The 72089-nt window shown below is 37.6% G+C and overlaps 2 protein-coding genes across 2 annotated transcripts; one reads left to right on the top strand and one right to left on the bottom strand.

Annotated features, from left to right (window-relative positions):
- The first annotated feature begins 14859 nt into the window (after nt 1-14859).
- On the top strand, nt 14860-53996 carry LOC126721183 (auxin response factor 6-like). The gene is made up of 14 exons (XM_050424211.1): nt 14860-15243; nt 15670-15782; nt 16671-16769; nt 16850-16906; nt 16988-17146; nt 17252-17336; nt 35634-35724; nt 37667-37831; nt 37908-38030; nt 39321-39396; nt 39537-39684; nt 39785-40929; nt 41486-41676; nt 53374-53996. The coding sequence occupies exons 1-14, from the start codon at nt 15195-15197 to the stop codon at nt 53576-53578; spliced, it is 2706 nt and encodes a 901-aa protein (XP_050280168.1). The 5' UTR covers nt 14860-15194; the 3' UTR covers nt 53579-53996.
- Nucleotides 53997-64601: 10605 nt separating this feature from the next.
- On the bottom strand, nt 64602-65456 carry LOC126721788 (uncharacterized). Its single transcript, XM_050424845.1, has one exon. The coding sequence runs from the start codon at nt 65454-65456 to the stop codon at nt 64602-64604; it is 855 nt and encodes a 284-aa protein (XP_050280802.1).
- Between the last annotated feature and the right edge of the window lie 6633 nt (nt 65457-72089).

The raw sequence follows: 72089 nt of genomic DNA, 5'->3' as shown, positions 1-72089 counted from the left end.
TTATTGTTTTGTTAGATTGTTGTGTTGTTGGGAACTGTGTTTAGCAGCTAAGAAAATGTTTTAAGAATACAAAAGCAAATAAAAGAAATTGAGAATTTTTATTAAAAAAATAATCTTATTTTTTCCTTTCAATTCATGCTTTTTAAAAAAAAATTAAAATGCTTGTGGTTTTTTAAATATTTAATTATTTAATTTTATATTATTATGTTAGCCATGTGTGTGTCAACAATGTAAATTGTTTTCCATGTAGGCATTTTCCGTTAGTTACTTAATAATAAGGACTAAATTAACTGCAACTTGAAAACAATAGGAATCAAATTGACTACTACTAAAAAAATGTAGGAACTAAATTTAATGCGACCCTAAAATATGTTGGATATATTTCACAATTTACTTTGTGATTAAGCAAAAGGAACAACATACAAATCTAAATATAAGTAATAATACAAGTAAGATATGATAGGCAAAAGCAAAATATAATATATAAAAAGAAATCTGCAAATAATTAAAAACTCACAAACCAAATACGCGAAGGATGAATGATTCAGATCAAGTCTTGTGTTTGACATAATCTCCTTAAAGCAGATTTCGCCCCTCTCACAATCATTGTGGTGCTTTGAGACTCACAGACGTTTGCTTTCCAGGATAAAATAATCTACAGCACAAAAACGAAGCACATTAGATCGTGGTCTGCGAACTACTCAATGTCTCTTTCTCTCTCTCTTTGACACAAAATGAAATGCACAAAATATTCTCTCCAGGAGAGTTTTCTAAAAAGTGGTTGGTATGAATGAGGGATTATAAAAAATTATACATTACTGAACAGACACTCTATTTTAGTAATTAACTACCGTGCACAAACTAACTGACTCAAAAATTAAAATAATAAAATATTATTATTTGGACAAATAGGCCTATTCCACATATGCCAAAAGCCCAACCCAATGTCCAACTCATGAGCATATAAACTCATATATTATCTCTTTCCTTTCCTATGTGGGACTCAGGATTTTTACCATTTTTAATAACATCTTCAAGTGAACATAGAAAACATCAATTTCTTATTCACTCCATGTTATTTTTCCAACAAAATATAAGGACCAAAACGGTGTTTTTGTCAAGAATGGGATTGGAAACTGGCGGCTTAGAGCATTCTCATTAGTTTCACCAATTCAACATTTCAGCAAAAATTTGACTAGAGCCAACCAAAACAGTGCACATTAGTCTTGGTAGATTAACATAAGTTTTTAGCGATGTTGAGTATCCTTGTTACATGTAGTGAGTCACTCTTCTCACTACATTTAAAAGAAAGACTATTTTATTCAATTTTTCAGTCTGCCTCTCTTCTCCCTTCCTTTCTCTCTTCATTTGACTCTTTCTCATCTCCATCTCTTCTCTCTCTTGGTTTGACCTTTTCTCCTTTGGGTAGAGGTGGTTTGTGCAATGTAGTGGCGGTCAGATCCCTTTTTTTGGCGGTTTTGTGATTTGGATTGGTGTGGTGTGGATTTGTCATTTTCAGTGGTGTTTACGATTTGGTCTAGTGTGGTGTGGCATTGTGATGTGTTCTAGTGGCGGTGTTTTGGTACGATTTGGTAATTCTGGTGGTGGTGTGATCTAGTGATTCTAGGTGGTCAGATTTGGAATCTTGTAATTTTCTTTTGATTTGAGTGGTTTTTGTAATTTGGGTTTTTGCTGGATGTGTGTTATGGGTTGTACTTGCGGTTGTGCTCGGTGGTTTTAAAATTTTTAATTTGGGATTTAAAATGTGAATGAGAATTGAGAATAAATTATAATTAATTGCTACAATGATATAATATTGAGATTAATGTATATGCATGAAAAGAATTAAACAGTTAAACTAGAAAAAGTAGAGATTTTTGGATTAATTTAGCCAAAAATTTGAAAAGATTGATGTGAATGCTTTGTGTCCATTTGGGAATAGCTTATCTAGCTTTTTGCTAAAAAAAATTTGCCGAAAATGTGCTAAGTATACTTGTACCTTTAAAAAATTTGAAAATGTGAAAAAAATAGGAAAAAAGTAAGATTTTAAAAAGCTGTACATAAAACTAAAATCTAAAAGTTAAAAGTTGAAACTAATGCTAAACATGCTCATAATAGTATATATTTTGTTAGTGTTTTTAATTTTAATCGGTAGTCGGGTGGCAATAAATAAAAAATAATAAAAAATAGTGTTGCAGTAAAAAAGAATAGTACTGTATTGGGCATCCTTTTGATTTGATTTGATATCTCTCACTCTCTCTAATGCTTATTCTGAGTCATGACACCGTCTCTATTAATGGTCCATTTGAGAATAGCTTATTAGCTAAAATTGAAAAAAAATTTGTTGAAAATACTGTAGATAAAAATAAAAGTTAGTTGATATAATACAGTAGGAGTCATAAATAGTACTAAAAAGTGCACTGGGACCCATAAATAATAGCAAAAATAAGTTAAATAATAGAAAAAATAACCTAAATAATAAAATAAGCTAAGTTTAAACTCTAATTCCAAACCCAATCTACCTCTCTCTCCATCAATAATTACCTTTTTTATAATTTTTTTATTAATTAATTAATTTCTTTGTCTGTACTCTCTAGTGAGTCTCTACCAAAACAATTAACTAGAAACAAACAAACAACCAACTAAAAAAATAAGAAGCGGCAGCTCTACCAAGCCTCCACATCATCCTCCTCCTCATCCTAGCTTTTTCTTTTTTCAAGTCTTTCAGCTCTCTTACTTACTATTATTTATTAATATTATAATAGTAAAATCAATCATCTCTATTCAGTATTCACTACCTGAGAGAGTAAGGGTACGTTTGATTGGAGGAGTGGAAAAGTGTGAGGATAGAAAAGTGGGAGGATGAAAAATATTTAGTTTTCCCTCGTGTGTGTTTGGTTGGAGGGATGGAAAACTCTTTTGTTTGGTTGAAAAGAAAAGTGGGAGGATAGAAAAAGTAGTTTATATAAATTGACTATTATACCTTTGTTACATGATAGGTAAGAAATAGATTTATTTATACTCATTAAATAATATAAAATTTACCAACTATTATATTTTTCAATAAGAAGTGTTACATCCAGAACATTTTTCGCAATACTTTCACAACAAAATTTATGTGAAAAGTTGTACTAGTTCTAATTTGAACTCACCACTGAAATTATTTTTTTACTCACCAATATTAACTAATAACAATCTGTTATTTAAAATTTATTGTGAAAATATTGTAGTAACATTTCTCAATTAGGATTTTTTATTTTTTATATTATTTCTCTTTTCAATCTTTTCATTTCATCCATACGTTTTTTTTTTCTTTTTTTTTTCTATGCTGTCTCCTCCACCACACACGTAATCTCTATCCCCACCCCTTCTTTTTCTTTTTCTCCACACACGTTCCAGCAAATCAATCATCTAGCACTCTCATTCTCTCTTCATCTTCTCCAGCTTACTCTCTCTGGTTTTTTTTTTTTTTCTTCTTCTTCCTCCATACACGTTTTTGCTTATCTCTTTATCTCCCCCTTCTTTTCTTTCTTTTTCTCCCTCATTCAAGAAGTGCTTTCTCTCTTTTTTTTCTCCAGCTCTCGGTCTCTGGTTTTTTTTTTTTTTAACTTGATTCCAGAACAGCCGTTGTGTTTGTGAGGAGGATAGGTGGGAGAGGGCATTTGTGTAATTTCACGGTAAGAGCAATTTTCTCTCCACAATTTTTCTCCCGATTTTCCATCCTCTCTTTTTTCCTTTGCTTCCCAAACAGTGGAAAACACTGTTTTCCACACCATTTTCCACCCATTGTTTTCCATCCTCCCTATAATCCCTCCAACCAAACATAGTGTAAAAGAGTAAAAAGTAAATAGTAGTAGAGAGTAGAGAGAAAAGTGGATTTCCCAAAATGTCACTACTCTCAACTCCTCTTACTCTTCTTCTTCACTCTCTCATGATCTCAATCAAAATTTAATAAAGATCTGCTTCTTCTGTTCATTAGGGTTTCTTCTTCTGGCAACTATAATTTTGGTGGTTGAGGTTAGGGTTTCTGTTGTTTCTTAAATATTAAAAAAAGATGTACTCCTGCTCAGTGCTGATGACTGGGTTTGGATGAACCAATATTATTAGAGGTTTTAGTTTTGTTATTATAATAAGCATTGGTTTCTTTGGATTTTCAACATTGAGACTCTTTTCTTCACCAACCACTGGCCTAAAACTACACCAACCACTAGCCTAAACTACACAAACCCAATCAATCCATTGATTGCCAAACTCAACAAACCACTGCCCTAAAACCCCAACCCAACCGACCCACAACCCATAACATCGCCTGAACGTCGATCCAAAATGCCACCACTACGTCGATCCACAACATCACTACTTGATATTGAGAAGAAAGAGGTTTTATGTGGGTCTGATATGAGATGTAAAGAGAGAAGTTTGAGGGTGTGAGGGGGCAGAGAATTTGACAATGAGAGAGATGTAGAGATGACATGGGGATGAGAGAGAGAACTGAATAAAAAGTACTCAAAATATGTTTAGCACACCAGCTGTACCATTCTACTATTGGAACACTACTGTAGAAAATGCTAAATAAATTTGGCATTTAACACATCTCATGAGAGTTGGTTTTGGTGTTTGATGTGCCAAATGTTAAAAATTTAGCATTTGGCACACTCGATGCTAATGCTTTTAGGCCAATTTACTCCAATTGAATGTGAGTTTGGAAAATCCCATGAAAAATGTAGAATATATATATATATATATATATATTTCTCAAAATTGACTGACTTTGACAATGTTTGACAAAGCCTAAAATTAGGTCATCAGAGCCTTCTTACCCAAAATTGTGTACATGAATTCAACTTACATTTGAATAAAACGTCAATATGCCTATATTTGGATGAAAAATTTGTAGATGAAATTTAAATTTCTATTAAATAAAATTCATTAGGATGTGTCATGTGAAAAAATTCTAAATTTTGATTGGAAATTTTAATTAAAAATTAAAGGGTCATGATTCGTTAAAAGCTTTGTACCTCAACTGACACTTTTTGTGTGTTTCCAATAGAGGCATCCAAATTTCAAATTTTCCAGTACTATCGAATTATTAAAAAATGTTACAATTTAGGGGGGGAAAAAAGCTTGCATTATTGTTGGTAAATTTCACTAGTGTCATTACCAAATCCCCCCTCAACATTTTAATTATTATTATTATTATCTAGAAAGAGGATAAAGTTTAGGAAATTTACTCTAACTCATTGTAGACACTCGATTTTGCACCCATGATTTAATCAAGGAAGACGACTAGAGTGACCATTCATATACCCAAAATTCATGATTGCATTACATGCATTAATTTGTCCATTGCATATGATAAAAATAATCTTGAGATTCTATTGGTCGCAACGGTATGCCCGGTTTTCAAATCAGACCGTCGGATTGAAAGATATCATGAAATCAAGTTTTCACAGTCTGCATGCATTGTATGGGGTGAAGTCGATCACGTGTCATTAATTGAAATTAATTTTGATTGGTTAATGATTAAAATTAATTAAATGAATTTATGTGATTGGTGGAGTATTTTTCTTAAAGTGAGATTTGTTGCATGGGATTAAAACAAATAAGCTGATAATATTTAAAGGCTATAGATAATTAGGCTTTTAGGATAATTATATTCAAAATAATTATTTTAAAAATCCTAATTATCACTTTGGAATGAGGTTTATCATGAAAATAACTCTGAAATTCGTCCAAATACAATTTTAGAGTTGGAAAACACTTCAAAAACGTGCTAATCAAGTAACAAATATCAGATTTACGTTCCAAGGGACTTTTGGCATAGTAGAACTCAAAATTCAGACTGAGCTATTTATAGAAATGTTGTAGAGAATCAAATTTCCCTTCAGTTGTCAAAATTTCAGCTTAATCTGAATTTTGAGTAAAAAGATATGATCAAAATACTGAAACTTGTTTTGATCTGAAAAATCAACTTACTTTTATCCAAATCTCCTTTTTTTTTAGGATTTTCCCTCATACGTTTTTTGCTTATTTTTTCAGCATTCCAAACTCTATAAATAGAGGCTGGATCTCAGAATTCAGCACACTTTTTCACGCTCTCAGATTTCCCATTTTTTCTAAATCTCTTTTCTAATATTTTCTCTCTTACATTAAAGACATTCTGGTGGCTATAGCCTTAAGAATTTCTTTTTTGTAATCAAGGTATTTTAAGTTTCAAAGATAATTGAACAAATTTTTTTGAACCCTAAAATATTCCCTCAAGAAGAAGAGAACATCCATGCATGAGGTGGTTCTTTCTTTACCTTTTTTTTTTTTTTTTCTTTTATTTTGATGATGCATGTGTAAATCTTCTTTTAGTTTAATTTCTAAATGCTCTTATCATGTATTGTCAATTTATTTTTGTTGAAACATGTTCTTGATGTTTTTATTGTCATGATCTTTTTCTTTTTCTTTTTTCAATAATCTACTTGTCATTATATCTTTTTCAAAATCAAAAACTGATTTGCCTCTTCATTAGATGTGAATCTAAATTTTATTTTAATAAAAACTTATTTGTATCTTCATTAGATGTGAATCTAAATTTTTTTCTAATAAAAACTTATTTGCATCTTCCTTAGATGCAGATCTGAATTTTTTCAAAATAAAAACTGATTTACACCTTCCTTAGATGTAGATTTGAGTTTTTCAAAAGCAAAAACTGATTTGCATCTTCCTTAGATGCAGATCTGAATTCTTTCGAAACAAAAACTTATTTGCATCTTCCTTAGATGCAGATCTGAATTTTTTACATAAAAACTGATTTGTATCTTCCTTAGATACAAATCTGAATTTTTCTAAACATAGCAAATTTTGAAATTAAAAAAAGGAAGTCATAAGTAGTGATGTTTTGTTTGTTTGATTCATAAGTAATGTTGTTTTGATTGTTTTGTTTAATACAAGTAGCGTAGATTTATTTCATGAGTGTAGTCCTCTTATAAAAAGATTTTTTTTTTTTTTTAATTTAGATCTAATTTTTTAAGGTTTTCTACAAATCTAAATTTTTTATTACGAAACAAATTTGATTTTTTTTACATACAAACCAAAAACCAATTTTTTTTTAGTTCTCAAAAACAAATCTGATATTTTTAAACCAATAGGCTTTATTTTATTTAATAAACTTAGGTTTGGCTTTTCTTCACTAAAAACTATTTTTTTTACATATACAAAAATAGATCTGATTTTTTTTATAAACCAAATCAATTTTTTTATCACAAGGCAGATCTGAATTTTCTCAAAAGAAGAGGATGCATTCATAAATAGACTTATGTGACTTAGTTAAGTGTTTCATGTATGCAACATATCATTCATATCATGCATAAAGGGGTACATTGGTCATAAGAGTCTAGAAGACCAGACTTTGTCTGGGCGGAATGGGTGCCTAACACCTTCCCATTCTGTAACCTAGCATTCGAATTTAGTGTCTTTGGATAGATAGACCTAGGCTTTATCTTTGTTTTTTTTTTTTTTTTTTTTTTTTTTTTTTGGGTAGATTGTAACTAGGACAAAAAGCCATGTATCTTTGATAGTTTGTAACTAGGACCCAAAGCCATGTAACACTCAATTTATCAAATATGTATTCTTTTATTCAATCAATGATAGAGGAACAATTCAGTCATGTAAAGTTGTATTTAATTTTTTCTTATTTTTTTGTATAAAAAAAATAAATGGTGACTCCACACCACTTACCCAAAAAGAGAGGTTCCCTTCAAAGCACCCAAATCTCTTTTTTGAGGGCATCTCAATTTTAGCGGTCTCTCACACTCATTATAGGGTAACTTATAAAATTACTGATACACATTATTTGAATAAGTAGCATGACTCATTAAAAAGTTTAGTTTTTTCTTTTTTCTTTTTTAATAAGTAAAGATATTATAAATCAAGGGAAAAAGGGAGGAGGGTCTAAAACCATCTCTAGAACCTGGAGAGAAGACTGAATCAGAAAGAGAAAAGATGTTTAGAGACCCATTATATTTACAGTGCACAACCCAGCAAGCAATGTTGTAAGCTAAATAGTTAAGGTTCATGTTTACAAAACAAAAAATATAGGGAATTAAGGGAAGCTAAAACAAATGGCAAAAAAGGAATAATAAAGTGAGAAGTATTGAGTGAAGGATGATGAAAAGTGTAGCAAAGAGATTCATTTGTGAGGAAATTATATTTTGCTTAAAAAAAGGGAAAAAACATTATTTTGGGATCACAGTCAATTTGGTCCCTACATTTTAGTAATAATCAATTTGGTCCCTGTTATTTACAAGTGATGATCAATTTGATTCCTACTATTAAATCACTAACAAAAAATGTCTACGTGGTAAACAGTTTGCATTTGTTGGCACACATGTGACTAACATAATAATATAAAATTAAACATTTAAATAGTTAAAAAGTCACCTAAGCATTTTAATTTAAAACAAAATCCATGTCTAACCAAAAAAAAAAAAATGAAAAGATTGAAGGAAAAAAAGTTTTTTTCTTTAAAAATCTTCAATTTGTTTTATTTTATTTTCTATCATTGCACTTTCTTAGATATCAAACATAATATCCAGCAAACACAACAATCTGAAACCAAAATACTATAAGCTTTTACGGCTCTCTCTCTCTCTCTCTCGCACACACACTCGCGCGCGCGCACACACACATTGAAATCCAAATCTCTATTTCCAATAACCATGGTTGAGCATGGTGGAGTAAGAGGAGACATTGGTGGATTGGGGTGAGGCTTCGATAGCACACACACACACACACATTGAAATCCAAATCTCTATTTTCAATAACCATGGCCGAGTGTGGTGGAGTAAGAGGAGACATTGGTGGCTTAGGGCAAGGCTTCGACAACAAATGCCCAAGGGGAACCGCAAACGTGGAGGAAGTAGCCATGGGCAATGTGAGAAGGAGAAGTGGGTCTCGTTCATTTAGATAACTTACTGGAACAGATCTACCTCCACTCACTCTGCGATGGGTGATTGGGATTTGATATCGACGGTAGTGATACAGATATATGCCTCGTGGTTTTGAATGTGTTGTTGGAATAGAAATGACAAAACCGATTTCTGGTGGTTAGGTGGTTCAACCTTTAGTGGCTTGGATGTTGATGGCGGCTGTAAATCATCAAATTTGTGGTGGTTTTGATAGTTGTGTGATTAGTGTTTGGTTGCTAGGAAAATAGATAAAAAGAGAAGAATAGAAAATAAAATTGAGTCTTAATAATTGTGTGATTATTGTTTTGTTAGATTGGTGTGTTGCTGGGAATTGTGTTTGGTAGCTAAGAAAATGTTTTAAGAATGCAAAAGCAAATAAAAGAAATAAAATTGAGAATTTTTATAAAAAATCATCTTTTTTTTTTTCCTTTCAATTCATGATTTTTTTTTACATGAATTAAAAAAAAAATTAAAATGCTTATGTGGGTTTTTAAATATTTAATTATTTGATTTTATGTTATTATGTTAGCCATGTGTGCGTCAACAATGTAAACTATTTGTCATGTAGGCATTTTCCGCTAGTTACTTAATAATAAAGATTAAATTGACTACAACTTGAAAGCAACAGGGATCAAATTGACAACTATTAAAAAAAATGTAAGAACCAAATTGAATGTGACCCTAAAATATAGGAACCAAAACGGTGTTTTAGTGAAGAATGGGATTGGAAACTGGCGGCTTAGAGCATTCTCATCAGTCTCACCAATTCAATGTTTGTCAGGGGTAGTTTTTTGCACGTAGCCACGTGTCTTTCACTAAAGGTGTGACTTTGCTAAGCTCGGATTTGTTTTGGGGAGTTCAACCCGGAACTCGACATTGGGCCGCATAGACCAATGGCTTCCGATGTAAATAGATAAAGCCCAAAATTTTAGAATCATGATAATAATTGAAATAAATAAATAATATATTTAGCATGATAGTTTTGATTAAATGGTGAGTTGATATGTTATTATTATGTATATTAAGTGATGTTCAATATTAGAAAATAATTAATTAGGTATCAAATGTCTAATAATGGGATGAGTCCAATAGTCTATATTCAGCTACGGTTCATGGTTCATATTCAACATAATAAGGTATGTCCAGAAATAGTCCATGCCCAAATAATATATGTCCAATGGTAGTTCATTTCCAAAAAATATGTGTCCAGTGGAGGTTTATGTCCAAATAATATATGTGCAACGGTAGTAGATCGATTTATTAATATGTATTTTCATTAATGAAGTATTAGTGAGATAATGTTTATTAAATATTGATATGATATTAAAGTAACTTGCATCCAGTGATGCAATAGTAATGAGTTAATGTATAATTAATAATGTAATCTTGAATATAGAAAGATTTTGACTTATCTTGTATGTTTCTGACTTCAACTGTACAACATCACTTTATTCTTTATATGATTTGTGGATCCAGCCGTATAACGTTAGTGAGCTTCATAGGTTGTGGCTCTAGCCGTATAGCGTTAAGGAGCTAATAACATTCCAGCAGCAGAATAATATAAGTACAACAGTACAATGATAATAAATTAAAATATACTCAATAGTATAATTTTGGAGATAAAAATAATGACTTATCTTCACAATTTGTAGTTTCAGCCATATAATAGCAGTGGACATAATATTTCAGCAACATGATGAAGTGAGTCATTTCATAGTGACTTTATGATTGAAAGGGAAAAATGGGTGCAACTGGAGAGAGAGAGAACATGTCTAGCCGTGTGCATCGGTTGGTTAAGTTTGTCCCCTTAATCATGCACTTAAATGATTTTTCCCATGTAATGCCTTTTTAGTTTTTAATCAAATATGAGTGATATTGTCTTTCATAAGAAGAGCTTTTAATTTCATAAATTTATGCCTTTCATAAGAATAGCTTTAAGTATTAGAAATGTATGTCTTCAATGAGAATGACTTTAATATGAAGTCTTTGTGCCTTTTAAGATAAAGGTCTTAGTATTGATGTTCATATGCCTTCCATGAGAAAGGGCTTTTGTAATGTGTTCTTAGAAGAGTGTTTTGTATCTTTTAAGATGTATGGAGATGGTAAGAAATATATATGTTTTGTGAGATATGGTGTTTGTAAGATAGGTCAGAAATATATGTAAGAAGTGTGTCTGGATAGTTTGTGAGGAATATGTTTGTAAAATATATGGGAGTATGAGATAGATAATATAAAGGTTAAATATAGTAAATACATAAGCTTATAGTTGCTGCTGGAGTGGTTTTTTGTGTTATGTCATGGGTTATGTTACTTTTTAAGGAGAGAGGTACTGTAAGAGAAATAGAGAAAGAGATGGAGATGTGTTTTTGTTCAGCAAAATGATGAAATTTCAGAATATTGAAGTGTGGGGGAGATAGGTAGTAGTGTGTGTAATAGGTATTATCTAAGAAGAGGGATTTTGTAAGAGAGATGAAAAATATGGAGATGTTTAGAGATATGGCAGCAAAGTGAATAAAGTTTCAGAATAAGGGGGTGAAAGAGGGATGGATAGTAGTTTTTATTAGTGTGTAGCTTGGTCCTCTTTATATAAAGCCAAGTAAGTAACTAGATCAAAATTAGTTGAAGGGAAATTTAGCAAATAAGGAAAAGTCTTTGACAAAGTAAGTGGTTTCATTATGGGTTTTTGTTTTTTAGCTAAAAGAAAAAAGTTTGAGACTTTAATGTTGCTGTTACAGCTGTCAGTCACAGATGTTATAGCTGGATGATGTTATCTGAATGACATCTTTTGCTAGAGGAAAATATTTGTCATTAAATTTATGGTTTGGCTAAAAATGGTAAGATAATTTTTATGGGATCCTTTTATTTCTAGTACTACAGCTGGAGACTAAGGATCTTAGCTTAAAATGGTAGGATTTCTTTTATGGGATCCTTACTTCTTTGGGTATGACAGCAAGCTGTTGGGATTGGGTATTAATGGGCAAGTGATGTCATTTTAGGACATGTGTCAACCTGCTGGAGCTATTGTAGTTGCTGCGGGAGCTGTTGCAATTTCTGCAGGAGCTGTTGCAACTTCTGTTGGAGTTGTTATTGGTATTTTTGGCTAAGTTTCATGTTTTGAAAAATTATATGTTTAGTCCATCTATAATTTTGTTAAGTAATTTTAGATAAAAAAAAATTTGGTAAGTAATAGACTAGTTGGTTGATATTTGATAAAGTTTTAGAGACGTAATTATTGTCTCTTTGTATTTTAACCAAATCTTGGAGAGAGCATTTAATGCTAGATATGAGATATTAATATATATTTAGCCATGTGTTTGGAATTGATTTAAATGAAAATAATAATATAATTTATATGAAATACTATAATTACATTTTTAAACTTATATTATATGATGAACATTAATTTTTATGTAAAGATCATGAAGAATTTTATCATTTTAAATTTTATGTGATATGAGAGGCTTACCCAAATGTTACCTATTGCACATTGACCTATTAGAGTTCAGGGAATCGGGGAAGACATGCCAAGCAACATGCTTTCCTTTATCAACTTTGAACCACTGGAGCTTTACTGAACATACTTCTTGGCCCTTTAAACCACAACTCCCAAAATTCCGCCGATGAGACTCATGAGCTTGGATTATGGGCCGAAAATGAGATGTTGTGCCATGAGCTCGAACTATGGGCTTTGATGAGATTATATCGCCATGAGCAAATTTGGACCATGGGCTTCAGCGTCATTTTGTGAATTTGGACTCCTTTGAGCTTTAAAGGAGACTTTCGCAAAATCCATGATAGTGTTGATATGGTGTGGGTCACCAATGAAATGAAGCTATGTGGTGTGAAAAATTTGTCCTCAACAACATTTCAACAAAAATTTGACTAAACCCAACCAAAAAAATGTGCATCTGTCTTGGTAGATTAATATAAGTTTTTAGCAATGTAGAGTATCCTTGCTACATGTAGTGAGTCACTCTTCTCGCTACATTTAAAAGAAAGACTATTTTATTCAATTTTTCAGTCTGCCTTTCTTCTCCCTTCCTCTCTCTTTTCATCTAACTCTCTCTCATCTCCATCTCACCTCTCTCTTCATTTGACCTTCTCTCCTCTTGGCAGAGGTAGATTGTGTGATGTAGTGGCGGTCAGATCCGTTGTTTTTGGCGGTGTTGTGTGGATTTGTCATTTTCAATGGCGTTGCGATTTGGTCTGGTGTGGTGTGGCGTTGTGATGTGTTCTGGTGGCGGTGTTGTGGTGCGATTTGGTGGTTTTGGTGGGGGTGTAATCTAGTGGTTCTAGGTGGTTAGATTTGGAATCTTGTATTTTTATTTTGATTTGAGTGGTTTTTGTAATTTGGGTTTTTGCTGGTTGTGTGTTATGGGTTGTATTTGTGGTTGTGCTCAGTGGTTGTATAGTTTTTAATTTGGGATTTAAAATGTGAATGAGAATTGAGAATAAATTATATTTAATTGCTACAATGATATAGTATTGAGATTGATGTATATGCATGAAAAAAAATTAAATAGTTAAACTAGAAAAAGTAGAGATTTTTGGATTAATTTAGCCAAAAATTTGAGAAGATTGATGTGAATGCCTTGTGCTCGTTTGGGAATAGCTTATCTAGCTTTTTACTGAATTTTTTTTGTTGAATGTATGCTAAAGTATACTTGTATCTTGAAAAAATTAAAAAAAGGCGGGAAAAAGAAAAGTTTTAAAAAGCTGTACATTAAAACTAAAAACTAAAAATTAAAAGTTTAAATTGATACTAAACATGCTCTTAATAATAATATCTATTTTGTTAGTGTTTTTAATTTTAATAGGTAGCGGGTCGGGCAACAAATAATAAATGATAAAAAATAATGTTGGGTAAAAAAGAATAGTATAGTACTGGGCGTCCTTTTAATTTGATTTGATAGCTCTCACTTGGCGAGGTAATTTGCAGAGTAGCATTATTTTTAGCAACTATATTTTTAGTTGGCATGTTTTGGAAAGATATTAACAAACTAGCGTCTCGAGCATTAGAGGGTTGAGATTAGTGACGAAAATCGAGTCCTTAAGACTTGAATTCAATTCCGATGTGGAACAAAAAAGCCACATGGAAATCGAGTTTGTAAGACTCGAGTTCCATAGAGAGGAGAGAAAGAACGATGAAGGAGAAGAAACCCAGCAGAACAAAGAAGAGATACCCAGTCGAAGAAACCCAATAGAACAAAGAAGAAGAAACCCAAAACATCACAAACCCACGTGAAATTTTTTTCGAAAACCAAAAAAGAAAAAAGAAAAAAAAAAAAAGAAAAGCATCTCAAAAAAAAAAAAAACCCAACCTTAACGATGAAGTTGTGGATTGATTTGGTCTGGACTTGGCTAGTCGTTGCCCTTATCGATTGAAAATCAAACAACAAGGGCCTCGAAGAAATGGGTCCCAAAATGAAGAAGAAGCCCAATAGAAGAAGAACAGAATGAAGAAGAAGAAGAAGAAGAAGAAGAAGAAACCTAGGAAAATGAAGAAACTCAGTTGGACAGTAATTCTTAATGAAGGAATTTGAGTTTCAGAGACTTGAGTTCCACGTGCATTTTTTTTTCCACATAAGACTGCCAACACCTTGCAACTCGAGTTTTACATTGAACTCAAATTTCAAAGATTCGAATTACTAGTTTGTTACATAGTTTTGCAAATTTGATAACTAACTAAAATATTTCAAAATTAATGATAAATGCAAAAAAAAAAAAATTATGTGGCAGCTCTACCAAGCCTCCGCATCCTCCTCCTCCTCCTCCTTCTCCTAGCTTTAATTTTTTTTTAGTCTTTCAGCTCTCTTACTTACTATTATTTATTAATACTATAATAATAATAATAATAATAATAATAATAATAATAAAATCAATCATCACTGTTCAGTATTCACTACCCGAGAGTAAAAGAGTAAAGAGTAAGTAGAAGTAGAGAGTAGAGAGAAAAGTGGATTTCCCAAAATGTCACTACTCTCAACTCTTCTTACTCTTCTTCTTCTTCACTCTCTCATGATCTCGGTCAAAATTTAATAAAGATCTGCTTCTTCTGTTCATTAGGGTTTCTTCTTCTGGCAACTGTAATTTTGGTGGTTGAGGTTAGGGTTTCTTAAATATTAAAAAAAGATGTACTCCTGCTCAGTGCTGATGACTGGGTTTGGATGAACCGATATTATTAGAGGTTTTAGTTCCTTTATTATATAATAACCATTGATTTCTTTGGCTTTTTCAACAATGAGACTCTCTTCTTCCTCCGCTGCCTTCAATCAACACTCTCAGGAAGGTAACCCCAGTTTTTTTTTTTTTTTTTTTCATAATTATGCCAACGCCTTTTGTAACACTATCCAATTATTATTTTATTTTTACTTCCCCAATGTTGTGGTTTGGGTAAAAAGAAATGGCTTAATAAATAAACTTGACCCATTTCAACATCTAAATTTATGGTCAAGCTTGAGTTCATTTATGCATTAGTATTCATGTATGTTGGGGTTTTCGAAGTAATGGGTGGATAAACTTCCGCCATTTCAACTTGTATAATAAGCTGTACCTCATCTCATCACTACGCATGGTGGAGTCATAAGATGCCTTAATCGTTGATACTCAATTTTTGCTGCCTTGACTTCCAATGCTGATTTCTTAGGTAATTCAGTAAATTTGATGATGATGATGCAAATATAATGTTTCATGTGTATTCATTTCATGCAAGCAGGGGAGAAGAAATGCTTGAATTCCGAGCTATGGCATGCATGTGCAGGCCCTCTGGTGTCTCTGCCTCCTGTTGGAAGCCGTGTGGTCTACTTTCCTCAGGGTCATAGCGAGCAGGTTAGTGCAAATGGTAATTATTATTATTTGATAGCTAAATATATCTTATTTAAGTACTTATAGAAAAACAGAGGAAAATTACAATAGAATTATATCAAGCTAACATTGCTGTTGTTATCGTCATAATCATCTTTGATAGTTTAGTATATTTTATTTAAATACACTGGAGTACTTATAAAAAAGAAGAAAAATACACTACAAGCATATCAAGCTCAAGAAGTGTTTGTTCAATATATAATATAGACACTGCTTAGTGCAGCCATCCAATCATACAATGATCTCAAAAATAATTGTTTGCTACAACATGAATGAAGATAAAAAAAATTGTACTTTTTTGGTGCTAAAACTTAACGGGACACTGAGGAACTAGTGGACTAAACAATAGGATTTGTACAAAAGGAAGCCACAAATAGCTTTTGCTTTGCTATTCTCACTTGATAACAATGGAGGAGGCATTTTAAGTAGTATGTCCAATTGAGGAAGAATTGCAAAGGAGGTAATTTTCAAAGTCATAATCAAGTAATATTCAAAATAGGTAATTACAAAGAAGAAGAAATATACCCATTCCTCATATGCTTTTCCCATTGCCCTCTTCCTTCCCCTCCTATCTCTCTCTCTCTCTCTCTCCCGCCACCCCCCAAGAAAAAAAGAAAAAGAAGAACCCAATATTGTGTAAATGAAAATTTTAGTTATTGTCTAATTTGAAGCTATTGCCTTATGTGCCATTGTCTTGCTGCTTATCGTATCATATAAAACAATTGAATACAAATGTTGTTGCTTGAATGGCTGAAGCTCCTAGCTTGAAGATATCTCTTAAAGTATGCCATTATTTCTTAATCCCAAATTTTCCATATCGGTAATTTGTTATCCTCAATGTTACATGTGCAGGTTGCTGCTTCAACCAACAAGGAAGTGGATGCACATATTCCCAATTACCCTAACCTGCCCCCACAACTTATTTGTCAGCTTCACAATGTGACCATGCATGTATGTCTAGATCTGTTTAGTTAAATCTGCTTTAAACATTGTGTTGGCTGCTCCAACTATCAAAACTTGTGATGTTACAGGCAGACGTGGAGACAGACGAAGTATATGCTCAAATGACCTTGCAACCGCTGAGTCCGGTACTTTGCTTTGCCGCGCTTGGAGTTTTGAGATTGCTATTATTTTTTAAGTTTCCTGGGATAACATAAACTATTTTGTAGCAAGAGCAAAAGGATGTATATCTACTGCCTGCAGAATTGGGTACTCCCAGCAAACAGCCAACCAACTATTTCTGTAAAACATTAACTGCAAGTGATACTAGCACTCATGGAGGATTCTCTGTTCCTCGCAGGGCAGCTGAAAAAGTTTTTCCTCCTCTTGTACGTGACATTTGATTTAAGTAATTAACCATTGTCTGATTTTCATGAAAAGTTTTTTTTTTTTTTCCTCTTATTAATCATCTTTTTTATAAATTGTTCCTCCAGGACTACTCGCAGCAGCCTCCAGCTCAAGAATTAATTGCTAGGGATCTTCATGATAATGAATGGAAATTTAGACATATATTTCGAGGTAGTTTCCCGCAATGCCCTTGTTCAAAACTCTATTTCGTTAGCCATGAAATATAAAATGTTGAAACTTGCTTTGTTTTTCTATCATGGCACATTTTTGTTGTTTATTCTGTTTCCTTCAGCATTTGATTTGCCTAGTTTACATGATATCGTTGTTCTAGCTTTGCAGGTGAGTAATATTAGTGAGCTTGATGTTCCATTAATTTGTGTTTTGAATTTTTAACAAAATATTTACATAGAATACTTACTTAACTCGCTTGAGCAATATATAAGTGGTCTTGTATTTCCTACCATGTTAATTTCTCTTTGGATTTTGAATTTACAATGTAACAACCTCTCTAGTTGGATGTTATGCATTAATGCCACTGTTGTTTTACTTGTATACATGCTGTTTTCATTTGTAGTTTGGCTCCATTGGCTTGTTCAGATTGGTTCAAGTTTGTGTTTTATGTTTTTTTATGGTGACACTGTTGTCCTTCTCAAGTTAGGAAGGTCATACTCTTGGATTATTGAAATCCTAGCTAACCTTTGGGGTCTTAGCTAGAATCCTAGTTGCATTGTCTGTTTGAAGACGTAATGATTTTATGATTGTGTGATTGTTTGGTAGAGAATTGTGTGATTGTTTGTGGATGTGATGCACGACATGTTTCAATGTGGTTGATATAGGAATTTGTCCAGTGTGGTGGCTGTGGACTGAGTTGTTTAGAATAGAGAATTGGGTGATGATGTAGGAAAACTTTCACAAATGTTGGTTTTTGGCCAGTGGTTGCTGCAATTGGGATTTAGACACGTTAGTAGCCTCAAATTGAAAGGAAGAATCTCTCTCTCTCTCTCACACACACACACACACACACACACACACACAAACACAAATATGCACAAAAGATTTCTGACTTGGTTATCAAAACCCTCACACCCACACACATTCGATAGTCCATCCACCAAACTCCCAATCACCAAGACAATATAATTTATAAGAAAATACTTTGGAGAGAGAAATCAATTTATTTTTCTTGGGTTTTTTGTAGAGAAGGTTTGTTCGTAGCTGATAGCTACATTTAGGGTTTGTTTTATGTATCTTGGTGATGGTGACTAGGGTTCATGACAGTCTTGAAGTGGTGTGGTTGCTTGGCAAGATCAAATGAATTTTTTATTATTTCTGTTCGGTCTAGCTAACGAAATGTGACAAAAGGACTAATTGGTTATAAACCTATCCTTAGGGGCTTCTAATTTCAAAGGTAAAATTGTGTTTTTGGTCCCCTAAATATGGGTTGTGTTAAGTGTGTATGATTTGGTTCTTCAAATTTTTAAAAGGCGAAAATACCATTTTAGTCCCTATATTTTTCTGGTTATAGTCAATTTGGTTCTTACATTTTGGTGGCAGTCAATTTGGTCCATGTTATTTCAACTTGCAGTCAATTTGGTCTCTACTATCAACTTACTAATGGAAAATGCCTACGTGGCTAATGCCATGCACAGTTGGCACACTTACAGTTGACGTGTTAAAATAATAAAAAAAATTTAATTGGCATAAATAATTCTATGTCATCATTTAATATTAATAAAAAATAAAAAAACTTAATTTTTTTTTCTTTTAATCTTTCTTGCACTTTCTTATTACCCAAACAGAACTAATTCATTTTCTTGCATGTATTCTGCAGATTCAATAATCACACAGATTTTTCAAAAACGACATCAATTCCAATGTCACCATAATTAAACATTTCCAAAATCACAAATTTATTGCATAATTGAGAATTAGTATTCGTGCATAACCCATATCCAATGATCACATCAAATTTAAAACAAGAACAAGTCCAGATTTTTCCAAATCCTCATCAATGAGGTGGTACTCATGCATAACCCATTTGGTATGAACACCAGGAGGAGCACGACCACTGTGGCTTCATCCAGTGCAAAAATTGTGATGGCCTTCCCAGTATTCTTCCAATAGCCTTTTACAGTAGCCCGATTCATCCTTACTCACTCCCAATCCCAAAAACACTAGAGATTTTAGTGGACTCACCCTTAGATCGAAGAGAGAAATGGGATAGATCGGGTTTAAAGAGGGTGGGTTTGGCCGTGAGAAATGAGAGAACTACCACCTGGACTGGTGGTGGTGATGAGCAGTGGTGATGAATGCTCGGCCATGTTCAGATTGGGGATAGAGAGAGGGCTGAGAAAACATAGAGAGGTAAGACCGAGAGAAATAGAGATAGATTGCAGAGAAAAAATTTGTGTTTGATTGCTAAGAAAGTGCAAGAAAAGTTATGAATGTTCCTATTTATTTTGTTTTTTCTATCTTAAAAATTGAAAAATTAAAGAATTTTTTGTTTTAAAATTTTTATTCATTTTAAATGCTGACTTGGAATTATTTAATGTTATCAAAATTTATTCTTATTATTTTAATAGCCATATAAACTTCAAGTGTGCCAACTGTGCATGTTGTTAGCCACATAGGCATTTTCTATTAGTGAGCTGATGGTAGGGAATTGACTGCAAGTTGAAAATAACAGAGACCAAATAAGCTGTTACCATAATATAGGAACCAAATTGACTGTAATCCCAAGATATACCAAATTGACTGTAATCCCAAGATATAGGCACTAAAATAGTATTTTTACCTTTTTTAAAATGCAACACTAGGTTCCTTTGTTTGTTTTACATTAATATATAATAATGAAATGCTGGTGCACTTGTATGTAAGAGACTAAAATCAGGAAGTTATTAAAGATGGTATTATTCAGATTTGATTTATAAGAGTCTTTACTTAGAAGATAAGATACATTGCCCTCACCAAGATGTGCTGAATTTTCCTAGATTTTGAGGTTAAGGCTGGCTGGTTGGAACGGCCTTTTGAGGAAGTGGAGATTTTGGGGTGGTTAAGGACTAGGAAGCACCGATGTGGCTGGGAGGGTGCCGCATCGGAGTCTGACCTGGGGTGCGGCAACCAACACTGCTGCCTACGCATTGGTTCCGTGTCTGAGTTTTTTTTTTTTTTTTTTTTTTTGGGGGGGGGGGATTTGTGCCGACTCGGCTCTGATTTACACCGACTTGGCTTCGATTCGTGCCGATTCGGGCTGATTCGGCCGAAACGGCCGAAAAAGGCCAAGATCGGCCTTGAATCATGCCGGAACAGCCGAAATCGGCTTTGAATGAGGCCCAAACATCCTAAATCTGTCCTTCCTCAATTTTATTCTGAATATTTTTGTTGCTTCTTTTGTGTTTTCTTTTTTGTTTTGTGTTATGTTTAGTGTTTCTTGCCTTCTTTCTTTGTTTTGTGAACCAAGGCCACAGTAATGTGTTTTTTAAGAATATTTTAATAGTAAAAATATATAGAAAATATAAATAAAAATATTTTTAATAATTTTTTAATCGGCACACCCCGCCGCACCTGCACCCTTTTTTCAAAAATTGCTGAGTCCTGCACCTGCACCCGCACCCAAATCCAGAAATGCACTTGTGCTTCATAGGTTAAGGATTTCAGTGGAGATAAAGCTCCTGGACCTGAAGGTTTCCCTATGGTGTTTTTTCAGACTTGTTGGGCCATTATTAAAATAGTTCTTCTGGAGTCTTTCAGTATTTTTTTGAGAATGTTTAGTTTGAGAAGAGTTTGAATGCCACTTTCAATTTCCTTAATTCCTAAGAAATCTAATGCAGTGGAGGGAAGGGACTTTCGGCTTATTAATTTGATTGGAGGGTGTATAAAATTATTGCTAAAGTTTTTGTTAACAGATTGAAAATGGTGCTTGGGGACATTATTTATGAATCTCAAAATGCTTTTGTTAAAGAAAGACAAATTTTAGATACCATTCTTATTGCCAATGAATGCTTGGGTGAAATCTAGAGTTCTTGGGGTGTTATGTAAGCTGGATGTAGAGAAGGCATATGATCATGTGAACTGGGGTTTCCTCATTTATATGTTGGATCATTGTGGTTTTCCTAAAAAACGGAGAAGGTGGGTTTCTTTCTGCAACTCTACAGTCAAATTCTCTTTTCTTATCAATGGCACTCCTTGTGGTTTCTTTAAAAGCTCTAAGGGTATAAGACAAGGTGATCTGTTATCTCCTTTATTGTTTGTCATTGTTATGGATGCTTTTAGTAAAATGTTGGATAAGGTAGTAAGGGATGGTCTCATGTCTAGAGTTAGTGTGGGTCCCATGGGCAACTCTTTGCAGGTGACCCATCTTCTCTTTGCCAACAATAGCTTGGTCAGATTATGTTTCTCCGGCTAGTAATGTTTTGGTTTGAAGTGGTATCTGGGCTGGAAATTAATATGGGAAAGTTTGAATTAGTCCTTGTGGGCGTGGTTCCAAATATAGTAGATATGGTGGATGTGCTAGGGTGCAAGCAAGGCTTCTTCCTAATGAAATATTTAGGTCTTCTGCTAGGTGCGAATGTTAGAGATTGTTCTATTTGGAATACAATTATTGAGAAGATGAAGAAGAGATTAGCAGGATGGAGGTTGCAAACCATATTGAACAAATTCAACAAAAATTTCTTTGGAGTGGTACGAGTGATGATAAAAAAACTCACCTGGTGAAATGGGCTATGGTTGGTGCTGGTCCTTACGATGTTAGTTTGTGGAAAAATATCAGTCGAGGATGGCCTTCTTTGTCTCTTTATATTGTGTATGAAATAGGTGATGGGTTGAGGGTGAAGTTTTGGTGAGACCGATGGTATGGGGAGACACCTCTTGCTGTAAGCTATCTTGAATTAATTAGATTTTGTTGAGATAAGGAGGCGTGGTTGAGCTTATGAAGTTTACTAATGGAACCCTTCATTGGGATGTACGTTTTTTTAGGGCTGTCCATAATCGGGAATTGGAGGCTTTGTTGAGCTTTATGGATACCATAAATGGTACTTCTGTAAATGGGATTGGAGAGGATAAAATCAGTTGGAAACCAGACAGAACTAAGGGGTTCATAATTATTGCTTATTATTGTCTGCTAGTGGGCTCTAATGATTTTTGTTTCCCTTGGAAAAGCATATGGAAGCAGAAGATTCCCTCTCGAGTGGCCTTCTTTGTCTAGATTGTAGTTTGGGGGAAATGTTTGACTATTGACAATTTAAGAAAAAGGAATGTTTTTGGATATTGGATTGGTGCTATATGTGCGAGTGTAATGGTGAATTGGTTCACCATCTTTACCTTCATTGTCCGGTTGCCATGGATTTGTGCTCTATGGTTTTGGGCTTATTTGGAGTAAGTTGGGTTATGCCAAAGTCAGTTGTGGGACTTGGGTCGTTTGGTCGTCGTCGGAATGGTCATATATGGATAATTGTTCCCCATTGTCTAATGTGGTGTCTTTGGATGGAAAAAAATAGTAGTTGTTTTGAAGATAAAGAGAGATCCATATCAAATCTCAAGTTATTTTTCTTTAGAAACTTAGTAGATTGGTTGTTAGCTTTGCAAAACCAATCATTCCCTTCCTTTCTTGAATTTCTTGATTTATTTAAGTTTTGTACTCGATTTGTTTGACCCTTGGACACTTCCTGTGTACTAGGGCGTCCATTTTTTTTATATCAATAAATCTTATTACTTATCAAAACGGGCTATGGTTTGTGCCCCTCTTCATTCTGGGGGCTAGCTATTAGAAGTTTGAGAAGTTTTAACAAAGCGTTGTTTGGAAAATGGTTACAGAGATTTGGGAATGAGTGACAAGCCTTGTGGAGGAGAGTGATAGGGATAAAGTATGGTTGTGAAGGGGGAGGTTGGTGCTCTCTTCCCATTATTGGCCCTCATGGAGTGAGCTTGTGGAAGTCTATTAGCCGTAGCTAGCCTTCTTTCGTTCGTCACTTCCAGTTTGAGGTTGGGGCTGGGTTTTCTATTAGATTCTGGCAGGACATTTGGTGTGGGGACATCCTTTTGCGATTGAGGTATCCAGAATTATTTGCTATATGTCGAAATAAGGAGGCCCATGTGGCTGATTTGCCAGGAAGCACGTGCACGGATATGGGAATGGGTATGGGTATGGATACGGTATGATGACATTGCAATTTTTGAAAAATTAGGACACGTGTGTGGCAGGCAGGTGTACGGCAAGCGGGGATACATTTATTAATTTTTTATTTTTATTTTTATATATGTATATATATGTATATAATTTTAAAGCTTACAAATTTTTTTTATAACAAAAATATTATAACAAAAATATTATTTGTTTTTAAATAATTGTTAAAAATTCTTTTGTAAGTATATTTTAGCCTAGCCAATATATATATATATATATATACATATATCTATTGTCTACCTAAATAATGAAAAAAGAATAATAAAAAGCTAACTCAAAAGAAAATTTTAAAAAGAAGTTGGCCTAACCTAAGCACACACAGACAAAACAAAAGGGCAAAAGGGAGAAATCACTAACCTAAGCATAAATGGACAAAACAAAAGGGCAAAAGGGACAAAAGTCACAAAACAAAAAGGGTCAAAGGGGGAATCACAAAATGGATTTAGATCTGGCCTTTGGTCCTTCCTAAGAGAAGAAGAAGAAGAAGAAGATCTGCGATGGGTTGGGTTAGTCTTTTTTTTTTCCTGACACATGTCCTGGCCGTGTCTTGGAAGTGTCTAATCGATGTCTGGGACGTATCCGAATATTTTTTTTTTAAAAACAGCTGGGACACGCGTGCAGCTGTGTCCCAAGAGTATCCCGCATACTCGTGTTGAGTACGTGTACGACATAGACATGGCACCCAATTTTCCGTGTCTGTGCTTCCTAGCTTTATGCACTTGATTTGTATTTTGTCCTTGATGTATACTTCTTGTATATTTAGGTGACACCCTTCTTTTTTTTAATATGTTTTTATTACTTATATTTAAAAAAAAAAAAGACTGAAATTGAACCGATCTCATTTAAGGGACTAAAATTGAACTGACCGTATTTTTAAGGGATCAAAAATACAAGAAATAAAAGGATGGAAAGTCATAATGGATGGAAAATAGATGGAGGGTACTAATGGATTGGTGTTGTATGTGCAAGCAAAGTGGACAATCTGTTGATGGCTTGTTACTCTATTTCCCCATGGCGTATGATATTTGGTCTATGGTGTTTGGCATGTTTGGGTTGGATACGAAGGTTTGGGGCATTATTCTGTGGATATTTGGGGCACTCTGCCTTATGCATTATGTGGCTTCTGTGGAGTGAACACAATACTTGCACATTTGAAGGCATTGAGAGCTCCTCCTCAAGCCTGAAACTATTATTACTTTGGACTCTTTTTGATTTTATGGTTGCTCTTATTGGCCATTCTTTTTCTACTTTGCTAGAATTTATGGATTTATGCACTCTTAGCTGATTTGTATTTCATACCATCTGTACAATTCCTGTATAGTGGTTGTACAACTTTTTCCCAATCTTTTTCTGCTTTGCTAGAATTTATGGATTTGTGCACTCTTAGCTGATTTATATTTTATACCTTCTGTACATTTTCCGTGTGTAGTGGTTGTACCACATGACACTAAGTAGGCCAAGTGACTAAAAACACATTTGGATAGCCTTTCAAGTTGACACATAGTAGGTTGGAGAAACCTTCCTACTGTTTTCACATTCTATTTTTTTATTATAAATTTTTTGGTTAATTATTATTATTATAATATATTTTTGTGGCTAGTTACAATTTAATCGTTATAATAATTCTTATGGTTTTGGGTGGTTTTAGATTAAGTCTTGAACTTTAAAAATTGCAATTAAAACCTATATTTTTTGCCAGTGTTTTAATGCAGATGCAGCCATAGAAGATTAATTTGTTACTACTTTCCAAATTCATCTATTCAAGATTTAATTTATGGTCCACATGTGGGGTCCAATTGATATAAAAGTCGTGTGGTTTAAAGATCTAGATATATGTGTCCTAGGTTTAAAATATGGTCAATTTTGTATTCAGGGGGCAATCTAAGTATAATTGGAAATCTTTGCTAATTAAGGGTATTTTAGTATTTTAGTTGAGTCTAGGATAATGTAGGAGATCCCAAGTGTATTAGATTTTCTTTTCTTTGTGTCTAAGGTAGCCTTTTATTAGTTATTATTTTATCAGATTTTAGTTTACTAGTCAAACTAGGAATTCTAATACTACTAGTACAAGAAAGAGTGTTTATATATAATGGTCAATGTACTTGAAGGACAGACTGAGTTTTTCACCAAAAAATAGAGCTGCATTGGCCTTATTGTTCTTTTTCTTACTTCTTTCTTTTCTTCTTTACTTTCTTGTTGTACTGTTTGTACAACCCTTAGCCCTCGTTTGGGAGGAGGGAATGGAATGGAATGGAAAGTAAAGGAATGAAAAAAATAATTTTAGAATATTTTTTCCTTCCCTTGTTTGGGAGTTTTAATAGAGGGAATGGAAAGTCCATTCTTTTGTTTAAGAGTTTAAGTGGGAGGGAATAGAATGGGTAGGAGAGAACACTCATTTCACTCTATTTCCTTAAAACCTCAAATTTTCATTCCTCTTGAAATTAGGATAAATGAGAGGGAATGAAGTTAGATTTAATGAATTTTTTACTAAAACTCCCAAAATACTTATATATTCAACCTTTTATTTTAAAATAAGGGTTTAATAGTAATATTATTATAAAATGATTTCATTCCATTCTTTCTATGTTACATTCCATTTATTTTTATTCATTTATTTTAAAACATCCAATCAAGGTAACTTAATTCCATTTCATTCCTTTCCCTTACTTAAATACATTCCATTCATTTTCATTCCCTTATGATCATTCTATTCCATTTCATTCCGTTCCCTTATGAACTCCTTACTATAAATTTCTCCCTTTTCCTTCTTTCTTACAACCCCAAATCAAATAGATGTCTCTTATCAATCAAATCCCCAAAGTCCCACATTTTCTCTATCAAACAGCCATAAAAAATCTTTAGATCCTAGCCAATTTTTAGTTCTAATTTTTTTTTTTAAAACACTAAACCCTAGATTTACAAATCCTCTTAAACTAGCACGTGACAAGTTCCCTAGTTTGTTTCTGTCTAATTTACCCCTTTTGTCTATTTTTGCATGTTTATTAACATGTACGTTAAACGATGTCGTTTTGGCATCTAATAAGCATAAAAAAGAAAAAAAATTTCTTGCTGCCATGGGTAACCAAAACTTCCACCCATAGGTTTCCAGCATAATAAACCCAAGAGAACACACCATTGGCTGAAACCCACAAAATGCCCATATCCATGTTTGAAAGGAATTTTTATTTTTATTTTTAAAAACCATATAAAAAGGCAAATTGGGCAACTGAATTCCATAGGACTTTTTTATTTTTTTGATAAGTAAATTCCATAGGACTTCCATACAAGATTTCATCTTCCATAGGAAACAAGCAACAAACAATCCAATTCTCTGATACATGTGATTGATCTCGATTATTAAGGAGATAGGCAAAATTCTTGGGACTAAGGCTTTGTTTTTATACTTAGGATGTGTTTGGTTCCTGTAAAATGTTTTTCGGAAAATATTCCGGAAAAGGAAAATGTATTCAGGCTGTTTGGCAGTCTTGGAAATTGTTTTACGAAAAATCAATTCCGGTGTTTAGTTCGTCCAAACATTTTTACAGAAAATGCTTTACATAGCCAAGCCACCCAATTTTCCATACACTTCCTCAGCTGTAAACATGTGGATAATGAATCAATTCCACACTCATTCACAAAAGAAACAAAACCCAGCAAAAAAATTCATCAAATCCGGTCAAATTGAGATCGCGTGGCGGAGGAGAAGGTGAGATCGCGTGGAGGCGAGATTGGAGGCGAGATCGGAGCGGAGGCGAGATCGAGCGGCGCGGTGCTGCGATCGACGAGTAGCGTGGTGCTGCGATCGACGATCGGCGCGGTGCGATTGTCGGACTGGAGCTCCGTCTGTGGTCGCCGGCGAAGTCTCTTCTTCCTCTCCCTCTCTGATCTGGGCTCTCTCTTCTCTCTCTTTTTCCGGAAATACTTTGAAGTGAAAATGAAAGTGTAAAATGATTTCCGGGTCAAAGGAGTAAATTTCTGGTCAAAGGAAATGATTTTCCAGAAAATAGAATTTTCTGTAGCTGCCAAACACGCGAGTCAGGGGGAAAATGATTTCTTGAAACCATTTTCACCCAAAACAAACGCACCCTTATTAATACTTCTTTTCCTAGTACATTAAAATTGCATACCAGAATAACTCAACCCCAACATCCCCCACCTCCCAAAAACACACACTTGCCAAAGTTGTGAGTTTCTTTTGTATGGTCAAAGTTTCTTTTGTACTAGTTGGTATGGTCAAATTTTCCGTTTGGGTCATTCAACCTGTACATTTAACTCCACTTTGTATCGCTTTTTGTGCCAGCCTGTTTTGGACAATTCGGACATTTTGGGTATTTTAGCTGAAATATTTGTTTTGGTTAGAAATGGTTCCAAATTGAATAGCTGTTGTTGCCAATGAAGACAAAGGCCTTGAAGTTGGTGCATTGGCCAGCCATGGTTCACAATCTAGACTCTAGCCTTGATTGTTGTTTACGAAAACACATAAATGTGAATTCGTGTGCGTGCACACACACACATGTATATATTAATAAAATAAAAAATAGCAGTAACCTTGAAATGGTACACCTGATATTGACTGGTACCAAAATATTTTGTTCACCCAATCAAACCTTGATGACACCCATTATGGCTGTTCATCGGTTGGCCGGTGCCGGTTTTTGGGCCTTTTTATCATCTAACCATGACAATCATCAGGGTCGATATCTCCCTGATTGACACCGATCAACCTTGCCTAAGATCATTTTTCTGACATATCGGTGGTGGTTTTTGTAGTGGCTTGGCGGTCGGTTGCCACCGAGCACTGTCATTGAGAGAGAAATCTAAATGTTTCACACTAAAACAACCACCACCAATCACAAACCCATAAAATCTCCCAAGATTCAAAACACAAATTCAAAACCCGCAAATCAAAATCTGCAACAATTTAAAACCTAAGATCTAAAATATCAAAACCCACAACAAATCAAACTAAACAAGGCTAGATATCTGAGATTTGACTAAAGATTAAGGAGGAAACATCCACTGGGTTGAAAATCTGAGATTTGACTGGGTTGAAGAAATGACAACGTGGCAGATTCCATCGGATTGATGGCTGGAAATTGTGGTAGATACTAGGTAGGGTTTGGGGTTTTTGTGGAGATTACAAGAGGCAAATTGAGAGAGATGTATTTTCGAGTGAAATGAGGGAGACAGAGAGAAGGGTGTTCATATATATATATATATATATATGCATGTATGTATGTATGTATGCATATAGATGTTGGTTGGCTTGGTATCATTAGAATCCTAGATCTACTGCCAACGACCATATGGCGTTGACGTTGAAAAGCCCCACTAACCTCTTCCACGACCCCATTCATCGTTGGTTACCTTGTTGGGCGATTTGAGTGGTGTGGCATCGGTTGACTCTGTTGGTCTGGATCGGGGCATGAACAACCCCATCCATTATGCTATTTGCGACTTTGCTTGATGGAATGTAAACAGTTGACCAATAGAAATTTTCTTGGCAGATGGATGCTGGGAGAGCAAAAAAAATATTTATTTTAATTTAGTCTTATTTAATTTTGAAGTCAATTTTATTTTTACAAGTCAATTTTATACTCTTTTTTTAATAGGTAATTAGAAAAATATAATTAATGAAAATAGTTAGGAAAAATACAAGTTGTTCATGATGATGAACAACAGGGAAAGGATAAAAAAAATTGCAAAAAAAAAGAGAGGGAAATTAGGAAACTAATGTAAGAGAAAACATAAACTTAGAGAGAGGAACAAAAAATAAAACCCCAATAACGAGACCACTCAAAAAGACTATGTTGGCATAACACCTTTAACTCTTTCAATGTCTTCTTAGTGTCCTCAAAGGAATGACGATTTCGTTCCAACCAAACAATCCACATCAAGCAACCTGGAATCAAATTCCAAATATTCGAAGTATATTCCCAAGCCATTGATGCTAACAAAATAATAATCCCACCACCGATCTTGGCATAACCCAATTAATTTTGAAATTTTGAAGCATAAAAGTCCATAAGGTATATGTAATAGGACAGTGAAGAAGGAGGTGGTCCATTGACTCACCATCACATCGACAAATATAACACCGATTTGCCAAAGAATGACCCCTAAGCATGAGATTATCCAAAGTACGAATCTGACCATGAGCAGTTGTCCACAAAGAGAGAGCCACTCGCTTAGGAACCTTTGGTTTAAAAACACCCTTTTGAGGAAACAAAGAATTCTAAGCACCCCGAATCGCATGGTTGAAAGACCGGATGTCAAACTTATCATCTCCTTTGAGACGCCAACAAAGAGTATCGCTCCTTTCATCCCAAAGAATACGAGATTGGATAAACTCAAGGAGGGAATAAGATGCAGCTAGTTCCCTGTAGTGAAAATCTCTATAAAACCTCAAATCCCAAACTCTAACAGTACCCCTTCTAGAAGCCACAAAATCTCAGAAATACAAGCGTCCTTGTTAGTTGAACACATGTGGAGTTCAGGATAGAGAAATTTAAGGGTATTATCACCAATCCACCTATCATGCCAGAAGCGGATACGAGTACCTTCACCCACTACAAAAGACAAATGCTTAAAAAAACTCTCCCACCCTTCATGAATGCTTCACCAAAGACCACATCCATGAGCCCTCTTGTATACTTTAGTATTCCACCCCCCTTTTCCTCACCATATTTTGTGGAAATAACTCTCCGCTAGAGATGGGTAACTTCATGACCATACCTCCACAACCATTTCCCTAATAAAGCTTGATTAAAAGAAACCACACTTCTTATTCCCAAACCGCCCAATTCAATGGGTAAACACACCTTTTTCCAAGCCACCAAAGGGTATTTGAAACACCCTTCTGAAGAGCCCTAAAGAATATTCTTTTGAATATTTTCCAATCTAGCAGCCACAGTTTTGGGAATAGTAAAAAGAGATAAAAAATATGTCGGGAGACTTGAGAGAGTACTCTTCAGTAACGTGAGCCTACCATCCTTAGTAAATAGAGACGCTTCCACCCTGATAATTTCTTCTCCATCTTCTTTAAAATAGGATTCCAAATCGAAGATGTCTTAAACAAAGTTCCCAATGGCACCCCCAAATATTTCATAAGCAAATTGCCCACTCTACAATGAAGAATATTAGCCAGTACGTCTAGATTATGCATCTCATCAACAAGGACAATCTCACTTTCCCCAACATTAACTTTCAACCCCGTAAAAGCTTGAAAACAAGACAAAGCCAACCCTATGTACGGTAGTTGTTCCCTAGAAGCATCACAAAATAAGATCGTGTCATTGGCAAACAACAAATGGGAAATTCACACACCGACATAATTCATTGCTCCCACATGAAAACCCCGAATAAGATTACTCTCCTCTGTCTTCCTCAAAATTCTGCTCAAAACCTCCATTATCAAAAGAAACAAAAGCGGGGATAATGGGTCACCTTGTCTTAAACCACAGGAACTTCTTGAACCATCAACAACTCACTGAGCGCATTGGGATCCCACTGAGACAGAGGATCACACTCCAATAAACAATTATCTTTCTCCCCACTATCACAACAGCGGTTATCAACCCCACTGTTGTCCCACGGCAGGACGAGAAGCCCAGAATCATTCTGATAAAATCCAGTAGTATCCACTGACCTCGGCTGAATTGCCACTTCATGGTACTCACTAAAGTCCTCGGTTTGATCTTCCCCTACCCCAAAGTCAGCATCCATCTCATTACCCAAATCGGACAAAGGGGAAAAACGATTTTGATCCACCCACTGATGCCAACAATGAGACTGCAACCCATTTTTCGGAGACTCCATTGCCGCCGCTGTTGAGGTAATCAACATATCTCTGGTGAGGCCAGAGGATTGATGTGCTTCATCGTGCGTTTCCACGTCATCGAAAGCCGTTGCCGCTGAAAAAACAGCCTTAATAGTGTCGGGATCCACCACGGAGGAGCTACGCCCTATCTCCATGTCTATCTCGGCCCTCGGTACACCGGAATCTTCCATCAGCATGCTCCCAGCACAGCTTGAGCTCTCGCCGATAATCCTTTGTATCAGTTTCAAACCCCGAGACTCCAGCGCATGTATAGGCTGGACTAGAGGTCCATTAGCTTTAGGATCTTCCGGACGGTCAAATGGGCTTTCCCAAGCCCAGACTCATTATTATTAGGGGGGATAATGGGCCTTCGAACTGCTTCATTAAAAAGCCCATCTTTATTTAAATTGCTGGGCTTTATCCAAGGAGAATATCTCTTCCCTTCTTCTAGTTCAAAAATTCTCAAAGCCAAGTTCCTAGCAATCAACTTAAAAAAAATTGCACGCATGTGGGTCTACTATTTTTGGCAAAACTTTTAATAGTAGAATCTCCATGAATCACGATACTACCCAAATTATCTCCCAATTTTTCAAAATTACCCAAATTATCTCCCAATTTTTCAAAATTACCCAAATTATCTCCCAATTTTTCAAAATTCCTGGACTTCTGCTTATTCCCATAATCTATATATTACTAAAAGGTGAAGCGTAGCGTTTAATGCTGCTGCTCTCATATTGCGCCACATTAGCTGCCACGTCATTCTTTTTTTTCTTTTCTTTTTTAAAATATAATTTGTTCTACAATTTTAAAATGGTTTTTACAATTTCCAGCCCTATAAATGCAGCCCACTACTTATTTATTTACTTTCACTATCACCCTATAATAAATCCAGCTCACTACTTATTTATTTACTTCCACTATCACCCTATAATAAATCTGTATAATTAATCTAGCCCATCTCTTATTTATTTACTTCCACTATTAAGTCCAACCCAAAGCATTTTCAGTTCAGCTTTAGGGTTTTGTGTGAGCCTTTTCAACTTAAAGGAAGAAAAACAAAAAAACAAAATGTTGAAGCCTTTGAAGGTTTAGGTTTTTTTTTTTTTTTTTTTTTTTTTTTTTTTTCTTATAATTGTTTTTAACATTTATTTTTTTAATATTTACACTTCTCCAACCTTTCTCTCTCCTTTACCATTTCATCTCCCCACTACTTCTTTAATCTTTCTCCCTCCCTTACCTTTTCATCTCCCCACTACCCTCTACATTAATATCATTCTTCCTCTTTTCCTTCATCTTCCTTTATTTTTGTCTCTTTTTATTCACATTCTCTTACTATAAATTTGTTACTATCTCTTCTATTCTATATATAGTTTTCCCTCACAAAAAAAGGTTCCCTCTCTCTCTCTCTCTAAATTTTTTGGTGGATTTTTTTTTATTTTTCTTGCATCTCTACTTTAGGTTGATAATTTTTTATATTCTTTAAAACTCTATTCTGGGTTAATGCGATTTAGTTTTGTTTTTTAAATTGTGATTTAGTTTTGTTTTTAAAATTGTTGTTGTTTTATTTTTTATTTTTTATTCTCTTTGATTATTAAATGTTATACTATTGTGTTCTAAAGAATTAAATATAGCATATAAAAATATAATATTATTCTATTACATAACATGATTTGAATAATTTGGTATTTATTCTATTACATAGCATGATATTTTATAGTGTTCAATTTAGATGTTAAACTATGAGACTTTACTAATTTTTGTTTATTTTCTAATCCTTTGTGGTGGACAAAGTACTTTTAATAGTTGTATTAGAAGTACTCTATAATATCATTTATTTAAAGAAAAGTAAAGGCTAGCCAAACAAAAATAATCGGATGGATGACAAATTTTAACTTTTGCAATTTTATTTTTATTATTATTATTTTATAACAATGCATGTATAGAAATTTAATTCTTAGATATAGCTAATAATTGTTTATTTGATAATATGTTTTGGGCGGCCGAAATTATAATTTCTACAAAAAAAATAACCTTAATAGATTATCAAAAACAAAATTTTATCCTAATATTGGTTCAATATATCATTGTTAAGTTTTATTATTTTTTTTGGTTTACGTTTTTTTGATGTTTTGGACTGTTCCTATGTTACATTTATGATTGTTCTTATAATAAATAAAAATATAATTGCGAAATACATTACTCATTATTAGATTAGTTTAAATTGTAAAAGAAATTTAATAAAACCACCATAAAAATAATTATCACGCGCAACGCGCGGGTTCGCGGCTAGTTATCCATAATATGCCTATTCCGGTCCCCAATGGCAGGCTGATCAGCACCACCCTCACCTCCATTCACAAGCCTTGATTTTTCACCGGAAAAGAATAATCATAACACTTTAGTAAAAGAAGACCATCCAGAATGATTAGTGCCTTCAGGAATCATAACATATCCTTTGCGAGCCCCACCATGATACACTGCTATGACCACAAAAATGCCTGCCTTGTTCGATCTACCACAAAATTCCAGTAACTTATTATTTTCCCGGAAACATTTGCAAAGAGCTTCCCCAGAACCCAATCATGTATATCGGCGAAACAAGAGAGAATCCACTCAATGCCTTTTATGTCCTACCCAAATTGTACTCTTAACATTTCGGCAACTCTTGTGAATTGCATACGAATCAGACCGCCCACCATCGAAAGAAAAAGAGAAAAACTTTGCATCAATATGAAAAGAACTTTTCCTGCCCCCATGATCAGAAAAAGATGTAGAAGGTTTGGTGGTAATTTTAGGTAGTCTAATCACGGGTAAGGGTGGAGGTTTAGACACAGAAGGTTTGATGGGTTGTGAAGGTGAGGGGTGTGATGGTGGGGCTGAGTTGGGTGGGATAGGGGGGTAACAAAAGGGGTACGGTGGACAACCAAAAGATGGGAATGGAGGTGGGAACAAAAAGGGATATGGAGAGATAGAAGGAATATGTGGGGCTGGCAGTGCTAGGAATGGGAAAAGAGTAGGATTTGGGGATGGCTGGGGGTGAGGGAGGGTGGGGATGAAGATGGGGGAGGGGTGGAGGAGACACCATCTCACACCACAACCATTAGCAACAATGAGCTTCGTATTTATAAAGCAGATAGACATATCTCAATAAAAATAAAAAACCCAATTTTATACTTAGTAGTTAATTAGATTATTAGTACTTTTATTTAATTTCCTAGAGTCAAGGGTGTTTTCTGTAATTCAATAATTGTGAATTTCCAAGTAATTAGAGTTTTTATGTCAGTTAGAATTAAGGTTTAGTAGTCTATATAACTACAATAATCTACTTCTAAGGAGATTGATTATTTTGATGATGAATAAAATTTCTCTTGAAATTCTTCGAGATATATATATATATAGTGCTGACTCCAACCAAGCCCAAGTGTTGACTTCTAAAAGTTTTTTTTTTTTGCTTATTGCCTACTCCAAACAAGCCTAGGTGCTAACTCCTAGGTTACCTTTTTATTATTATTTTATTTTATTGTTCTTTAATTTGTGTGTTGCATTGTTTCGGTTTTGTCCTGCATCATTAATACACCTACATAATGCAAATATGAAATGCCAGCCCAAATTAAAAATAGAACAGCTCTTACTCCAATCAAACCCTCCCCCAGTCAAAGCCTCACCGGCTAAATCTCCCTTCAAAATCAAACCCCAAGCTGCCATACTCAAACAATAGAACAATTATCATCAATCACTCACAATATTGAGCCCGCTTAATCAAGTTTCTCACGACACCACCTCAAGCCACTGTTGAGCCCATTCCCACCACCACCAATTGGCCGATCTGTGACATAAGTTGCCAGGAGATGTTGGTGGATGACTTCGGTGAAGGGAAAGAGAGGTATAACTTGGGTTAAATGAGGGAGAAAAAGAAATAAAGTGGAAAGAAAAAGAGGTGGGTGTCATGGTGGATATGTAATAGTGTTATTAAAATGCGATGTTTTGACATACATATGTTAAGAAAATGGTGATAGGGAGAAGTGGAAAGGGAGTGGATTAAAACCTTCCAAAAATCAGGTTTTAGTTGAAATTCTTTAAAGTTTAGGGTTCAATTTTAACCCACCCTCAACCTGTATGGTTTAAAAGGTATTGCCCCCCTCCCACTGTTTTCATCATTTTTTGTTTTTATTTTTAAATCACCATGGCAGAAGGGTCGGAGCTGTTCTTGTTGTTGATTTTTATTGTACAAGACTTACATATGAATGAGCCAGTGCTAGAGGCTCAATGTGTTGGGAGGTTGCTCAGCTCTATTTTTTTGCTTGGCTTGGTCATAGGACAACGACTTAAAAACTGAATGATCAATTATTATATTATATTCTATCAGGGAAGTGTGCATTCTCTGCCTAAATAAATATAAAAATTGGTTATGAACTTCTAAAGGTACAAATCTGGCTTCTAATTAGTCCTGAATTGTTCACTTTCACAGGCCAGCCCAAGAGGCATCTTCTTACCACAGGATGGAGTGTATTTGTGAGTGCAAAGAGGCTTGTTGCTGGTGATTCTGTCCTTTTCATATGGTAGAAATGTTTCTTATTCTCTATTCATTTGTTTTTGTGTTTTTTTTCCCTGGTAATTTAGACTCTTGTTAAGTCAAACACTGAGGTGGTTCAAGACTCGTGCAGTCCTTGCCAATTATTATTCCTACTGGATGAAATGATGCTGGTTATGGAATCTATATTTTAATGCTAGCAAAAAGTCATTCGTTCAGTTTAGCAGAGAATGTAAATAGTTCTTTATTTTTTGGACAAGTAACAAAGTTTTATTAATGAAAAAAAGGATCCCAAGTACACGGGGTATACTATGGGAACCATACAGTCAATCACACAAATTACAATGCTCAATCAAATCTAACATAGAAAACACAAGAAAAAGATTGTAATGCTGTAGTCCAATCAAACAAAGAATGAAAGAAAAGTTACTTAAGCTTGAGAATAGACTGTTCACATCCCTCAAAAACTTGTAGAATTCCTTTCCTGCCTAAGACACCTCATTAAGAATGTGGCACAGCCTTCGAAAGAGTGAGGTTTCAATGATGATCAAATTGACCTTGCCAAGATACTAATACATCCAGGACCCTCTGTGGAATAACCCATTGAACTCCAAATAGAAAAAACACCATGGACATGCCTCATAATCTATTGGACAATAAATAAGATGGTCCACAAACTCCCCCTTCCGTTTACACATATATCGCCAGTCTAAAACAATAATGTCCCTCTTCTGTAAATTATTTGTAGACAGGATCTTCCCTAAAGCAGCAATCCAGGAAAAGAATGCAACCCTAGGAGGAACCTTTGATCTCCAACTAATTTTCCAAGGAGGACATGGCATGAGACATAGATAATGAATGGTAATATCCTCCTACCTCAAATCCCTGACCCTTTGCTGGCTTCCAACAATGCTTTTTTTCCCCACTTTCTCTCACAGAATAAAAAGTCCATAAGGACAGACAAAGGCTCCAATTCCCAATCTTGAACCAATTGTGAAAAATGAACATCCCAGTGAAGAACTCCATTGCAGAATTGCATAAGATTATTTTCAATATTGCATAAGATCCACTATGGAAGAGTATTTATCACGACTAATACCAAACAACTTCCGAAAGGCCTCTTTAAGTGAAGAGTCACCACACCACAAATCATGCCAAAACTTCACTCTAGTACAATCACACATGTCAAACTAAAGAAATATGGAAAAGGGCCTCCACTCCGAAAGGGCCTAATACTACTTTAGTACATAATCCCCCCAACCACTCCCATATTTAACCTCAATGATCCTCCCCCAAAGTAACTCTCTCAGTTCCATATCTCCACAACCACTTCCTTAATAATGCTTTGATTAAACCTTCTCAAATTCCTGATACCCAAATCCCCATCCTGTAGAGGAGCACAAATCTGAGACCAGTTAATCAAATGAAACTTGGGCTCCTCACCTAGTCCACTCCATAAAAAATCTTTGTAACTTTTCAATATGACTAGCCACCTCCATTGGGATAAGAAAAAGAGAGAGGAGATAAGTCGGCAAGCTTGAAAGTGTACTCCTAATTAATGTAACTTTACCTCCCTTTGTTAAAGCTTACACCCCACCAATTGCTGCTCCATCTTCTTAAGAATTTGATTCCAAATAGTCTTCTAAAAGTTGCCACCCAAAATACTTCATTGGAAGTGTTGACTATTTACAACCCAAGGAGAAAGCCACTAATGCCTCAATGTTGCTTATGTCCCTGTCTGAAACCATCTCTGACTTGCCCAAGTTAACCTTCAATCCGATTACCAATTCGTTAGGTCTTTCTTTTAAGGATGTTTCTGTTTGGACCTGCCAAATAGTTGGTTACTGCATTTGAACTACATGTGTGGTGCACCCAACGAGGCCAGCTTCCCTCAATGTCCCATTTTTAATCTATTGATAGTGCAAAGTAATCATAAGTTGAAATTCCTTATATGTGTTCAATTCCATCAGGAATGAAAAAAATCAACTGCTCCTGGGTATCCGCCGAGCAAATCGTCCACAGACTGTCATGCCTTCCTCAGTTTTGTCAAGTGATAGCATGCACATTGGTCTTCTTGCTGCTGCAGCTCATGCGGCTGCCACGAATAGCCGCTTTACTATATTTTATAACCCAAGGTGGAGTATCTTCTAGTGTTACAGTTTAAATATGTTATTACATACATTTTATTGATGTTCATTGCCTTAATTGCAGGGCTAGTCCATCAGAATTTGTCATACCATTGGCCAAGTATGTTAAAGCAGTCTATCACACGCGGGTTTCTGTGGGCATGCGATTTAGAATGCTGTTTGAAACAGAAGAGTCAAGTGTCCGACGGTATGTCCCATTTCTCTCTGCAAGTCTTCATTATGCTTATTGGTAATTGAAATTCAAGTTAGCCTTCATATTAATGTTTAACCAAAAAAGTTTGCCTTCGTTTAGACTGTAATGTAGCAAAGATGTTAATGCATTCAGAAAGTAGTGTGAGGCACTGCATCCAATAATATGAGTGCTCTACTTTTTTGAACCTCTCTTTGTGTTGTGGGAGGCATTGATTCCAATAATCTAAGCATTGTACATACTTTTTTTTATCTCCGTTTTTGAGTTGCTGTGGCCTCTGTTTCATGGTTTCATTATCCTAATCAGTCTCCTTTACTTCTCCCATGGTAGATAAAGTCTAGGAAATATTCCCTTTAGATGACAGGGTAAACAAAGAAGCTTCTTGATGTTACAGGAACTTATAATCAGTGTCCTTCCATGCCAGTGAAAAATTGATACCCAGTGATAAGTAATGGGATTCCTTTTCTGTGGGCTAAAAACTAGGTAATTTATTTTGGAATGGTTTTTTATATGCTGTACAGTATAAAATTTTATTCTCTTGTCGTTAGAACAGCTGTGATAAGCATGATTTTTTTTTTGTTTGTTTAATAAACCTTATTTTAAGCATAAATAACTAGTTAAACTTGGGCTTTCCAAGTATAAGTAACTTGTTCCTATGCTGTGGAATGGAGAATTGATTTTTATCAAATTTATAATTACCAATTACCTTCCAACTTTTTTATACAATTGGTCATATTATTGGTATACTACAGTTGTATGCAGCATGTTTTTGAGTTCCAGTTCGTTCTTCCTTTTGTTTTAATGCATGTTACACATACCAATCCAATAATCCTATTTGTGTTTTAATGCATGTTACACAGATACCAATCTGACTCATTGTTCATCTAATTTATTGTTTAGCTCTGCTAGTAGTAAACTCTTGTTTGAGAGTTCAATAAGACTTTTTAGTTGTCTTCTGTTGAATAATGTAATGCTGTGGTGTGCTGTTGCAATATTTTTAGTTTTCTTCCCCCTTTCAATTTTCTTATTTTTCTTTCCTTTCAATACAATTTTTAATGTTACTGGTAGATGCTTTCACTCACTGTAGTATCACTCAGTTCAGAATCTTATATAAGATTATAATTTTTCATTTATATGAACAAAGTAAATGTCATTGGATGGATTGCTTTTTTATTATTTTCATCATTGTTATTTTCTTTCATTTCATTAATTGCATGTACTCTGAAGTTCTACTTGCAAATGTAACTAGGTAGGTACTTTTGCTCACCTAAGTATATTTTTGTCCAGATACATGGGTACTATTACTGGAATCAGTGACTTAAATCCTGTTCGCTGGCAGAATTCACATTGGCGCTCTGTGAAGGTTGGTTGAGAGAATTTGGTGATTTGGATGCCCCATAACTATGACATTCTGCTATTATAATTTGCTGAGATTTTGCTCAAAATTTGATCCTGTTATTAACTATGTAGTATGTGCTGTATGAATGTTGTTCTACTGTGCAGGTTGGATGGGACGAATCTACTGCAGGGGAGAGGCAGCCAAGAGTCTCCTTGTGGGAGATTGAGCCATTAACAACATATCCAATGTATCCATCCTCATTTCCCCTGAGATTGAAGCGACCATGGCCATCAGGACTACCCTCTTTTCACGGTATGACTGGTTTACCTACATGAGACAAAAGACACATGGTATGTTTTTGACTTGTATTTGTACCTTTTTCCCTGAATATTTTGAGTATGTTTGCTTCCAGGTCTAAAAGATGGTGATATAAGCATCAGTTCCCCTCTGATGTGGCTGCAAGGTGGGCTTGGAGATCAGGGAATTCAATCATTGAACTTCCAGGGGTTTGGGGTTACGCCCTTGATGCAGCCAAGGTTTGATTCTTCTATATTAGGTCCCCAACCCGATGTATACCAAGCGATGGCAGCTGCTGCACTTCAGGAAATGAGGACAGTGGATCCTTCCAAATGTTCTTCTCAATCTCTTCTGCAGCTCCAGCAATCTCAAAACGTTTCCAATGGGCCTAATTTGATTCAGAGGCAGATGTTACAGCAGCCCCAATCTCAAAATTCCTTTCTTCAGAGCTTTCAAGAAAATCAGTTGCCCACTCAAGCTCAGCTTCTGCAACAACAATTGCAGCATTACCAACCATATAATAATCAGCGGCAGCAGCAGCAGCAGCTTCAACAGTCCCAGCAACTACACCATTTGTCTGTCCAGCAGCAGATCCCAAATGTAATTTCTGCTATATCTAATTTTGCATCAGCCACCCAGTCACAGACTCCATCTCTGCAGTCCATTCCTTCACAGTGCCAGCAGCAGTGCTTTCCTGACCCTGTTGGGAACCCTATATCCACATCTGATGTTTCCCCTATACACAGTATATTAGGTTCATTATCCCAAGATGGAGCATCCTACTTACATAATTTGAATGGATCCAACCCTGCAATAGCTTCTTCCTCCATGTTACCCAAGAAAATCGCAGTTGAACCTCATCTTGCATCTGGTGCTGCTCAGTGTGTACTGCCCCAAGTGGAACAATTGGGAACACCACAGTCAAACGTCTCTGAGCTTGCCAGTTTGCCTCCATTTCCTGGGAGGGAGTACTCTGGATACCAAGGTGCTACTGATCCACAGAGCAATCTTTTGTTTGGGGTAAACATTGATTCCTCATCACTTATGCTGCAGAATGGGATGACAAACCTGAGAGATATTGGCAGTGAAAGTGATTCTTTGTCTATGCCATTTTCTACTTCAAATTTTACAAGTGCTACCGGCACTGACTTTCCACTAAATTCGGATATTACAACTTCAAGTTGTGTAGATGAATCAGGGTTTTTGCAGTCTTCCGAAAATGTGGATCAAGTAAATCCACCATCCAGAACCTTTGTGAAGGTAACAGGAATTTTATTGTCTTTTTGTATGCGTTCGTCTTAGTGTATTATTGGAATGGTCATGTGCCTGGGAGTTTTTCTGTTGGTAGTGGGGCCATGTTTGGTGCACTTTATCTCCTAGCTGTGGAAGTCCTTGCAGATGCATGTCATATGGCAATATTTCCCCTTTAATCTCTCTTCCGGGCGTGTCACCTTCAGAAGATCTTCATCAGTGTTGCCTATTATTTGAGACATTGAATTGACTTCTTCTTTGCAATTACTTAAAAAATAATAAATGATCTGCTTGCTTCATCCATACAATTTTTTTGGAAGGCGTTACCTTTACCTAGGCTGATATTTTCTTCTGAAACTCTAACTTAGTTATTTACTTTTGACTGAAAACTGTAATTATTTCTTGATGTGCATAATTTACTTCCAAGTGGATGATTGTCTATGCTTCCCCTTATTGATCTAATTTATTTATTGTTCAAATTATAGTGGCCGTTACTTGTTATTGTGGTTCTATTATTTTAAGACACCAGGTTTTTGTTTGTTCATAAGTGGTCTTATTTTGACAGGTTCACAAGTCAGGGTCCTTTGGGAGGTCACTGGAGATTTCCAAGTTCAGCAGCTATGATGAGCTGCGCAGTGAGCTCGCTCATATGTTTGGCCTTCAAGGCCAATTAGAGGACCCACTGAGATCAGGCTGGCAGCTTGTATTTGTTGACCGGGAGAATGATGTTCTTCTCCTGGGTGATGACCCTTGGCAGTAAGTTGTGAATTATATTCGTCATTTTCTTTTATTTGTTGGGATTGTACTATAGAGCTACTACTTTTTCATTCCTAATTTCTCAGGTTTTCCTGCATCTTTTTTAACAATTTATTCAGACATATATTAGTTGTTGACTGATTCTGGTGCTGGCACCAATTAAAGGATATAGAAGGGATTAAGGACAGCCTACATAGGGAATTATTGGTTTCTAGCTCTCCTTTGGTTTCTCTTTTTATGATTTTGACCAATCAAATATAATTTATGATTGGGTGCATGATTTTTTTACTATTAGGAGCTAGTTTATGAGTCTAATATTGATGTAATTAAAGAAGTTGCTGGAGAGTGCGAAGGAGAGCGCAACTACCTAGGGTGTGTTAGGGCCACAACATTTCAAGATGAGTACCCAGAGGGTGTTTAGAAACACTTTTGACTAGTGTATTCAGGTGTGCCTTAGCTCAGCCCAAAGTGAGTGACGTTTAGCAGAGTGAGTGCAATTTTCCACACGTGGGGCCAAGGATTGCAAAGTCATCTGGTAGTGGGAGTTGGAATAACGTAGTCTTTTCAAGTGTAATTTCTTTCCTAGGATTGAAACCAGTCTCTCATCCTAACTTGTTGAAGGTTTCTTAGGTAGAAAGGGAATCCATAGCTATCAAAGAGAGGTATCTTGTCCTTGTTTTGTTCCTCTCTTACACGAGATAAAAATATGGTGTGATATAATCCTAATGGTTGTGGGGTGTATCATCTTAGGTAGACCTTGGTTTTATGATTTAGATGTCACTATTTTTGGTTGTTTGAATTCATGTCTATTTTTTTTAGGGGAAGAAAAATCCAACTCAATCCTTTGCAACTCAAGCCGACTAAAAAGATGAGATGAAAGAACAAAAGAAAAGGCTAGACATTATAAGCTGAAGAGAGTTCAAAAAGACAATGAATGAAGATTCCATTTCCACTGCTAGCCCAATTTGCGTATGATATTCCTATCACTAGGTCTATAGGTATGAAGTCATTTGAAGACATACATAGTCAAAACCCTAAGAAGCCTTAGATTTTCTTCCAATATCACAGCATGATAGAGAACATGAGTAACTAGGAGCATCTGCATGTCATTTCCATGCATTACATCATGTGGTCAACAAAAGAATTTAAGCAAGTATGATCACTATAAAATTCATGCTAATTCAAATAGAACTTACAGTTGGGGTTATGTTGTGGTTTAATTAGGCCCGAGTGGGTTTCCCCCAGAGCTGTTTGGAATTGCTAGCCTAAAGTATTGGATTGTTCATCAGATCGAATTTCTCTGCCACTTTTGATATAGAGGACCCCTTTGCTCATAAAGGTACAATAGTCATACTAGAAGACCCTTCCTTTACCATTGGCAACCTTATCCTTGACCTTGTACCATTAAACCGTATGGTCTATACTCTAGCACATGAAGAATCTATTGATGCTATTTTGGATGAGCAGATTATTTTTGACAAGGATGGAGGTGCTCAATGTTTCTTGGTGTGTTGGAGAGGACGATTAGAGTTAGACTATACTTGGATTGCTAGCAACGAGTTGTAACCATGGTTTTAAAAACTAGACCAGTCAAAGAACCCGAAGAGTTAGTGCTTGGTTCTTTGGTTTGGATGAGTTCAAATCTTCTGTCTCACTCTTCATGCTCCACTATATACTCCACAAATAAAAACATGCCACATGTCCATCTAATTTATTAAATGTTAAATTTATGCCTTCTATTATTTCAATTACCTAAATATGATGAGTTATTTATTTATTTATTTTAGGAAATTGAAATAATAAAAGGCATAAATTTAGCATTTAATAAATTAGATGGACATGTGGTATGTTTTTATTTGTGGAGTATATAGTAGAGCAGAAAGTGTGAGACAGAAGATTTGGACTCGGTTTGGACTAGGTTCCAATCGATGGACGAACTAGTGACTCTTCGTAAATAATTTAATTAGATATAAAAATTATAAAAATAAATAATTAAATATATTATAAGTTTTGTAATTAATAATAATAAATATATTTAATTAAAAAATATATAATAATTAAAAAAAAAAATTTATGTAAGCTTTTAGATCTTAATTCTTATATTTAGAAAATAAAAATAAGAATATGTAACTAAAGTACCAAAAATATTAATATTACAAAGATATGACTGCGTTTTTTGCAGTGCATTTGCAAATTTCAAACTCTGTTTTGGTAAATTACTAATTTCAAACTCAATACCCTTCTTGTTTAGGTTTATTGTCATGTTTTTGGTAGTGTGAAGGAAAAATTCCTTGGAGCATTTATTTTTGGCGGTTCTTTTTTAAAAGGAAAGTAATGACGGTTTTGAAGGAAAATAATGCATTGCGGGTTAAAGAAATATTTGCATTTATTACTTGTGGAAGTCAAGCGATGGATAAGGAAGGTGTTGGGATGGAAAAAAAATTAAATAGAATGGAGGTGGGACGTTGGAGGAAAATGCGGAATTGACTCCCAAAAGTTCAAAAGCTTTTTGGTGGTGGTCATTCTTTATGTCAGAAATTATTTTTGTTTTTGGCTTTTAATGCATTGATGTGATTTCCTAATAAATATAAAATAATAAATGTCGTGGGGGTAGTACCCAATCTTACTTTCTCTTAGCTTTGACTGCATTAATGCTATCGTATTGATGAGAAATATTGTCAAAAACCACATTTTTGCATCAGACAGCTTGTCAAAAAACCAGTCTAACCGGTCTGATTTCTGATTCAGCTGGTCAAAGTGCTTGTTTCTGGTTTTTTTTGGTATTCCGGTTTTTAGCAAGAACCAGATCGGATTTAGGTCTGGTCCTTGATTGAACTGGTTGAACTGGCTGGTCTGGTCCAGTTTTTAAAACCATGGTTGTAATGGCTTGACCTTGGCATGATGGAGCACTACTAGAGTTATCACAAGTCACACTTGACGGGTTGAGTTCATCCCAACCCGAGAGAGTTGGTGTAGATGCCAGACCTGTGGATGATGGCAGATTGATGGGCATTTATAAAGCTAGGATTAGTTTTGATGGATTTTATTTAGTTTATTTGAATTTTGGTTTCATTTTCAAATTTAATATAATGTATATTGTTTCTTTACTTATTTGTTGTAACTATGTTATATTGGAAAATTTCCATAAGCTCGGTGGTGATTCCAAGTAGCATTAGGATGTGAATCTTAGGGCTTCTAGCAACTCTAGGTGGTGAAGGGTTGTTTTTGTTTTCCTACTTTTGCAACCCACGTGTTACATCAGACAACTTCAACTAAACCATTGAGACTTCTATGTATTCAAATATACGCCAAAGGCCTTGTAGCTGAATTGCCATCTCTCCATGCACAAAGTGCTTGGGGGTCTAGGGGGGAAAGGGTTCAAACTGCGGGGTTAGCAGCATGTTGTAATTATTTCTCAAAAAAAAAATATATATGATAATTCCTCTCTCCATAGCATCCACATCAAGCATAATGTGGCTAGATTCCAAACAAATGAAGAGTTTTTACCAAACTAATTCCTCCAACCAATTAACACACTAATGACGCTCAACATTGCACATTGAATTCTAAACACACAGAAGACGAACACTAGCAAATCATGTGCAACGCCATAGTGCAACCTATGGCTCAGTCTCTCCATTTCTATGCATTCTGCACCATTCAGCTGTACTATAACCTTTCTTCAATAAGATTGTCACAAGTTAGGATCTTTCCCAAGCTGTTGTTTGCACAAAGAATGCAACATCTTTTGAAGTTTTGGCTCACCATATGGTTTCCCAAGGGAAAAACATGTCATTAGAGCTCGGAAAAAACCTTAAGATATGAACAAATATTTATACCTACCATTACCTTTCATCCTTCATCCCAACTAATCAAGGCCTTATCTACTTGGCAATCAAAGATTCAATTTTCCTCCAATTCCAGTTCTCTAATAAACCTGATATTCCATGCGTGCATCCTCCCCTTTGGTTCTCTAAATAAGAATTAACTGAGGCATCCTTATCTACTGCAATTGCAAATAACTCTGGGTATACCTCCTTCAGAGAGTGATGCTCATAGCATTTGTCATGCTGGAATTTCATAGTTGCCATCTAAAATGCTCACGAGCAACAGAATTATCCCAACCTTCTCTAATACTTCTCCATAAAACACAACCTTCCCCACCACCCCCACCCCCCCCCCCCCCCCCCCCCCCCCCCAAAAAAAAAAAAAAAAAAAATTCAAAGCAACCATCCATCTCCACAAATGGCTGTCTTCCTCTTAAAACACCATAGCCAACCCAACAGGGCTTCATTATAGTGCCTAGCTTACATATTCCCTACTCCCCACAAGAAACGGTAGAGCAAATTGTATTCTAATCCATAAAATGGTATTCAAACCTATCTATCTTTGGAATGACTCTACCAAAAAATTTCTCTGCAACCTCTCTAGTCTATTTGCCACATAAGATGGAATGGTGAATAGTGAAAGATAATAGTTTGGTAAATTGGTGTGACCTTTTCAAGAGTTTCAATCTTCACCTTTTGACAAATATTAGTGTTTTCAACCCACTTACATGCTCTCCATTTTCTCAAAAATTGGATTCCACGCTATTCCTGCCTTAGAATGCGACACCATAGGCATGCCTAAAATAATTCGTTGGCAAACGCCCCCCACCTTACAACATTGTATGTTAGCCAGAGTAGCTATCTCTTCAACCTCTCCCACTGGGACCACTTTACTCTTACCAAGTCAACACAATACTATTATAAAGATGTTCCACATTAGTATCCCAAAAAAAATAACCACAAAAACAACAAAATCTATATGGGTACCTAATCGAAAGCAGATCGGCCTCTGGATTGTTGGGGGGTGAGACTTGTTGTAGGAAGCTTCTTCTGTACTGGGGTTTAGTGAATCTGATGAATGGTGGGCTGGGCAAGATTGACAAAGATAGAGATTGAAACTGTGAGTGCCAAGTTTTAACCACCCCCTTCTCCATGCCTACTCTCCCCCATTCCCCTCCCCCACCCCTCCCTCATCCTATCCACCCTCCTCCACCTCACCTTCACCCTCTACTTCAACCATCACCTTCTTTTTTTCCTTTTTTACCGCCCTTCCATATTCCTCATCCTCCCCTTCCATGCTTCCCTCCACAGTTTGGGATTTTCCCTTATCCCTACCCCCCTCCTCCATCATTGCCTCCCTCATCCCCACCACTTCAGGGGCCTAACCATGTTTTGCCTAAACTGTCTATTCTTGCACCTACACCTTTAGCCAAACCAGATATCCCCACCATTGAAACTCCACAAAATATCCCTCCTTTACCTCTATACTCGGAACATGGGGGTAGAAAGAGGTCGTTTCGTATTGATGCTAAACTTTTCTCTCTTTTGACGGGGGGAGGTCTGATTCATATGCTATTCATGAGACACGTCGGGATGTTAAGAGCTCTATTTGGGTTGGTCATAGGGGTATTGAGTGATCCTTTCTTGTCTCGCTAATATACGAGACTGGATGCCTAGTCGAGCTGTACTCTGTAAGAGATTAAGGGAAAATGGGAAGCTGTTAGAGTTTTGTGGGAGTTCTAACAGAGCCGGTCTTTTTGTAGTTATTGCAGTCTATTTTAGAGGGTCTAGGAGAGGCTGTATCATGATACCAGCAAGCTCTAATTATGCAGGCTGGTCTTTGTTTCAGAGAGAGTTAAAGCATTTTTTCTCTGGTGCAAAACCAGTTTCTTTGGCTGAAGTATCCTCCACAAAAGGTGGTGGAGGAGGTCAGTTTGCTAGTGGTGGCCGGAGTGGAAAACTTTTATCTGTTTTTGGTAATTAGTAAAAGTTCAGAAATTTTGAAAAATTTGGAACTATATTGGGGCAGAACGTGATTCATGGAGACCATACAGAAAATGGTTCAGTATTAATGGAAAAGTTTCAGTAAAAAATGGCAGACCCATGCGGGTTTTCAAATTTAAGTTGACTCCAGCTGTGTTGGATTTGAGAGTGTGCAAGCCTGAGGGTGGGAGAAGGTATGTGATTTGTATGGGTACTAAGGAGTTCAGAGGGGGCAAGGTTGTTGGTGGTGGGCTTGAAATTACAAAAACTTCAGGTGGGCTTGTTAAAGCTCAATCTGTGGCTACAGTACCCTCACTTAGTGAGGGTATTTTGGTCAACCCCCAAGACTGTTAAAGATCTCCATGGGTCAGTCTACGTGGGTATTTGGGGAGAGCTTGAGAAGACTTACAAAGGGTGTTGTTGGGTTGCCGGCAGGTGAGAGTTCTAGGCCATCGATGGAGTCAACGGTGGTATTGGAGATGCTGGAGGCTTCGACAGGAGTTATATCGGCGTTACCCAGACCCGATCAAGCTCTGGTGCTGCTCGCATCCAACCCAGTGGCTTCGCACCCTGATATGGAAGGTGATATCGTCAATCCGAGTACAACGGTGGAGTCGCGACATTAGTGGATGAATCAAAATCGTTTTTCCCCTTTGTCTGAGCTGGGTAACGAGATGGGTACTGATCAGATTACTAAGTCTGAGTCTTTGGGTGGATTTGATTTCACCATAAAGTCTTGTAAAGCTTACGTGTCAACAGCTAGCAGACTGGTACGGGTAAGTCACCTGAAATGGTGGGCTTGGGGTAAAACACAGCCCAAGCCCACCAGTCCATGTTTGTCCTTCCAGAAAATATCACGTGTTCTTCTGTGTGGGAGACACGGGAAGGGTCGAGGACCCATGAGGAAGAGGAATTGGATCTTCTATGGAGGAGGAATTGGAGCCTTCAGAATGGGTAAGAACGATGATAAAAGGATTTGGTACTTTTGTGGGATTCCCCATTGCTTGCTGCGAGAGACACTGTATTGATTTTTTCCAGAAACTTGAGAGGGTTTGGGAGCAGCAAGCGACGTTTGCTACTACTCATCGGACAAGCAACTCTACCCAAAAAGGTTTGAGGGAATTAAGGAATTTGTTTTCTTCTATTGATTATGATGGGCATTCTGGTAGAGGTACTAGAGGCAGTTTGACATCCTCTGGTTTGGGTTCGTCTGTTGGTCAATGACTTTAAAACTTCTATCTTGGAATGTGAGGGGTCTGAATGATCCTCATAAGAGAGTAGTTGTGAAGAACCTCTTAACGGAGTGGAAGTGTGATATTGTATGTCTTCAAGAATCTAAACTGGACAGCACTAACTCTATCTTGGTAAAAAACCTCAGGGGTAGCCCTTTTGTAGACTGGGGGCCCTTAGATGCCTTGCATACAACTGGGGGTATAATTCTGATGTGGGATAGAAGGGTTTTTGAGAAAATTGATCTGGTGGTTGGTAGTTTTTCAGTTTTAGTTTTATTAAAGGGAGTGTCAGATGGTTTTGAATGGATTTGTTCAGGGGTGTATGGACTGACTAACGGAAGCCTTAGGGATGCCTTGTGGGTAGAACTGGACTCTGTGAAGTCACGGTGGGATGGGGCTTGGTGCTTAGAGACTTGGCTGTAATTCTTTTAGTCCAGCTATGTTTAAATTTTAGGATTTTATTGCAAAACATTTGCTGGTGGATTTGCCTTTGGTGGGAGGTGAGTATACTTGGTTTCGAGATTCAAATAATCCGTCAATGTCCAGAATTGATAGAGTTTTGATGTCAGCTGATTGGGAGGAGCATTTCTTACATGTGTCCCAAAGGACTCTCCCTAGGGTGGTATCGGATCGCTGTCCTTTACTAGTGGAGGCGGGTGGAGTTTCAAGGGGGAAAAGCCCTTTTCGATTTGAAAATATGTGGCTAAAGGTGGAGGGTTTTGTGGATAAGGTGCGGCTTTGGTGGAATAGTTATCACTTGGTGGGGCTTCCTAGTTATGTTTTAGCTTGTAAGTTGAGGCTCTGAAAGGGGATTTGAAGCATTGGAACAAGCATGTTTTTGGAGATGTAGCTTTTAAAAAAAAGAGTCTACTAACTGAGCTCTTAGACATTGACATGAGAGAAGAGATGCAGGTGTTGACTCTAGAGGACAGGGCTAGAAGGTTGCTGGTTAAATCTGATGTAGAGTACTTGACTTCTTTGGAAGAGATTTCTTGGAGGCAGAAGTCCAAGGCCTTTTTTAATTAAAGAAGGTGATAACAACACGCGATTCTTCCATAGAATTGCCAATTCACATAGGCGAACCAATCAGATCAGGGAAGTGGATGTGATCAGGGAAGTGGATGTGGATGGCTTTCGTTATGAGGATGAATAAGAGGTTACGGATCAGGTAGTGGATTTCTATAAAAATTATATCAGGAACCGGAAGCTTGGAGGCCTACTATTGACCGGTTAGAGTTTGCTTGTTTAGACGAAATTGAGAGGTCTATGTTGGAGAGGGAATTTGAGGAGGAGATTTTTGAGGTTCTCATGGAGGTGGAAGGGGATAAGGCCCTTGGGCTAGATGGGTTTTCTATGGCTTTCTTTCAGAAATGCTGGAGTGTTTTGGAAGGGGATGTCATGGCATTTTTCAAGGATTTTCATAGCCAGTGTGTTTTTGAGAAATCTCTTAATGCCACCTTTTTGTGTCTGATCCCTAAGAAGTCTAATGCAGTCAATATTAAAGACTTTTGCCCTATTAGTCTAGTGGGCAGCCTTTACAAGCTTTTGGCTAAGGTATTGGCTCATAGACTCCGAGGGGTTTTGGATAAACTGATATTTGATTCTCAGAATTCTTTTGTGAGAGGAAGACAGATTCTTGATTCGGTTCTAATCGCTAATGAATGTTTAGATAGCAGGTTGAAGAGTGGCATCTCGGGTGTCATAGTTAAATTGGACATAGAGAAGGCTTATGATCGTGTGAATTGGAATGCCTTATTCTACCTTATGGAAAGGATGGGCTTTGGGGCGAGGTGGAGAGGTTGGATTAAGTCGTGTATTTCTACAGTTAATTCTCAATTTTGGTCAATGGGTCTCCTGCTGGTTTCTTTGGGAGTTCTCGTGGCCTGCGCCAAGGGGATCCTTTGTCTCCCCTATTATTCCTATTGGTTATGGAAGTGCTGAGTAGACTTCTGAAGAGAACAGAAAATGGTGGTTTTCTTTGCGGTTTTCAAGCAGGATCCCATAGACAAGGGGGTGTGCATATCTCTCATCTTCTTTTTGCTGATGATACTATTTTGTTCTGTGATGCTTCTAGGGACCAGTTATTATACATTCGGATGGTGCTAATCTTCTTTGAAGCTATTATAGGCCTGAAAGTTAATGTTGGTAAGAGTGAGATTGTACCTGTTGGGGATGTTGGGAATTTGATTGCTTTGGCCCGTATCCTATGTTGCAAGGTGGGCACATTGCCTATGAGATATTTGGGCATGCCACTTGGGGCCCATTATAAGGATGTGTCGATATGGAATCGTATTATAGAAAAGATGGAGAAACCACTATCTGGCTGGAAAAGACTTTATTTGTCAAAAGGTGGTAGGCTTACTTTGTTAAAAAGTACACTCTCAAGCCTTTCCACCTACTTTTTATCTTTGTTTACTATCCCTCAGGCCGTGGCAGCTCGGATAGAAAGGATTCAGAGGAATTTCCTTTGGGGGGGGCCTTAGAGGATGTTTTTAAATACCCTTTAGTTGCTTGGGATAAGGTCTGTTTGCCTATTGAGAGTGGTGGCTTGTGGATCCGGAGGATTGGGTTGTTTAACAAGGCCTTACTCAAGAAGTGGTTGTGGCGTTTTGGGAATGAAAGTAACAGATTATGGCGTCAGGTTATAGCAGCCAAATATGGTGAGGGGAGAGGAGGTTGGTGCACTAGAGGGGTAAGAGGTTCTCACGGGTGTGGGATGTGGAGGAGTAATAAGGAAGGCACAGAGAAGTTCTTTAGTCAAATTCAGTATAATATGGGGGAAGGTTGCCGTGTTAGTTTTTGGCGTGATCCTTGGTGTGGGCCTATTCCTTTGAAGGAGCTTTTTCCAGCTATGTTTGCATGCTCTCTTTCTAAAGAAGCATGGGTCTCTGACTTGGTAATATCTAATCTTGAAGGAAATAGGAGCTGGAATTTACTTTTCCTTCTGGGCCTTAGGATTGGGAGGCAAACACTGTTTATTCCTTTTTTGGGCTTATTTATTCCTCTATGCCGAGGGGTGAGGGGGATGATCACTGGGTTTGGAGATTGACCACGTCTGGGGTTTTTGATGTGCGTTCTTGTTATAAGCTGTTATCTAGTCCTAACACTGATGAATTTCCTTGGAAGGGCATTTGGTGTGCAAAGGTGCCTAAACGGAATTTCCTATGGACAGTAGCTAATGATGGGATTCTCACCATTGACAATCTCGTCAAGAGAGGCCGGTTTCTGGTTAATAGGTGTTGTTTATGCTATTGTGATGGGGAATCAGTGTATCACCTCCTTCTTCATTGTAAGTTTTCTCATACCTTATGGAGTGAAGCTTTTGCAGTGTTTAGGATCCAATGGGTAATGTCAAGGTCAGTTAGCTCTTTTTTCTTTATATGGAGAAACTGGTTTGGAAGGCATCGTTTGACCATTTGGAATATGGTCCCGGCATGTTTAATGTGGTTAGTTTGGCAGGAACACAATACCCGCACTTTTGAAGACAAGGAGAGAACATTAGATCATCTAAAATCTCTCCTTTTTGGTACTTTGTTTCTTTGGGCTCGTATTTGGGGGTGTACAAATTGTATTTCTTTATCTGATTTTTTAGCCTCTAGTTCCTTTAGTTCTTGATTTTTTTGTATCCGTTTCTTGTTCAGAGTGTTTACTATTGTGAGCATGATGTTCAGTTTTTTTAATATAAAGTCTTATTACCTATTAAAAAAAAATAGTATTATTTGCAAAGAGTAGATGTGTGAATCATGATACTATTATCTATTCCTTTCCTGATTATCAAAAAAATAAAATAAAACATCTACTCTATTACTAACTGTAAAGCTAGAAAATAAAACCTTCCTCCTTAGTTCTCAACATTCTATTCAGTACGTCCATAAATAGTGAGAGACAATCACTTTGCCTTCAGATCCAATTCAATTAGGCTATGGTTCCCAGATGGAGCTTGGCCATTCCCTTCAAGACTTGCTAGGTCACGTCCAGACTACCTTACTGGCATGACAAGAATATAAAAGTAAGGCAAATAGAAAGAGTCTAACCCAAATCAGTGAATTGGCATCCTGCATCCCGGAATGTGAATTTTTGTCACATCATTATGTTTATTTATTTATTTGGTTTTATTCCAAACTTGGGAAATTGTGTTTGCAATGCCAAAAGCATTATGGAAGAAATGCAATGAGACCTTGTCTTAATTTAGATTCCTACACCCAGGCTTGGACCAATAAATGAATTGTTCAAAAATTGTTTTGGTAAAACTTGGAATGCTGCAACAAAAGGCAACAAGTTCATTAAACTGTTCAAGCCCTAAAAAATATGGATTTCTATGAGACAATAGTAGCATCAAATTATTGGGACTCTAAAGCTTGGAGTCTGGCCTCTCTGAAGATGGCTAGCATTTGGGGTAATATGTACTTTTTAAGTTCATCTACCTTCATGTAATCAAATTCAATGACAAATATTGTGAGGAGTTCAAATTTCATTCCAACACATGGACCTTTTAGTGCATATGCTTACTTCACTTTGGATTTGTTAAATATAAATTTTAACCATCATATATTTTTGGAATAAATGCTCAAGTACTTTTGATAGTCAGCATATTGATTTTGGTGATGTTTTAACCTGTTTGGTTCAGTTCATTTATACCTTGCTTTCTTCCCCAGGGAATTTGTAAACAATGTATGGTATATAAAGATATTGTCTCCAGTAGAAGTGCGAAATTTGGGCAAAGAAGGGATCGATCTTGCAACTTCTGCTCCAAGTCGCAAACTGTCCAATAGTAGCAGCAGTTGTGATGATTATGTGAGTCGTCAGGACTTGAGGAATTCAAGCAATGGGATTGCGGCAATGGGGTCTCTTGACTACTAAGGCGTATGCTTCAAATCAGAAAATTAAGAATTAGCTGCTAAAGAATGTTTAACAATATCATGTATCGTTTTACTTGTACGGATTAGTGGCATTCTCATAGACTTTTGTGGTTAGAGAGTTGTAGTACTTGGAGAAAGTCTATCTAAAGCTTGTATGTCAGCTTATAACTGTAAATTATAATAGGAGACTGTTCCCAGTCTACGGTCTACCACTGGAGTGTTTAGTTTAAGTGTATTCATAAGGAGAATGAGATCTTAATGATAGTAGTTTGCTTGTCATCTTATATTGTAACTTATAAGATGAGATTAAAAGACACATCTTGACATTTAATCAAGCGTGAAGCTTTTAGTTTTGGCTCATGGATACCTGAAGGGTGGTCATTCAAGACAAGTAAAGATATCAAATTTCATTTCTCTTATTTGGCTTAACTTTCGAATTGCAATTTACACTTTCTTGATATAATTTAATTTAATTTTCTTTGAATTTGATTGATATGTTGCATGGGTTACAGCCTTTCTAATACATAGTTACATTGAATTTAACTAGTAAGTTGTACGTGCGATGCACAAATAATGTTGTAATACTTTATGTAAATTTTTTAAGGAAAATGTTGTATGTCTATTATAGCATATTTGTTATAAAACTTTATTAGTAATGAGTTCATCATAAGAAATAATAATCATAAATTGCACACACAAATCCATTATAAATATTTTGTTCAAGTAATGAGTAATAAAATAAACAAGGCGAAAAACACATTTTAGTCCCTACATTTTGACCCGATTCCCGTTTTAGTCCCTAAGTTTTTTTTTTACCGCTTTTAGTCTCTCTCCAGAAAAACGGTTCCATTTTAGTCCTTGCCGTTACATCAGAAACGGATATTGCTTACGTGGCAAACGACAAAGTCAAAAAATAATAAACTAATGTCCACGTGGCCTAAATTAATAATAAAAAATATTTTTTAATGCCACATCATCATCTAAATTAAAAAAATTAATTTATTAATTTTAACTAAATAAAAAAAATTAAAAACAGAATTAAAAACTAAAAATCTTATGAATTGAGATCTAAGTGTGTCTTGACCAAGAACAACAAGAACACAAACCCAGATCTAAGAACACAAACCCAGAAATTATTTAAAAAAAAAAAAAAAAAAAAAAAAAACTAACCAAAGCCAAAAATCAGAGAAAGCCAAAGCAAAGAATGGAAACTCAAACTCAAAACCAAGTTGTGGGTTTGTGGCTCCTCCCTCATCGCCCTGCTCAACACCATCAACGGCAACGGCGACTTCTCCGTCTGTGTCGCGTTGTTGTTGTTGTTGTTGTTAGTGAGGTTCGGCTTCTCCGGTGTCGATTGTTGCGGAGAGAACTGAGTGTACTTGTCGATGGCGACGATGGCTTTGGAGTAGTCCAGCGGCGGCTTCTTCGGCGAGGCCTCCGGAGAGTGGTACGGAGGCGTCTCGGGAGGGTCGCCGAGTTCGGATCAGAGTGGCGAGTGGAATCGGAGGGGCGAGTGAGGGGAGTCATGTTCTTCTTCATGTTCGACGAAAACTTCTTCATGTTCTTCTGGTTTAGTATAAATGGAAGGAGATAATAATAGATCTGGGCATTGGAGTATTTAGAGAGAAAGCTTGTGGGTTTTCTCTTCCATGGATCTGAGCAAAAATTGAGTTGAGGTTCATTTCATTGAAAACAAAGAATAAGAGAAAGGATTGATTTGCTTTTGAATATTAAAAATAAAAAAATAAATAAAAAACAAAAACAACGTGGGTGTGAAACAAAACAAATGAAAAAGGTCGAGTTTTTGAGGATGACCGACGAGGAATGTGGCTCTCTGCAAATATGGGTTTGAATTTAATTTTTTGAGTTTTAAATTTGCCGTGTTTGTGTTTTGTTGATTTTGTTTTTGCTGGGTTTTAAATTTGTTGTTCTTGCTGGGTTTAGTTTTTGCCTTTTTTTTTTTATGAGATTTTTTTTAATTTTTTTTATTTAGTTAGAATTAATAAATTAATTTTTTTATTTAGTTAAAATTAATAAATTAATTTTTTTAATTTAGATGATGATGTGGCATTAAAAAATATTTTTTATTATTAATTTAGGCCACGTGGACATTGGTTTATTATTTTTTGACTTTGCCATTTGCCACGTCAGCAATATCCGTTTCTGATGTAACGGCAGGAACTAAAATGAAACCGTTTTTCTGGAGAGGGACTAAAAGCGGTAAAAAAAAAACTTAGGGACTAAAACGAGAATCAGGTCAAAATGTAGGGACCAAAATGTGTTTTTCGCCAATAAACAACTTTGGAGTAATATTGTATAATAGAAGTTGATAAAAGCATGTTAATTCATTCCATATTATTGATTTTTATTATGTGATGTAATAAAGAGCTTCACTGCAAAATATTGTTTTTTTGTATCTTCAATGCTTTGTTTTTGCAGTATGGCGGTGCTTGTAAATCTTGTTAAGGGGCATATTATCATTATCTGTTTCTTCATCTTCAACGTTTGAAGTTTGGTTTGTCTCTATTTGTTCAATTTTAAGATTTCATTTGTTTTTTCTTTTGTTACATAATTTGTTTTAATTACTAATGAATTGGCATTGGAAGATTCCTGATTGGATCTTACAAAGTTTGGACTTGTGGATTTGATGTCACTAAAATTTTGCGTAGGAATTTGCATTCATATTATAAATTTCAGTAATTTGACTGTTTTTTATAAATACTTTATGTAGGGTCAATTTTTGGGGCCCAGGCCCAGCAGGTAGGCGATTCTGGCCTAAGGAACCCTAGACAATGAATTTGTAGAGAGCGGGTTACAGAACTAGGCCCTAACGAAGTGAATGCTAGTTAACTTTGGGCCATGCAACGATTGAACGTAAGAATATCTCCTTCATGTCCACTGGATACCTGGTCCGAGGAGACGTGCGGGCGCACTTCTGTTCATGATCAAAGGCTATGGTCTTTCTCTCTCTCTTATGTTCTTTCTTTCCTTTTTTTTTTGTCGATCCCCTCTTCATCAGGATTCCTTTCTCTTATATAGTCTCCTTAAAGTCATCAAAGCCTTACACTTGTTGATCATCTGGACCTTCACTTGAGTGCCCGTCCCATCCGACATCTCCCCTACCTTTCTGTGAGTTGTAGTAGCCAAGGTAACATTGTTCGCTTGTCTTCTCCACATTAATGCGGCCAGAAAAGTAGCTTCCCTGCATTTAATGCAGCAACTGTAATCTCTCCCTTGACATCCTATACTCTCCTTCTTCTCCCGGGCTTGTGAGGCTCATCCTTGCTACCAATATTTGTTGGAATGATTCCTTATTGTTGGTAGGGTGCATGTTTGGTCCATATTTGGCACGTCCGAGGAGACATTCCTCCTCGGACCACCTTTTAAATAAGTTTGGGCTCATAAGAGTTGGGCCGGAAGTCCTTTTGGCGCCCCACTTTCTCTTCGGACGTGGCTGGACTCTGTATGGGGCCCAAGACCCATTGTTTGATTTGGAAACTTTACCCCTACAATAGCCCCTCAAAATTCCGGTTCTTTCCCTTTTATCTGGGGAGAAAAGGCGGGATTTTGACATTCATGGGGTCATTGATTGTGAATTCTTGTTTCACCCGTGTGGAGGTACGCCCCCACGTGCCTCATTACTGCTAATGGCGTTTCGTAACCCACAAGGCGCTAATTATTGCGCTTGGCGGCTTTATGTCCTTCCAATCCAACAGTGGGGCGCCAGATCAAAGGTTGATATTTTTCCTATTTCTCTGGGCGAGAGTAAGCCCGTTCAGCTTCTCCCGAGTATATAAGATTTCCAAGGGAACTTACTCCCATTTTTTGAAAAAGCACTCAAGCGCCTCAGAGCACTCCAGCACCTTCTCTTGCAAAGCGTTCAAAACTCCGTAGACATTCCCTTGAAGATTCCCGACGAGTTCTTCACAACTTCGAGAAACTTAGGATTTTCGAACCCGTAAGTGCTCGTTTCCCTTCCGTTACCTTTCTCGGCTTTCTTCCCTAAGTAAACCTTCTTCGTGTCGCCTAGGGTTAGTGGGATGGGTAAGCTTGAGAAACTGGTAGACTCCCTAGCCGGTATGGAAGGCTTCAGGGCCAAATACCGTATCCCGCCGGGAGTAGGTCTAGAATATTGCTCCTTGGAAGAGATCCTACTCAAGAGAAAGACGGGGCAGGTCGCCATTCCGATGATAGCCTTCATAGAGGGAGGAATGACGATTCCTATGGGGAGGATAACCAGGGATTATCTGCGGGGTCATAGGCTGGCCCCTCACCAGTGTGCCGCGAACATGTTCCGAATCCTGGGGTGCGTAGACGCTCTGAATGAACAGATGAACCTCGGCCTCTCATGGCACGACGTAGTTCACCTATACGAATGTCACAGCCTCAACGAGTCGTATTACCTGAAATCCAGGTCCGACGAGGTGAGGTTGATATCTTGCCTTCCCAAGTCCAACAAAGGCTTGAAGGACGACCTTTTGATCGTCTCCGGAGCATGGCATGACGGTATTCACTGCCTAGTTAGGGTAGGAACACCAGGTGGAGCATTGTAGGGTCAGATTCCTTGGAGGGGATCTTAGTCTTGAGTTTTCCTTTCTTTGTTTCAGTTTTGGTTTTGCTTATTTGCCTCCTTGGATTAATGTAACTCTTCCTTTGGGCTTTGCAGACAAGGAGCAAACGACTCCTCGGCTAAGCTTGGTCAACGTCCCGGCACTCAACTTCCTCCTGAGGTCTGAAATCTTTGTGAGCGAGGACGGGTAACTGCGTGCTGCTCCTCTAATCTTGGATTACGAGCCCCTTTCGCGCACTCTAGTGGACGTTGGTCAAGCCATCAGGGCTGGAAGTCCCCGATTAGCACGCATCGACGTCTCTATACCAGGATTTCTTGCTCAGAGAGACTTACCTCCCGTCCAACTGCCTGCTCAGCGTGCTCTTCTCGCGGTAGTTGTCCCAGGAGAAGGAGTTGATTCCTCACACTCCTCCCTTGAGGATTAGATAGACCAGTTCCACTTTGCCGATGAAGGAGAGGTATTGGCCAGGCCTGTAGAGCTCTTGGACTCTGATTCGGACTTAGACCGTGCCTCGACAGCTCCCAACCTTGGTTTGGTAATTGCACAAGTTGATACTAGCCAAGAGATCAAGGAAGAAGGCATGGATCTGAAACCAAGGTTTGGTCTCAGGGGCCTCCTGTCTAACAGAAATAAGGGGCAATCTTCTAGGGATGCCCCCAAGGAGCAGGCTACGTCCAAGCTTCCTCCTCCTCCCCCCTCCACAACCGACCCAACGCTACAACCTCTTCCCAATTTGAGACGGAAGAGGCCAGTGGAAGAGCTGGAAGAGAGCGAGGTCGGCCCCGAGAAGGCCAAGCAACAGAAGAAAGGCAAAGAGCCCAAAGAGAAAAGAACAAAATCTATTGATAGCCGAGATGAGGCGGCTCTGAGGAGGGAGCAACGGACTTGGTCCCCACGCCTGGAGTTGGATGGCGCCCCTATCTCGTGGGACGCGACTCTGTGGGAGTCCCAACGAGGACATGCATCCTATTTGGCTGAGACTTTGCAGCAGCCCTTTCTCCTACCTCGTGACATGAAAGGGCTCCGGGAGACTCGGCAGCTAGATCTCTTCATGTCGCTGAAGAGAGATATAGCCATGGTAAGCCGAGACTCTTTCCTACTTAGCTTCTTCCTACTGCATCTACCTATTCATTATTTTCTTTTAATCAATTTTCCATTACTCCGATGCAGGTCACTCAACAAATTTTTGTAGCCGAGGAGTGGGCCAAGAAGGCTCGTGAGGACTTGCACACTGAGGTTCAGTCTCGTAACGCTGCGGAGAAGGCTGCAACTGTCCTTAGGCTGGAAAGGGATCACCTGAATAACGAGGTGAAGGAGGCACAAAAGGCTTGTGCTAGCGCTGAGGCCGGACTCAAGACCACTACCAAGCAGGCTGAGGATCTGCGCCAACAGCTTCATCTGTCCAAGATAAACCTCGTGACTGAGAAGCAGATGGTCTCAGACCTTAAGGCTGAGCTATCAAAGGCCAAAGAGGCGGCTCGCGTGGCCAGGGAGGCGGCCGAGGCTGTGGTGGTAACCTCATATGAATGTGGAATAACGGACACCGAGGCTAGGCTGACCGAGGAGGTAGCTATAGTATGTAGGGATTACATTACTGTGTCTTGGGGAATGGCCTTAGACCGAGCGGCAGTTCCGGCGGACTCCGATCTCAGGAAAGTTGAGAATATCTTCTTCCCAGAAGATATTCATGAGATTCCTCCTGAGGAGCCCCTCCCTGAGAAGGTCCCAACCTCGGATTCCTATATACCTGAAGCTGAGGAGGTGCATCCGGTTGCCAAGGACAAGTCGCCCGAGGACACTCTCACAATTAGGGATGTTGTCGCGCAAGCCAAGGAGGCTGTTCTCGAGCCCAAGGCTGCAGATGATCAATCTGAGCCATCAGCCCCTGCAAAGAGTTCTACTCAGGACCAGGCCTTAGAAAATTAGTGTAGGACTTTATTTGTAACTGCCTTTTTTATCTTTTACATTTTGTTCTGCAAAAGCTTGTAAAAGAACGCTTTTTGGACTTCAATGAATGATGTCATTTTCCTTTGAATTTTGTTGCACTGCTTCCTTTTTTGCTTTCACTATGAATGAGTTTCTGTTATTCTACTAACTGTTGCGAACCAAACGTTATTCGAGCTTTAAACAATGTGGTCAAGCATGAATGAACATGTAAGAAAAATGATAGTTAATAATTAGATAAGAATGCCTCGAGGTTAATTTCCCCCAAGCCTGTGGTCCGAGGAACCAGGCAAGACTTAGGTTCTGTTTAACACTTAGAGAAAATTGCACGGTAGTTAATTTCCCCCAAGCCTGTGGTTTGAGGAGGCAGGCAGGACTTGGGTTCTGTTTAACACTTAGTTGAAGTTGCATTCTAGTTAATTTCCTCCAAGCCTGTGGTTCGAGGAGCCAGGCAGGATTTGGGTTCTGTTTAACACTTCGTTGAAAATTGCACAGTTGTTAATTTCCCCCAAGCCTGTGGTCCGAGGAGCCAGGCAGGATTTGGGTTCTGTTTAACACTTAGTTGGAAATCGCACAGTTGTTAATTTTCCCCAAGCCTGTGGTTCAAGGAGTCAAGCAGGATTTGAGTTCTGTTTAACTCTTCATTGAAAATTGCACAGTTGTTAATTTACCCCAAGCTTGTGGTCCGAGGAGCCAGACAGGACTCAGGTTCTGTTTAAAACTTAGTTGAAGTAGTTGCACAGTAGTTAATTTCCTCCAAGCCTGTGGTCCGAGGAGCCAGGCAGGACTCGGGTTCTGTTTAACACTTAGTTGAAGTAGTTGTACAGTAGTTAATTTCCCCCAAGCCTGTGGTCCGAGGAGCCAGACAGGATTTGGGTTCTATTTAACATTTAGTTGGAAATTGCAGAGTTGTTAATTTCCCCCAAGCTTGTGGTCTGAGGAGCTAGGCAGGACTCAGGTTCTGTTTAACACTTAATTGAAGTAGTTGCACAGTAGTTAATTTCCCTCAAGCCTGTGGTCCGAGGAACCAGGCGGGATTTGGGTTCTGTTTAACACTTAGTTGGAAATCGCAAAGTTGTTAATTTCTCCCAAGCCTGCGGTCCAAGGAGCCAGTCAGGACTTAGGTTCTGTTTAACACTTAGTTGAAGTAGTTGCATAGTAGTGTGGCGCCAAGAATTACGTCTTTCATTAATAATGATACATTTTCAGGTTATTTACATTCCAAGGACGGGGTACTACACGTTCATCCAAATCTTCTAAAAAGTAGGCCCCTATGCCGGCTATGGAGGTGATACGATATGGGCCTTCCCAATTTGGTCCGAGTTTTCCTCACGCAGGATTTCTCGCAGTGCCCAGGACCTTCCTCAATACTAAATCCCCGGGTGCCAGAGGCCTTAGCTTCACCTTGGCATCGTAACCCTGCTTGAGCTTTTGCTAATAGTAGGCAAGCTGGACCATTGCGCTCTCCCTTCTTTCCTCGATGAGGTCCAAGCTCTTTTCCAGAAGTCCGTTGTTGGCACTGGGGCAGAATGCGGTGGTCCTCTGTGTTGGGAAGTTTATCTCCAGAGGAATAACAGCCTCGGCCCCATAGGTCATCGAAAATGGGGTTTCCCCTATGGACCTGCGAGGTGTGGTACGGTACGTCCACAAGACATGGGGCAACTTTTCTACCCACCTTCCTATCGCGTCGTCTAACCTCTTTTTCAACCCATTCACTATGGTTTTGTTGATGGCTTCAGCCTGCCCATTACCCTGCGAATAAGCCGGTGTGGAGTATCTATTGGCAATTCCCAACTCGCTACAATATCTTCTGAAAGCTTTACTATCAAATTGGAGACCGTTGTCCGAGATCATGGTGTGAGGAATTTCGAATCTAGTGACGATATTTTTCCAAACAAATTTTTTGGTATCAACGTCTCTAATGTTTGCCAACGGCTCAATTTCGACCCATTTTGTGAAATAATCCGTGCCGACAAGAAGAAATCTTCTGTTCCCTGCCGCTTTAGGAAATGGTCCTAGGATGTCTAGGCCCCACTGTGCGAATGGCCAAGGGCTGGACAGTGGGTTAAGGGTTCCGCCTGGCTGATGTATATTCGGGGCGAACCTTTGGCACTGGTCGCACTTTTTTACAAATTCTTGCGCCTCTTTCTGCATGCTCGGCCACCAATAACCTTGCGTTATGGCCCTATGGGATAGGGACCTACCCCACGTATGACTTCCGCAAATCCCTTCGTGTAATTCCTCCAGGATGAGTTCAGTGGCATCCGGGTGCACACACAGCAAGTACGGTCTTGAGAATGAGCACCTGTACAGTTTGGAGTCCTCGGACAACCAGAATCGAGAAGCCTTTCTTCTAATCTTGTCGGCCTCGTTCTTATCTTCTGGTAAGGTGTCGTGCTTTAAGAATAGTACTAAAGGATCCATCCAGCTAGGCCTAGCCCTGATGTTGTGAACCCGTACTGGGTTGGTCCTCGCCGTCGTTGGGCAGTAGAGATCTTCTACGAGAATAACCCGAGGAAGTGACTGAGCCGAGGAGGTGGCGAGCATTGCAAGAGAATTAGCATGGGTGTTCCCGCTCTTGGACACGTGCACCAGATTGAAGTGATAGAAATGGGTCTGCAGGCGTTTGACTTGGACTAGGTACTCTTGCATTCTTTCATCCCTCGCCTCCAATTCCCCATTTACTTGTCCCACAACGAGTCTTGAGTCCGAGAACATGTTCACGGATTTTCCACCCAGTTTCTGGATCATTGACATTCCTTCCAATAGTGCCTTATACTCGGCTTCGTTATTCGTGGCCGAGAAACCAAGCCTCAACGATTTTTCGATGGTGATCCCCTCGGGGGAGACCAAAACGAGCCCCACCCCTGAGTCCCTTTGGTTGGCCGCTCCGTCGATGTGTGCTCTCCACCAACTGGGCTCTTGCTGAGAGATTGCGCTGATCAGTTTCCCGTCAGGGTTTAGTGTCCCTCCCCCTCCTTCTGGTGTGGGCTCTGCAAATTCATCTACTAGATCCGCGAGAACTTGACCCTTCACAGCGGTGCGAGGCATGTACCTAATGTCGAAGGAGCCCAGAATCGTCCCCCATTTTGCTATTCTACTTGTGTAGTTGGCGCTCCGGAGTATGGATCTCAGCAGATGTCAGGTTAGTACAACAACAGTATGTGCCTGGAAATAGTGGGGGAGCTTTCGCGTGGCTTGTACGATTGCCAAGACGGCCTTTTCGAGGGGGAGGTAACGGATCTCTGCCTCGTGCAGCGATTTGCTTACGTAGTAGACCGGCCGTTGTGTGTCATTGTCTTTTCGGATCAACACTAAGCTCATTGCGTGAGAGGCTACAGCAATATAGGCGAATAGCATCTCGTTGGCCTCAGGACTGGACATAATTGGTGGCCGGGTCAGGTATTCCTTAAGCTGCTGGAAAGCTAAAGCGCACTCTTCAATCCACTCGAAACCTTTCCACTTGTTTAATAGGAGGAAGAAAGGCCTGCATCTGTTCGCTGAGCGGGAAATGAAACGGTTTAAAGTGGCAATCATGCCAGTGAGCTTTTGGACCTCTTTGGGATTCCGAGGAGGCTGCAGGCTATGGATAGCTCTAATTTGGTCAGGGCTAATTTCGATGCCTCTGTGAGTCACCATGTAACCTAAGAATTTCCCTGATCCCACCCCAAATGAACACTTGGACGCGTTTAGGCGCAGCCTGTACTTTCTCAGAATTCGAAAGATATCGCCGAGGTCTCTAACGTGGTTGGGCACTAATTTACTTTTTATCACCATGTCGTCTATATAAATTTCGATGCTCTTACCCATCTGCTGTTCAAACATCCTGGTCATCATCCTTTGGTAGGTTAACTTGGCATTCTTTAGGCCAAAGGGCATTACTTTATAATGATAATTTCCGACGGGGGTGACAAAAGCCGTTTTTTCTTAGTCCTTGGCAGCTAGGGGTATCTGATGGTAGCCTTGGAAGGCGTCCAAAAAACTCATTCGACAGTGTCCCACGGTTGAATCCACCAATCGATCTATCCGCGGCATGGGGAAGGGATCCTTCGGGTAGGCCTTATTTAGGTCTGTGAAGTCTACGTAGACCCGCCATTTCCCACTCTTCTTTTTTACCATGACTGTGTTGGCCAACCATTCGGGGTAGAATACCTCCTTAATAGCCCCCGCTTTCTTCAATTTTGTGACCTCCTCTCTCACGGCGTCTGCATGCTCTTTCGACGGTCGCCGAGGAGGTTGCTTCTTAGGCGTTACGGCCGGGCTAACATTAAGGTGATGGCAAATGAAATTTGGGTCAACCCTAGGGGCCTCGTAGGCGTCCCAGGCAAACATGTCCACATTCTGTCTAAGAAAATCAATTCACATCTCCTTCTCTTGGGGCGGTAATTCTGAGTCGACCTGAAAAAACCTCTCTGGGTCTGATCCGACAAGTACTTTCTCTAGATCCTCGCAACTTGCTTCCATGGTTGGTCCCCCACTACCCAAGGCTGGGGCCGGGGTCGTTAATTGCTATAAGCCGTTCTCGGCTGAGGTGGAGGGCTCATTATTTGGTCGTCGCAAGATTGCTGACACTATGCATTGCCGGGCCATCGCCTGGTTCCCTATTACTTCTTTCACTCGACTTCCTGACGGATACTTCACCTTTTGGTGTAAGATTGATGACACAGCCCCTAGGGCATGAAGCCACGGTCGGGCTACGATGGCAGTGTAGGGAAAGTATGCATCTACCACAATGAAGTCCACCTCCACCACGTCCGAGTCTGTTTGTATAGGCAGCCTAATCATGCCTTTTGGGGTGACAGTTTTTCCTTTAAAACTGACTAAAGGGGAGTCGTATGCCGACAGGTCCTCTGGCTTTAGCTTCAATCCCTTATACAAGTCGGGATACATTACTTCCACGGCACTGCCTTGGTCAACTAGCACCCTCTTCACATTGTATCCCCCAATTCTGAGCGTGACGACTAGGGCATCGTAGTGGGGTTGAAGGGTTCCCAGTTTGTCCTCATTCGAGAATCCGATTAAGGGCGTGGCCATCCCTCTAGCCCTCTTGGATTCCCTGTCGTCAGCTTCAGCCGGGAGCCTGCCCACTGATATTACTCTGAAAGGATTGGAACTGGTCCTTCCTGGTGCGGCGAGAATGACATTTATTGTGCCAATGGGTGGCCTCAATGTGCTTTGCCTAGTTTCAATGTTTGACTGCTCCTGCCATCCCACAGGGTGATGTAATAGATGTCTCAACTTCCCCTTTCGGACAAGCCGGTCCAAGTGGTTTTTCAGATTCCTGCAATCATCGGTGGTGTGGCCCGGCTCTTGGTGATATGCGCAATACAGATTTTGGTTACGTTTCGAGGGGTCACCTGCCATCCTGCTTGGCCATTGAAAGAACGGTTCGTTTTTCACCTTCTCTAGGATCTTATGTAATGGTTCTCAGAACACAACATGGACTGCCTGTGCCCTAGTGGATCCAGACTGTTCCGAGTAATCTCTTCTTGGCCTATTACTGTTGTTAAAGCGGTCCGACCTGAAGTCCCTCCTCTCCTGAGGGACAACCATCGCTTTACCCTTCCTCGTCTGCTGGTCTTCCTCGACCTTTTTGTACTTGTCAATTCTGTCCATGAGTTGGCGCACACTAGTGACCGGCTTCCTAGTCAGGGACTTTCTTAAACCATGCTCTGTTGGTAGGCCCCTCTTGAATGTGCTAATGGCGACGTTATCGTAATTTCCCTCTATCACATTATACATTTCCCAGTACCTATCTGAATAGGCCTTTAGTGTCTCTCCTTCTCGCATGAACTAGGATAGGAGGGAATCTAGGGGCCGAAGGACTCTGCTGCTGGTGATGAAGCGGGAACCAAAAGCCTGTGTCAGTTGCTTAAAGGAATTTATGGAATTTGGCTTAAGGCCATCAAACCATCTCATCGCCATTGGTCCTAAGCTGGATGGAAACACTTTGCACATCAACGCCTCGTCCTTGGAATGGACGGCCATCCTCTGATTAAACTGGCTTACATGCTCTATTGGGTCCGTCCGACCATTATATATGGCAAAGGTTGGTTGGTGGAACCGCCGAGGAAGCTCAGCCCCCTCTATCCTACGCGTGAAAGGCGACTGGGAGATGCGGTCTAGGGCTTTACTCATGGTGTCGTTTGCCAGGCCTTGGTAAAATGGGCCTTTGTGGCCGCGTTTGCAAGGTCGCTCTTCCTCATAGGAAAAAGTTTCTCTTGGAGGGGTTCTTGATCTCCGGCTGTATTCATTGTCCTCCTCATCGCTAGTGTCCGAGCCGGGTGAAGGACGTTTTCGTTGCGCTCGGCGTAACTTCTTCTTCAAGTCATCGATTTCTTGCTGTAAAGCCCTGTGATCGTTTCGCTTATGAGATGCGTGACCTTTCCCTTTCAAGAGACTTCTGCTCGTGTGGGAGGTGTTCACACTACCCTCTCGCTGCTTGTCTTGGTCTTTCTCTAGTTCGAGGTTCAAAAAGTTGTCTTGCCGTTGGGAGTTTGTGTGTCCGGTTTGGCGCGAACCTGATCCTTCCATTTCTAACGGTTTCACTTATCGAGGCACAAGTTCTCCCCACAGACGGCGCCAATTGTAGGGTCAATTTTTGGGGCCCAGGCCTAGCAGGTAGGTGATTCTGGCCCAAGGAACCCTAGACAATGAATTTGTAGAGAGCGGTTTACAGAACTAGGCCCTAACGAAGTGAATGTTAGTTAACTTTGGGCCATGCAATGATTGAACGTAAGAATATCTCCTTCATGTCCACTGGATACCCGGTCCGAGGAGATGTGTGGGTGCACTTCTGTTCCTGATCAAAGGCTGTGGTCTTTCTTTCTCTCTTCTGTTCTTTCTTTCCTTTTTTTTGCCGATCCCCTTTTCATCGGGATTCCCTTCTCTTATATAGCCTCTTTAAAGTCATCAGAGCCTTACACTTGTTGATCATCTGGACTTTCACTTGAGTGCCCATCCCATCCGACATCTCCCCTACCTTTCTGTGAGTTGTAGTGGCCAAAGTAACACTGTTCGCCTGTCCTCTCCACATTAATGCGGCTCGAAAAGTAGCTTCCCTGCATTTAATGCGGTAGTTGTAATCTCTCCCTTGACATCCTATACTCTCCTCCTTCTCCTGGGCTTGTGAGGCTTGTCCTTGCTACCAATATTTGTTGGAGTGATTCCTTATTGTTGGTAGGGTGCATGTTTGGTCCATATTTGGCACGTCCGAGGAGACATTCCTCCTCGGACCACCTTTTAAATAAGTTTGGGCTCATAAGAGTTGGGCCGGAAGTCCTTTTGGCGCCCCACTTTCTCCTCGGACGTGGCTGGACTCTGTATGGGGCCCAAGGCCCATTGTTTGATTTGGGAACTTTACCCCTACACTTTATATATATATTTTTTGTTACTTTATAAGGAATAGTGTAGCAAAAGAGTTAATATAGCATATTGGATTGTGTAATTTTTTTTCTTCCATATCTTTTTGTTATTTGAAGGTGCATAAAAAATCTTAGCAACTGTGTAATTTTCAAAACTATCCTTTATATTGAAATCATTCAAACGAAGTAAGAAAATGTATTTTCTTCTTAAAATGTTCTTTAGATCATGTGGGATTCCTTCTCCAATATCAATATGCATATGAGGAATATATTTATATATATTATGATCAAAAGCTTTACAATAATTTAAATAAGTTATACCTTAGTTTATTTTTTCAACAAGATCTCTTGCAAATTTATTTAGGATTTTCTCAGCATCTCGATCTAATATCACAAAAGTTGGTTTGTTTGTCGCATTAAAAACTTCAATTTGAATCATGTATTTGAAGTAGTTTGCAATTGTATATATAGTTTAACCTTCGAATAGGGAGTTTTTTTTTTTTTCCCCCGCATTTTGCGCACCAAAATGATCCTAATTGTGGTTTGACCTTTCTACCATAAATCACGCATGAAATGTAATACTAACCTGTCGTTGTATTAATGTTGCTTGTTGCAATACTATAGTAGTTCACATCCTGCAATGAACTTTGAAGTTAATATGAATTTTATTTTAATGTAAATAGTATGATGTATTATTATTTTTTCATGTAAATGATGAGTATAATTTGAAATGATTAACAACCTATTTCGTAGGATCCCATTCAATGCATTTCATCTCTTCTATTGTCTTCATATTCTTTAAAGATAAATTCTCATATGAAATTGTTTTGCATGTATTTTTGATCTTTCTTGTATAGAATCATGTTTTTGACCATTCCTATCATTGACTTTTTTTTAAAGAAAATATTAGTAAATGGTATTTTGTGAGATAGTATATGTTATTTATCATAATTTTTTTTGTTATTAATAATTTTAAAAATATGTACCTGTCAATTATTTCATCAACCTCAGGAATCTCAAGATTTATATATATTTTTGTTGCATTGGTTGATGACAAAGAAAATTTGCCTACATAAATTGCATAGAACATTATTAGTAAACAAAAATGTATTGAATTGAAATTTAGAAAAAAAGGAAGACATGCTTTCATGAGCTTGAGATTTTCTAGAAGTATCATTTGCACATGGTAGAGGTAGAAGAGAGTTTGTAAGTGGGTAAGAGTTTTGGCTTTGATCTACCTGGGTCATAATATGTAAAGTAATAACTGGGCGTAGGCTTTTAATAAGGTTTGGTTGGTTTTTAAAAAGTAGTCCATTTTGTAGAGAATAACATTTAGTCTAATTGTTAAGAGCTGCCCATATTTTATATAATAGTAAAAAAAAAGTTACTATGATTTATTGGGTAACAGTAAAAAAGACTTAATAAAAAGAGGTTAAAAAGGCTAAATGAAATATTAGAGTGCCACATGGCAGGAGTTCATGCACTCTCGCATAAGGTCTTTGCTTTTATATATATATATATATTGATATTGATTGTCTTTGCCTCTTTGGAAAAGATATTATGGTTTTTGTTTTATTGATCAATACAACCATGTGTTTGACTTTAATTAGATGTCTCGTGTGATGGGCAAGTGTAGACACTTCATTTTGTACCCCTTACAACTTGAGCCCTTGTTTCTCACCTTCCCATCCCCGTACCTTAATTTCGGACATAGATTTTGGATATACAAGGCCTTCTACAAGGGGCCCAAGTTTGGCTCCTAGACCTAAATCAGATGGTAACTCTCACTAAAGCCTTTGTCTCTGGTCCACTCGATTAAGGCGTATTCCTTAGAGCATGGCGATTGTGTGTAGTAAGGGGAGTTGATAAGCCCATAAGCAGGCGCTTGCACTCACAATGATTGCATAACAAGTTCATATGAAAACATTTTGTTAAAAATTATCTTTGTAGTTCATGTATGATACTCATTAAGTAGTATTACATTTGAGAATTAGTAATAGTTGCAAACCCATGTGATGCATGGAAATATATAAGTATTTTATGATATTGTATATGTATAATTTATTCTCTAAAATTTTATGAAGATTGAATTATTTTTAAAAGTATTTTTCATCTCTCTATTTCTATAAATATATCATTATACTATTTTGGTTTATTTATTTATTATTATTAGTTTAAGAAACTTGGGTATGTCTATTCTTCTAGAGTTTAGGGTATATTATTTGGTTTATTTATTTTTTTGTACAACTAAACTTTTTTTTTTTTTTTTAGTTTCAAATTTCTCGTTCTCTTAAGGAGATTATCATGATATTACTCAAATAATTGATAGGCACATTCAAATATATAGTCATGTAGATTGTATTTTGATTTTAACTCAAATTCTCAATAACAAAATATCTAAAAATTAACTCAAATCAAAACTATAAGAAGGAGAGATAGAGAGAGGACATGTGATAGGGAACTCAAAAAATACAACATTAAAATGTATCAATGTAAATTAAAGATATAGAAAACACAAAAATTCACCAATATTAAAAAAAGCAAATTATCGAAGCCATGTTATGTAATAAAATAACATTATATCATTATATAATATGTAATGTCATAGGATAACATCTAACTGTCTAAGAGAAGAAAAGAAAAAAAGATAACAGATTAAAACACAACTAAATCGCATTAACCCAAAATAGAGTTCAAAACAAAAATTCATCAACCTAAAGTAGAGATGCGATAAAGAATTAAAAATCTAGAGAGAGAGAGAGAGAGAGAGTATTCACATTTTTCTATGGGTGAAATATGGATTGATTGGAAGAAATCAAATTTATAGTAAATAAAATGGAGAGAATAAAAGTCAAAATAGAAGGAAGAGGAAGGAATGAATAAATTGTAACGTTAAGGTATAGATTATAAAATAGTGAAGAGATAAAAGGATAAAAGCAAAGGGGAAATATTGGAGGAAGTGTAATTGTAAAGTGAGAAATTAATAAGGAAAAAAAAAGTTAAAAATGAGAGAAAAAGTGTTATAAGTAGGTGGATAATGTGGCACAATAAGAAAGTAACAAAAGTGATTGATACACTTCAACTTTTATATATTATATATTATATAGATATACATTACATGTCATATAAAAAGAGTGGAAAAATTGTTTAATAAATTCACAATTATTAAATTATTTTGACTAACTTAACCACATAAATATTAAATTTGATTTTGTTTTGGGTTGCTTTTTTGTTTCAATTATTGCTAAAGCAAATAAACTTAAACAAAACTGTCATATTCCAAATAAGTTATTAATATTTTAATATAAATCCTAAAAAAAAATCCATATATATTTTTCATACCCTTTTCTCATAAGTTATTATTATTTTAATATAAATCCTAAATAAAAATAACTATTGTGGGGGTGACAAACCAGGGAGCCTATACCAATGTATATGTTGGGCCAGAGACTCAGCCTAAAGAAGAACTCCTCCTCGGCCAAGCAAGGCCGAGGACAAAGGGGACGGTCTGTCATTGAGAGTGACACTTCGGACCATTCCATGGAAGAGGATAAGTATTAAGAAAGAAAAGGACAAAGGGAGGCCTGAAAATATCTAAGAGAAAGCTGCTACTATTATATTAAGTGCTCTGCAACTAGCTGAACCTTGCTTTTCAACCTTTACAACCACTCCCAATGACTTTGGGAAGGGGCTGATGGGACAAGTATCATCACTATCAACTTAAATCTACATGTGGACGGTGGAAATGGGAAGATGATAGCATAAAATAGGGGGGAAGGACTGGTAAAAGGGGGGACGAGATATATGAAGAATGAGCCTCCTCGGATAAAATCCAAGACCATCTCTTCCTAGTAAATCTATGTCATCTTTCTTTCTTTATTATCCATACCTGTTGGTTGATTGTCTGATTCGCTAAGGTTCAAGTTTCCAATCCATTCTCTACAAATTCATTGTATTGGGCTTATTAAACCAAGACTCCATACAATTTGGGCTTGGGCTCCAAAATTGTGACCTTACAATTGGCGCCGTCTGTGGGAACCTAGTTCTAAGCGAGTTGAGTGCTCAACCTACCGAGGCAGTACAACGATATATCGACCATTGGTGTAGGAGACCATTTTGGCCATGGCGCATGCCATACAGAAGATTGCTCCGTACGGAACTATATTGGGGGCTCTTAATATCAAATATATATCCCGTGCCCCCGTCATGAGGCAGGTTCTCACGAACTAGATGGCCGATACTGCTGAACCTTTGTCAGTCGAAATGATAGAGGCACAACATGTAGATGGAAAATTAGTTGGTACGGTCTCGATGCATGGAATCCTTTGCCCAGAACGACGCATGTTATTAGCACTACAGATCAAAAGATGATCCGAAGTGGGGCTAACTATGACATCTCTATAAAGTGCTTAAACAGAACCTAACGCATGCCTGAGTCCTCGGACCAGATGCTTGGGGGAAATTAATACTATGACATCTCTATAAAGTGCTTAAATAGAACCTAATGCATGCTTGAGTCCTCGGACAAGATGCTTGGGGGAAATTAACACTATGATATCTCTATAAAGTTCTTAAACAGAACCTAACGCATGCTTGAGTTCTTGGACCAAATGCTTGGAGGAAATTAACACCA

The sequence above is a fragment of the Quercus robur genome, chromosome 4 (genome assembly GCF_932294415.1).
Source record: "Quercus robur chromosome 4, dhQueRobu3.1, whole genome shotgun sequence".
NCBI classification, from domain to species: domain Eukaryota; kingdom Viridiplantae; phylum Streptophyta; class Magnoliopsida; order Fagales; family Fagaceae; genus Quercus; species Quercus robur.
Note: the sequence above shows the minus strand (reverse complement) of the source record. Positions and strands in the feature narration are given on the sequence as shown.

What these genes read in the sequence shown, in the direction of transcription:
- LOC126721788 (XM_050424845.1), bottom strand. Translation starts at nt 65,456, where the DNA reads ATGGCAGGTGACCCCTCGAAACGTAACCAAAATCTGTATTGCGCATAT.
- LOC126721183 (XM_050424211.1), top strand. Translation starts at nt 15,195, where the DNA reads ATGAGACTCTCTTCTTCCTCCGCTGCCTTCAATCAACACTCTCAGGAA. An exon ending in AAAAAGTTTTTCCTCCTCTT is followed by an intron (nt 17,147 to 17,251) that starts GTACGTGACATT and finishes TTGTTCCTCCAG; the next exon opens with GACTACTCGCAGCAGCCTCC. An exon ending in CACATTGGCGCTCTGTGAAG is followed by an intron (nt 39,397 to 39,536) that starts GTTGGTTGAGAG and finishes TCTACTGTGCAG; the next exon opens with GTTGGATGGGACGAATCTAC.